The sequence below is a fragment of the Peromyscus eremicus genome, chromosome 18 (assembly GCF_949786415.1).
Source record: "Peromyscus eremicus chromosome 18, PerEre_H2_v1, whole genome shotgun sequence".
Classification (NCBI taxonomy): domain Eukaryota; kingdom Metazoa; phylum Chordata; class Mammalia; order Rodentia; family Cricetidae; genus Peromyscus; species Peromyscus eremicus.
Window position 1 is genome coordinate 2,401,281 of NC_081434.1, and position 69,641 is coordinate 2,470,921.

The 69,641-nt window shown below is 47.2% G+C and overlaps 7 protein-coding genes and 1 non-coding gene across 9 annotated transcripts in view; 3 read left to right on the forward strand and 5 right to left on the reverse strand.

Annotated features, from left to right (window-relative positions):
- Nucleotides 1–1,183, reverse strand: part of LOC131895062 (retinol dehydrogenase 16-like) — a 5,905-nt gene extending 4,722 nt beyond the window's left edge. The window contains exon 1 of the mRNA XM_059245469.1: nucleotides 858–1,183. Coding sequence (XP_059101452.1) covers nucleotides 858–1,170 — 313 coding nt within the window. The 5' untranslated portion in view covers nucleotides 1,171–1,183. The remainder of the gene's footprint in view (nucleotides 1–857) is intronic.
- An 8,824-nt stretch (nucleotides 1,184–10,007) lies between these two features.
- LOC131895135 (retinol dehydrogenase 7-like) lies at nucleotides 10,008–24,033 on the reverse strand. 2 transcript variants are annotated; one of them, XM_059245564.1, is made up of 4 exons: nucleotides 23,721–24,033; nucleotides 21,186–21,444; nucleotides 10,866–11,029; nucleotides 10,008–10,216 (listed from the first exon to the last, which is right to left on the reverse strand). In XM_059245564.1, the coding sequence occupies exons 1-4, from the start codon at nucleotides 24,031–24,033 to the stop codon at nucleotides 10,008–10,010; spliced, it is 945 nt and encodes a 314-aa protein (XP_059101547.1). The 2 variants fall into 2 exon arrangements, with proteins under 2 accessions (XP_059101547.1, XP_059101546.1); XM_059245563.1 differs by having other exon boundaries at nucleotides 10,008–10,225.
- Nucleotides 24,034–33,420: 9,387 nt separating this feature from the next.
- On the reverse strand, nucleotides 33,421–39,724 carry LOC131895120 (retinol dehydrogenase 16-like). The gene is made up of 4 exons (XM_059245539.1): nucleotides 39,412–39,724; nucleotides 35,476–35,737; nucleotides 34,088–34,251; nucleotides 33,421–33,638 (listed from the first exon to the last, which is right to left on the reverse strand). The coding sequence occupies exons 1-4, from the start codon at nucleotides 39,722–39,724 to the stop codon at nucleotides 33,421–33,423; spliced, it is 957 nt and encodes a 318-aa protein (XP_059101522.1).
- A 7,355-nt stretch (nucleotides 39,725–47,079) lies between these two features.
- Nucleotides 47,080–48,630, forward strand: Gpr182 (G protein-coupled receptor 182). Its single transcript, XM_059245651.1, has one exon. It carries the CDS (start codon nucleotides 47,080–47,082, stop codon nucleotides 48,289–48,291), a length of 1,212 nt encoding a protein of 403 aa, XP_059101634.1. The 3' UTR covers nucleotides 48,292–48,630.
- Nucleotides 48,631–51,731: 3,101 nt separating this feature from the next.
- On the reverse strand, nucleotides 51,732–58,298 carry Zbtb39 (zinc finger and BTB domain containing 39). The gene is made up of 2 exons (XM_059245537.1): nucleotides 58,266–58,298; nucleotides 51,732–56,439 (listed from the first exon to the last, which is right to left on the reverse strand). The coding sequence occupies exon 2, from the start codon at nucleotides 56,395–56,397 to the stop codon at nucleotides 54,259–54,261; it is 2,139 nt and encodes a 712-aa protein (XP_059101520.1). The 5' UTR covers nucleotides 56,398–56,439; nucleotides 58,266–58,298; the 3' UTR covers nucleotides 51,732–54,258.
- Nucleotides 57,886–58,590, forward strand: LOC131895335 (basic salivary proline-rich protein 2-like). The gene has a single exon (XM_059245777.1). The coding sequence runs from the start codon at nucleotides 57,886–57,888 to the stop codon at nucleotides 58,588–58,590; it is 705 nt and encodes a 234-aa protein (XP_059101760.1).
- Nucleotides 58,591–65,725: 7,135 nt separating this feature from the next.
- Nucleotides 65,726–65,889, forward strand: LOC131895388 (U1 spliceosomal RNA). The gene has a single exon (XR_009375151.1). It is a non-coding gene; the product is annotated as a U1 spliceosomal RNA (small nuclear RNA).
- A 2,483-nt stretch (nucleotides 65,890–68,372) lies between these two features.
- Nucleotides 68,373–69,641, reverse strand: part of Tac3 (tachykinin precursor 3) — a 6,492-nt gene continuing 5,223 nt past the window's right edge. Inside the window, exon 7 of the mRNA XM_059245666.1 lies at nucleotides 68,373–68,606. The gene's annotated coding sequence lies outside the window, so the exon portion shown is untranslated. The remainder of the gene's footprint in view (nucleotides 68,607–69,641) is intronic.

Here is a 69,641-nt window from a genome sequence, read left to right on the forward strand (position 1 = left end):
ACTCCAATATCCAATCCCAAGGCATGGTAAAAAGGGTGGGGCTTGGTTAAGGGTCAATTTCTTTTAACTCGTTGAATATTATTATTTGAACAAATGTTTTTCAAGTTGTAAAATTGCTTCCTTTTTTTTAAAGTGAAAAGAACACATGTATATTATTCGGTTCAGATCACACTGTTACTAGTATTTATCCACTGGAAAGTGAATTGTATGTTAATTGTGGATTGACATGCTCTAGTAATTAGAACAATAACCACATTTTCAATTTTTTTAAAAAATTTAATATTTTCATACTAACACAAACAGTGGGGAGAGAGAGAAAGGGAGAGAGAAGAAAGAACAGAGGCGGTGTGTGTGAGTGTGAGAGAGAGAATCCCCTTCCTACATTTGAATTAACTAAGGAATTCCTCCAGTGTGGGGTGTTGCACTTAATTATGGCAATGACCTTGGCTCCCCATAAAGGATCCCAGGTGGAAGGTGAGACCAGAGTCCAGTACTGAAATTGGAGATGCATCTGACCCATGACCAGCCAGCTTCACACAGAGCCAGGGCCCCAACCTCCTCACTGTCTCTAACCTGGCACTCAGCAGCCAACAGTGCAGCCTTTCTGCATACAATGACAGAAGAGGACAGACAGAAGTGTGGACATGAAATGACACAGGACACCAGCTGATCAAGGGTAGAGAGCTTGAAGGACCAAATGTAGGAGGAAGAGGAAGTCCTGACATGCTGGAGAGGGGAAGAGTCTGTAGTCACTACAGTTCCACCCCCACCCTCTTGAGGAATCTTTTCAGGGCTACACAGGCATTCCCTTCACACAGAGACACAAACCAACAGACACACAGGAATCTCAGTGGTACCTCTGTTCCCAACACGCTCCTTCACCCACTGAGTGGCTGCCACAATACTCTCTGTCTTGGTGACATCGAGGATCACTGTCTCCAGCCTATCTGATGTCTTGCTCCTCAGCTCCTCAGCTCCGTTTTCCGTCAGACATGCAGCCAGCACCCTCATGCCTCTCCTGTCCAGCTGTCTGGCCAGCAGGTTCCCAAAGCCCGAGTCACAGCCCGTGATGAAGACATGCTTGTCTTGGAGATGGCTCACCACCTTCCTCTCTCTGAACAGGCGCAGGAGGTTCCACAGGCCCAGCAGAGCCACCAGGTAGAGCCACATGGCTTGGAAAAGGACAGGCTCATACACTCTGTGCTAAAGTGAGCCTGGCCTCTATTCACAGAGGACAAGTAGACCCTGAAGACTCAGGAGACACAGAGGAACAGAGGCTTCTAGCAGGGAGTCCACACTTTGTTTCCTGTCCGCTCCCTGCCTTGATATTTATTCATGCCTCACTTCTCTAATCTCTCACTTATTTTTCTCAGCTGGTATATAATGGACTTTGGCATTCCCTTACTTGCTGCCAAAGATTTTTGGCTTAATTTCCAAAAAAAAAAAAAAAAAAAACCTTACTCAGAAGCTCTAGAGTACTGTGTGGAGCTTTTCATCTGGTTCCTGGCTCTAGAGATGTGCCCAACTGACTCTCTGGTTCTAGCTTAAAATAAAACAGGCACCTTCCATCAGAATAAAGCCAAGTTTCCCTTACCTGTTTCTTCCACCACTTTATGGCCAAACATGTAAGGACTCATCTGGTCCTGTTGCTCTCAAGTGTTTTGGAATATTATTTTAAGGTGTGTTACTTTTGTTCATGTTGTATTTGTGAAGCTGTGTTACTGTGCCTGTGTAAAACACCTGATGGTTTAATAAAGAACTGGCCAATAGCAAGGTAAGAGAAAGGGTAGGTGGCCCTGGCAGGCAGAGAGTATATATAGAGGAGAAAACTGGCGGGAGGGATCTAAAATCTAGCAGCTAGAGAAGGAGGAGGACTCCAGGGGCCAGCCACCCAGCTACACACACAGAGCAAGCCTTGGAGTAAGAGTAAGATTTACAGAAGTAAGAGAATGGGAAAAGCCCCGAGGCAAAAGGTAGATGGGGTAAAGTAAGCTAAGAAAAGTTGGCTAGATACTAAGCCAAGTTAAAGCTGGGCATTCATAAGTAGTAATAAGCCTCTGTGTGATTTATTGGGGAAGTGGGTTGTGAGCCCCACAAAAAAAAGACAAAAACAACAATTTGTCACCCAATATGGGGCATGAACCCACGACCCTGAGATTAAGAGTTTCATGCTCTACCCAAGAGTTGGGGTGGGGTGGGTGGTTTTTAGTCTTTCAGCAGGTTTCGGGTTTGGGATAGCTGTCAGTATTTACGAGGGTTGGTTACAAGTTGTTGTTGTTGTTGTTAATGGTCAGGAAAAGGGCTAAACAAAGGAGATTAGATTTAAGGTTCTTGTTTGAAAAAAGATATATAGAAATGATCGAATAAAGGTAATTTACTGAAGCTACTTTTAAGACAATTACTAGTTTTCAATACTTTACATTGGATTGGATTTTTATATATTGTATATAAATTATATAAATTGAGATTGAGATTGTTAGAAAATGCTGTACATATATTTCTAATCTTGTTCAGGATATTGTACTTATACAGTTCATTTAACAATGTAATGCAATTTGCTAATCCTTGAATGTTATTATTACCAACTTTTAGGATATAAAGAAATGAAAGTTAGTAGTTGGACATTACAATCGAACTTGTAGTCACATTAGGTGTTTTCAAGGTTAAGCAGAACTATACTTTAGATAGACAGGTCATCTTCAAACCCTTCAGAGATCTACCAGAAGTTTATCCTATGTTTTGTTAGCAAGAAATAATAAAAGTCTGCTTTAAGATTGAGAAAATTGTAACTATGCACAGCAATATTTATATTAGAATTATGTTAACCTGTTTGTCTTTAAGTTTGATGTGGTTGCATCAAAATTTTTTTCTTTTAAAATATAAAGAAGAGGGACCTGTTGGAGCCCAGGAGGTTTCCTAGTGGCTGTACCCAGCAGGACTGCATGGGAGGTTGATTGGGCCACGAGCCTGGGTACCAGGTGTTTGTAAGGGTCTAACCGGCGAGGGGGAGGTCTTCTGCTCCACCCCTTGCCATTGTTATAAACAGACCTTTGGAACAAAGTTCTGGGCTGGTGGATAAGGATCCAGGCCCTCCCGAGTCTATCCTGTGTTTTGTCTCTCCCCCCTATTTCTAACTAAGTCTCTTATCCCTCAATCCTCGAGAGTTCCTGGGGTAAATAAGTGTGGGGGCTTATTTTTAAATTAAATATACTGAGGAATATGAACTCTTCCCCTTTTCTTTAAAACCAAACCAAACCAAACCTCTCTAAACAGTTCCATTTTTACATAAACAGTTCCATAAGCAGTTCATAAGTTATCATTGTTGATAGAGTCTAGATGCGTAAGTAAAGTCAAACTGTCCCATTGTAATGAAATCATTACTGCCCATTTTATTTTTTAAGTTAAAGTTTAAAAAAAGTTTTGGTACCATTCCTAAGCTCCTTCGGTACCATCCTTTGAGCGCTCATAGTCAGGGCCTGGCTTCTCAGCTGCCCTTAAGTCTGTACGTAGCTGTCAGAATCGTCATGATGCTGAAGCAAACAGTTCCAAATACAACTCCCACAACCAAAACTTTTCAGCTCGAGCAAGTCTCTCTGAAAGCTCCGCTGTCAGCTACCGCTGAGCTTTGCAGTCTGTAGCCTTCCGTAGCCGGTCCCGGACCAGGCTGGAGAGCTTCACCTCAAGGCTCAAGGCTCCTTCACCTGCCGTGAGCTGAGAAACTGTGGCTTCCCACGGCAACCCGGGCTTTGGGAAGGAAAGTCCCTTTCCTGCACCGCTGGCAGTCCAAGTGCTCAGCAAACCTGGTCCCCGGAATCCTCCCTACGCTGTCCTGTTGTAGGACAAACGTAGCTCAGGGCGGCTCCATGGTTGCAGTCCGGCTGGGAGCTCGGGCTGCAGTCTCAGCCGTTCCGCAGAGCCTCAGGCTGGCTGTTCAGCCTGGAGTACGGTTCTCACCTCCACAGCTTCCGCTTTCCAACGTGTCTCAGCGGCCTCTGGAAGCAGTCTGAACTCAGCCACCTCTGATCTTCACAGCTCTGCCCCCTGCTCATCTTTCCCGGGGCGACGCAAACCGCTGGGCTTTCTATGCCTTTTGCCTTTCTCGCGTGTAGCGTCTCAGAGGTTGCAGAACCTTAATGTTCACCTCTCCCGCAGCGCAGCATCTGTGCAGGGCTTTCCAAACTGCTGCTCGTCCTTGGCCTCTCTCGAGGCTTAGCTTGTTCATTGTTCACCGTGGCTTTCTTTCAGTAGAAGGTTGGTAGACCTCGTGCATCTGCCATCTGCACGGCGTTGATGCCTTGAGGGTCTCAGCTTCCAAGACAGAGCTCTGGCTGCTATTTTCTGAAGCTGGCCGTCTCTGGAACTGTTTCTTGTTGTTGTTGTTGGCTTTCTGGAACTGCCAAGTCCACAGTCCACCATGGACATTGTTCTCCGAGTCCCGGTTTGGGTAAACCTACTCTAAATTACTTTTTTTTTTTAAAACAATATCCTTAAACCTAAGGCGTATATATTCTAAACCTACATTTCTCTGACTTACTTTATACTAACTCTATGACCTATTTAAACCTACATTCTATCATTCAAGTCTACACAATAAATTCACATTCTACCCAGGCAGTGGTAGTACACGCCTTTAATCCCAGACCTCGGGAGGCAGAGGCAGGAGAATCTCTGTGAGTTCGAGGCCAGCCTGGGCTACTAAGCAAAATCCAGGACAGGCTCCAAAGCTATACAGAGAAACCCTGTCTCGAAAACACCAAAAAAAAAAAAAAAAAGTATATTCTATAGGAATATTTTAGTACTTTTTCAAATATCTAACTTAGCAAACACCTCAAAGAGACATATTACTTCTTACTCTTAACTAACTTACACTAGGAAGAATCTCTCAGCACAGTCTCTATAGGGGTACCCTAAGCCTATATTTATAAACCTTACCTACGTCTTAGCTGCATTCAATAGGTCCTGCACTATATTGCTACACTCTACCTTCCTTATTGTTTTTTTATAGATAGAAGGGGGGGGAGATCTATATAGAGACAAATCTAACGCTGCAGCCTCACGGCATTTCACTGCCTTCCCTCTACTCCCGAGAATAAAGAACTGCTGCCTTCATTTTTCAATTCCTTATCAGCATGCCTAACTCGCAATGCCCCCTTCAATCCTTTTGCCAGCCCTAGGGATTTTTTTTCTTTTTTATCTTTTTCTTTGTCTCAGTTCAGCTGCCATCTGTGTCCTCATCCGAATGGATCTCAGCTGAACTGCTGCTAAAAGCCTAGGAGCTTAACAAGGCTCCAGTTAGTGACCATGCTTGTGTCAACAAGTCCCCAACACAAAGTGTTCTGTGCACTACTGCATCCATATGCCTTTCTTTGTTAGGCCTCACAGCACCTCGTGTCTGGTCGTCATACTCTACCCTATCCTGAGACTAGGCTCTGGATGCCCACCATATTGCTCTTTACTCTCCGTTTCCAGAGCATCCCTGTATGGTGACTGTCATAGTCAGGATTTCTACTGTTGGAACAACATATCATGCCCAGAAGACACTTGAGGAGGAAGAACTTCATTGTAGGTTATACCCCCACAATGCAGTTCATCACTGTGGTCATGGATGCCAGGGCAGGAGCTCATGCAGAGACCGTGGAGGAATGCTGCTTACTGACTTGTTCCCCAAGGCTTCCTCTGTAGGCAGAAGTTTCTGCCTCACCAGTAGCTCCCAAATGACCACACTGAGGCTTATATTAATTGTAAAATGCTTGGCCAATAGCTCAGGCTTGTTACTTACTAACTAGCTCTTACATTGTACTTAACCCATATTCCTTATTTACGCTCTGCTACATAGCAGTACCTTTAATAGCATGGCATGTTCATCCTGCTCCCTCTGCATCTAGCTGGAAATTTCCTAGTTCTGCCCTTTTTCCTCCCAGCATTCTCAGTTTGGCTCCTCTTCCTAACCTCATCCTGTTCAGTTATTGCCTCTCAGCTTCTTTATTAAACCAATCATATCAACAAATCTTCACAGTGTACAAAGGGATAACTTCACAGTCTCTCTCAGCTCATTTTCTAATAATATTCAGGAACACCAGCCCAGCATACAATTCACAATGAGCTGGCCATTCCCACATCCATCAGCAATCAAAAAAATGCTCCACAGGCTTCCCCACAGGCCAATAGAGAGGAAGAATTTTCTCAACTAAGATTCCCTCTTCCAAAATGGCTCTAGCTTGCATCAAGCTCACATAAAACTAGCCAGCACAGTCATATACACATAATCCAGACCCTTCAGTCACTGAGACTGTAAAAACAGGGAAATCTCAGGGGAACAAACACCACAAAGCCAGTAGGTTTTCCTGAGATTTATCTGCACACAGAAGGCTCTAAAGCTGCAGACGACAATAAGAGTGTTAGTCAAGAATGTATCACATGTGGACTGACTGAGTAGTTTCCCCTCAAGAGTCCCAAGTCAATGCTCCCATCAGGATCTCTTTTTTTGTTTTGTTTTGTTTTGTTTTGTTTTTTGTTTTTCGAGACAGGGTTTCTCCGTGTAGCTTTGCGCCATTCCTGGAACTCACTTGGTAGTCCAGGCTGGCCTCAAACTCACAGAGATCCACCTGGCTCTGCCTCCCGAGTGCTGGGATTAAAGGCGTGTGCCACCACCGCCCGGCTCCATCAGGATCTCTTAGATTTCTTCATGGAGGACTGTAGGTGAAGTAGAGGGTCTCATGTCCCACAAGGTGTGGAAAGAAGGGCAGAGAGAAGAGGGGCAGACATGGGGAGAAAAGCCAGTTTCATGAATCTGAGCAGTTTGCAAAGGCCTTCACTTATCAATTCTCTGAAGCTTAAGCCATGCCTTAACAGTAGATCCTAGCAAGTCTTTCACTGTATGGCCACTAATAATGACATGGGGACTTCTTATTAATTATGAAAGCTTGCCTGAACTTAGGCTTGTTTTTAAATAGCTCTTATAACTTATATTAACACATTTCTATTAATCTACATGTGTCTTGTGGATTTTACCTCTCTTTCTGCATGTCCTGCCTCATCATCCTCTTCTCTGGACTCTCTCCCCTGCCTAGATTCAATTCCTCTTCTTTTCCCTCTACCCAGAAGTCCCACCTACACATCCTGCCTAGCTATTGGCTGGTTAGCTTTTTATTAAACCAATCACAGTGACATATACCCAGTGTAATCAAATCTCTCACAGCAGTAGGTGGCCTTTATACAACTCCTCAATATGGTCCTGACTCAATGAGAAGGAGGAGAACAGTGCACAGATTACAGCTCTACCTTAAGGCCTAAGCCTTGGTTGTCAGCAGAGAGAGAACTGTGACCTGGAGCTGGGCCACTCTTCCTTCAAGTGGGTGACTGCCTCGGTTCTGGCTCTGGTCCTGCTTCTGCCCTGCCCCTGTGTGCTGGTGTGCTTTTGTCCATGGGACACAATCAAGAGTCACCTGGAGAGAGGGACCTCACTTGAGGAATTGCCTCTCTCAGGTTGTCCTGTGGGATGTCTGTGGGTCTTTTTCTTCTCTTCTAATTGATGTGAAATGGGTCAGCCCACTGTGGGTGGTGACGTCCTGGGCAGGTGGTCCTGGGTTGTGTGAGAAAGCCAGATGAACCAGTCATGGAGAGGAAGCCAGGAAGCAGTATTCCTCCATGGTCTCTGCTTCAATTTCCTCCAGCTTCCTGCTCTGGGTTCCTGCCCTGCAATGTAAGCCAGATAAAGCCTTCCTCTCTCTAAGATCAGGAAGGCAAACTCTGGAAGGAGGAGAACTGTGGGTTCCTCCAAGCGTGTGGGACATAGACATGGACCACTTACAGGACACTTCCTTCCAATTACACTTTGTTCAGTCACATCATGAGGCCCTTGAGCCATTACCTATTCTGTTCTAAGTACTGGCCCTGCCACTTCCCCTAGTAGAGCCCAGTGTGGAGGGCAACAACTGGTTCACTTATACTTCCCTGGTGCTCCAGAAAGAACTTCTTATATGGGTGCAACCTCACAGTCTACACAGTAGAGAAACGCCATTGGTTTTTCTAAAATGTGATTTGTGCATAAAATTGTTTGTGTAGTGTGTGTGTGTGTGTGTGTGTGTGTGTGTGTGTGTGTGTGTTTCTGTGAATGTAGAGAGAGTGTGAATCCAGAAGGCTTCAGATTCAGGCCTGCCTTCCACTCACAAAGATTCTTATGTTCAACTTTGCAGAATGCTAACATTGAGGGAGTGACCCACCATGCACTGGTCTTGTTCCCTTTGCAAGGAGAACATGGGCTGACCTGAATGAACTGCATAGGGGCACTTGGAAACTCTTAGCTCCTTTACATCTTAGACATCCTCTTCCTTCAATGCTGTGATGCTGGAACCAACACTCATTGTGAGTTTTATAATGAATTGTTTGAACTATTATGTAGATGAATTTCTAAACAGTCTTAGTAAATAAGAAACACAGAGCCAAATACAGGGGTAATAGCCAAAGAGATCAGAGAAATAGCGAAGAGCCACTGACTGCCCTTTAGCTTACCACCAAGCCATAGTTTCCCACACCAGAGAGCTTCTTCCTGCCTGACCTGGGCTTTCATTGCTTTCCTGTTCTGCCTTCTCATTGGCTCTAAGCCCAGCCACATGACTTCCTCATCATTACCTGTCTATACAGACCTCCTGGTCTCTATGGTTGGTACTGGGATTAAAGGCTCACGTCACCACGCTTGGCTGCATCCTTGACCACACAGAGACTCTGCCTGTCATGTGATCAGATTAAGGTCATGGGCTACCACTGCCTGACTTCTGTTTATGGCTCACTATGACCTCTGATCTCCAGGCAAACTTTATTTATTAACATACAAATAAAATATCACATTTCAGCACAAATAAAATATCACCACACTATTGCATGCTAGTCTATTATCATGTGTAATATTAGTGTTTGTAAGTATTGGTCAAATATAAAATAACAGCAAGGCATGGTGGCATGCCCTCATATTTCCAGCACTGGAGATGCTGTAGGGAAGGAAAATGCCCTGAGTGAGTGAGTTCTGAGTAAGTGTATACTGTTCACATGGGTACTGCCATGACAAGGACCTCAGACCCAAGGCAAATTGGCAAAGCCTTTCCCTATATGGGTCAGGCTCAGAATTGACAAAGCCTTTTTCCTCTGGTACAAGTTTGGGTGTTTGGGGATGATGGATCAGTCTGGAGAAAAGTAGCAACTGCAGCTTCCTGGAGGTCCCAGCCTGAGACTGCTGCCTTCAGTTCTCCTGCAGAGACCAGCCCACCCCTTCCCCTTTGCTGTCCATAACAGACATGCTGAGGAGGCAGGTTGCGGTGGAAGTAGCTGAGGCTCCATCAGAGCACACGCAGGCCACTGGATGCCAGCTTTTCTGTACATGTGTCTGTGTGTCTGTCCTTTCTACATTCTCTCACTGACCCTAGTCAGGGCTTCAGAGCTAAATCACATGCATGTAGCAAGGCTAGAGCTTCAGAAGGACACGATGTACCTGTATGACACTGTGAGATCTTGTCTCAAAATAACTAACTAAAAAAAAATAAGTGAAGAGTCTAGACATAGGGTCAGCTGGTAGAGAGTTGCTTCTCATCTAGAGGACACAAATTGTGTTCCCAACTCCACAGTGAGTACCTCCCAACTGCCTGTAACTCCAATTCCAGGGGACACAATAATCTGGACTCTATGGTTACTCCTACATACATGAAATACAGACATATATGCATGCAGATAAATAAAAAATAAATCTTTAATAATAAAATAAGTATAATAGTTGACCCAGAGACATGGAAGATCACTTTTTATTTCCAGCCACATTGGGAATCATGGATTAAACATAGCAGTTTCACCTGTGGCTCTGTGTCTTCCATATTCACACTGAGGGAAGAAAAGTCAGGCACCTATGGATGTCGCTCCACACGACAAGGTTGTACTGAGCCCAGGAATCTTCCTTCTCCTAAGGATTCATGACCTCAGCTACACTCCGATACCCCCAACTACAGAAACAGATGTCAGCTTCACAGAGCTTTGGCAGGCTTTGTGGATGTCCAGTAGACTACGGTGTCCACAAGAAAAGTAGGCAGATAGCTCACAGGAAGGAACAAGAGCTTGGCATCCCAACCAGCTGAGTACCGAGTGCGAGGGTGACAGGAAGTCAGTGCGTGCTCCATGCAGTCCGTCACCAAGGAGAGGTCCTCACTGCAGTTTTGATCCAGTAAGTTTATCACTGACAGATCTATGCAGAACAAGAAGTGATTCAGCTGGTGTTGACCTCCACCACTCCTGCTCTAGACCAACAGAGAAGAAAGCTCTAGAACCCATGCCTCCCACATCAGAAGCCATGCTCAAGACTAGCCTGTCCCAGGTCATCAAGAGGAACACAATTCAGCTTCAAGGAAGAAGCCTACATACTTGCCACCTGGGTCTCTGTTCAGGGAAAAAGCCCAAGCTCATAGAACATCACTGCTCCCTGACTCAGGCTTCATTTTCATGTCATGATAATAAGGGGGTCAAATGAAACAACGCTCTTTGTTCTAGAAGCCAGGACCTCTCTATGTGGTGAGATGCCCACCTGGTACCAAGGAAACAGAGCTAAACATGATCATTTTCAGAATAAACACTTTGGGGTGACTGCTCTCAAACGCTAACATGAGACTCAGAATTCTAGACTCATGCCAGGCAATGGTGGTGCATGGCTTTAATCCCAGCACTTGGGAGGCAGAGTCAGGCAGATCTCTGTGAGTTCGAGGCCAGCCTGGGCTAGAGTGAGTTCCAGGAAAGGCACAAAGCTACACCAAGAAAACCTGTCTTGAACCCCTCCCCCCAAAAAAAGAATTCTAGACTCATCTTTGCTTGGGTCCACAAAATCCACTCACAGGATGACAAAAACTTCTCGCCATAGACCTCTTTGACTTCTGAGGTGGCCTGGTCCCACACCATCTTCACATTTGACGATAACCTGTCACTTTTGGTCACATGAGTCTTGAAGCCTCCTGGCTCTATAATAGCCACCTTCACCCCAAAATAGGAGAGTTCCCTCCTGCAAGACAGACAGATGTCAAGGACTTCAGAGGATTATCTGTAAGAGGACTCACAACAAGAGTACAGTGACATGGCAACATGAGCCTGTGGTGAGGAGAGGTCACAGTTGTGGATGATCTGGGATGTGCAGTAAATGGGGATGAAACTGTGGTGAGGGCATTGCCTCTGTGCTTTGGAATGTCACACTAAGTGTTTGGTGTGTGTAGCTCACTGGCTAAACCTAGACTCCAGGTAAGACATCTCTGTACACTCTGGGTACAAAGGGACACCCTTGCCTAAGTCACCGCCCCCAAACCTGTCCCAGGAAGCTCTCAGCCAGCTCCCCCACGCCCATGCACGTGTCTTCCTAGAGCCCGTCTCTGGCTGCTTTCTTAGTGCCTCACATTTACCGTCACCCCATTCCCTGCAGCCTACAGGTTACCAGGCACAGAGAGCTCCCCTGCTTCAATCTCTTCCAATTTGCCTTGCAAAGATAGTGGAGTACATTCTTGTCCGTGACTCTCAGGCTCCCTATGTGCCTGCATGCACTCACCTGCGCAGCCTCCTGCCTGTATCACAGACTCATCCTTTTGTCTAGTAACAGCCAACAGGACATCCCATCAGTCAACGGCCACCTAGAGCCTGAGACAGACAGATTTTCCCACCAGCCTTCCTAACCAGGGCCCCAAATCTGATAACGACTGAGGAACCAGAGATAGCCACTCCAAGTGGCTCCATAGTCTCTCCCTCTCTCTCTCTCCCTCTGCCCCCTTCCCTCCCCCTCTCCTTCCCTCTCCCCTCCCCCTCCCCCTCTCCCTCTCCCTCTCTCTTCTTTCATTTTCTCAGTTGTCAGAGTTTTTATGATGGGCAGGGGGAACACCTTCTCGTGATTCTAGAATGAGTTGACTATAGACTCTAACAAGAGCCTAGAAACTACTATGTGAGAGCTGAGTGAGATGCTCAGCCCACCTCAAGGATATCCTCAAGTTGAACATCATTAAAGGTCACAAGGGTCTGGGCTCTTCCCAAATTACCATATGTCTGACTTTACCTCAAAAAATGTTCTGCTTGTGCACCCTCCTCCAGAGCAAGACTGTTGTGAAATATTATCTTAAAGTGTGTTGGATTTTTTTCCTACTGCTTTTGTTAACCATTCAAAGATGTGTTTGATTAAATAAAATTAACCTCTGACAGGAGGCTGAGTCAGCAAGTAGCTGACAGGAAGTGGTAAGGAGGAGCCACGTGAAGCAAGGATTTATTAAGTGGGAGCTGAGAGGACACTGGATTCTTTGGAAGATGCCAGCAAAGGGAAGGTGAGCTACTTGTTATTCAGCCTCTCCTCTGAGCAAGCAAAATTCTACCTCAAACCTCGAATTGTGAGTTCTTTAGATTTAGATAAAGTTTCCTTTAGTAGCTTTGAAAGAGTTGGTGCCTGAGGGAACAGAATTCCCTCAGGCTGTGGCCCTTGTGGTGGAAGCCATTGCTTAAGGGGCAGTCACTGTAGATAATAAAAACAATGATTGGCACCCAATGGGTGGTACAATCACATGAAAGAAGGGGTCACACCAGCCAGCTCTGCTGCATCTGCTTCTGAGGCTCTCTACTGCAGGCTCTGCTGTATCTGCTGTCTGGACCCCTCCATGCTAGCAGTCAGCTGCCACTTGCCTGGAGAAGTCAGCAGAATTGGTGAGAGATTTGGGAAATCCTTTGGGAGAATAGGAGAGAGTTTAAAAGAATTTTTTCTACATTAAGAATGGGAAACATAACCATGTAGGGTGCTAGGGCTCTCTATACTGCTACCTTAGATGGCTTAAAGTTAGAAGCAGAATATGGGAAGATAAATGATTTAACTAACACTGGTATAATACCAATAATAATTACTGTCGGTATGGTAATTAGTATCTTATCGATAATAGCCTTAGTGAGTTTTGTGTGAATGTGTATGTGTGTGTGTGTGTGTGTGTGTGTGTGTGTGTGTGTGTGTGCTACATATGACAAGTGGATTAATAGGATGCAGGCCTTGGAAAGATATACTAATGATAAAGAAGAAAAATGCTCAGACACAGACAGAGGAATTTAGAGCAGAATTCACCACACCATTGCATTGTGAAACTGGAGAGGAATGGCCTAAGGTTATTAGAATATCAACTTTAATACATCCAGTTACTGTTCAACAACAACAACCAGATGATACATATCCCCAAGGCTATGCACAACTGAATTGGAATCCCATAGATATGTTAGCCTTAAAGAGATTTAAGGAAGCAGTACTTTCATTTGGTATGCATTCACCCTTTGTAATGCAGATGTTAAATTCATGGACAACTAGAAAAAAAATTATTCCACAAGATTGTAAGGATTTAGTTTTAGCAGTATTAGAAGCTGGTCCTCAATTACAATGGAGTACTTGGTGGAAAGAGGAAACCAGGGCCCTGGAACAATGAGGTAGAGATAGAGATCATGAGATTTCCCAAGACCAAATTCTTGGTGAGGGTCAGTATGCTGATTTGGAAAGACAGTGTATGTTGGATGATAATACCCTGATTCTATGCCATCTAACAGCTTTGAGTGCTTAGGACAGGGTTGAAGAATCAGGAAAGAGGACTAAGTCATTTACTAAACTTGCACAAGGCCCAAAAGAAGCTTTCACTGATTTTTTTTTGTACACAGATTAACATCAGGTATAAAATAGAACGATATCTGAGCCAGTCTCTAAACAAATATTAATTGAAACTTTGGCTTTTGAAAATGCTAATGCAGAATATAAAAGGGTGATTAGGCCTTTAGGGGCAAGATCAGCACCCATAGAAGAATGGATTAGAAATACAGTCAATACTGGCTCCTATACTTCTAATGATGATACTTGGATAGGAGCACTGCTTTCTGAAAATATGAAGAAAAATCAAAATGTTAGGTGTTTTAATTGTGGTAGACAAGGTCATCTGAAAAGGGAGTGTAGGCAAGGTGCTCCTAGAAATGATGTTTATTCTAAAAATAATTCAAACAGAAGGCCTCAGCCTTCTGGAGTATGCAGAAGGTGTGGCAAAGGCCAGCACTGGACTAATGAATGTAAATAAACAAGGGACAGGCAGGATAACCCTTTGCCATCAGGAAACACTCTGCAGGGCATCTCAAAGGCCCCAATATCAAATGTAGTTCAATCTTTCCTGCTAGCATTGGGGAAAATCCTCCACAGAATGATTAAATGATTTAATTCCTGTTGTTAAAAACTGCACTGATCTGGATGCCAAAACAGCTTTAGAAGACAGAACAAAATTTTCAAGAGAAACCATAAAGCAAATATTTTGGCAAACTTTTTATAAATGATCAAAGACCAAAGTTAAAAATACAAATAAATGGCATAAAATTGAGGGTTTGGTAGACACAGGTGCAGATGTAACAATAATTGCACCAAAACCATGGCATCCAGGTTGGCCTCTACAAGAAGAGGAATTGTCAGTTTGTCCCAAGTAAAACAAAGTGCAAGATGGGTTGAATGTATAGGGCCAGAAGGACAGAGAGGAAAAATAAAGCCATATGTGGCTAATATAGCAATGAATTTATGGATGTGTGGTTTAATACAGCAATGGAATACTCAGATTAACATTTCCCACAATCTCAGAAACAAACTATAAAATAAGAAATGCTTCTGAGAGAAGTACCAAAAGATACTATCAAGGACAGTCACAGACCACTCAAGCTGTACATAAGCAGGGCACCACAGCTGTTGGTATATTTCAAAGATACCAACAGCCCTAACTTTAAAATGGCTGACTGACAAACCTGTTTGGGCGAGCAATGGCCTATGACATCAGAAAAATTATAGGCCTTAGAAAAGCTGGTACAGGAACAGTTAAATGTTCAACATATTGAAGAATCAACCAGCCCTTAGAATTCTCCTGTATTTGTTATTAAAAAGAAATCTGGAAAATGGAGAATGGTAACAGAACTAAGAACTATTAATAAAGTGATTAAGCCAATGGGCTCTTTACTGTCTGGAATTCCCCTGCCTTCTCTATTTCCTAAAGGATGGCCTGTTATAGTTATTGATTTAAAAGATTGTTTCTTCACTATACCTTAACAAGAAAGGGATAGAGAAAAATTTGCCTTCATGGTGCCTACTTATAATAATTCTCAGCCTGTTAAGACATATCAATGGAAGGTTCTCCCACAATGGATGTTAAACAGCCCTACCCTATGCCAATATTTTGTTAGACAGTCGTTGGAAATAATTCATGTACAGTTTCCTCAATCTATAATTTACCATTTCATGGATGATATTTTGCTAGCTGATTCAAATGTAGATACTTTAGAGAAACTGTATAAAGAAGTAAAGAAAAATTTGCCATGCTGGGAATTACAACTTGCTTCTGAAAAAACACAAAGAGGAGATTCTTTTGTATTAATTACTTACTTAAGCTATAAAGTAAGTTTACAAAAAATTTAACCCTAAAAGGTACAAATCAGAAGAGATTAATTGTGGACTCAATGACTTGGGAGTTGTTGGGAGATGTTGCCCATCTACAACCCACTATTGGAGTAACAAATCAGAACTGAGTAGTTTGTTCCAAGTCTTCAAAGGTGACAAGAACTTAAATAGTCCAAGTGAATTATCAGCTCAAGCTGAGAGAGAATTGGCTTTGGTGGAAAGGAAATTACAGGATGCTCCCATGGATCATTTGGATCTGAAACTTGATTTCTTTCTGGTATTTTACCCTCTATGCATTCCACTACAGGGATTTTAATGCAGAGGGAAGATACAATATTAGAGTGGATTTTTTTTTTTTCAAGACAGGGTTTCTCTGTGAAACAGTCCTGGCTGTCCTGGAACTTACTCTGTAGCCCAGGCTAGCCTCAAACTCACAGAGATCCGCCTGCCTCTGCCTCCCGAGTGCTGGGATTAAAGGCGTGCACCACCACCGCCCGGCTGAGTGGATATTTTTACAACACATATAGAGTGAAAAATTAAAGACATATGTGAAAAAGGTTCCTGAGTTGATTCTAAAAGGAAAATTAAGACTTCGTCAATTGACAGGAATGGACCCAGCAGAAATTGTAGTTCCTTTTACTAATGCTGAAACTGCTTCATTATGAGCAGAAAATGAAGATTGGCAAAGAGTTTGCAAAATTTTTTTGGGAGAGATAAGTAACAATTATCCAAAAAGCAAGAGATTTCAGTAAAAAAAAAAAAATGAATTGGATTTTACCTCATATAGCAAAAGGTACCCCAATTTCTGGAGCCCCTAAATTCTATACTGATGTAAATAAATCAGAAAAGTCAGGTTATAAATCAGGAAAAATAAGTAAAATGGCTCAAAGCCCTTATGATTCAGTTCAGAAGTCAGAATTATATGTTATTCTTGTGATATTATTAGACTTTTCAGAAACTCTTACTATAATTACTGACTCTCAATATGCAGACAGAGTTGTCTTACATATTGAAACTGCTGAACTTGCTCCTGATAAGTCAGAATTAACTTCATTATTTATATAATTACAGGAAATGGGAATAGGAATCATCCCACCTATATAACACATATCAGATCTCATACAGGTGTACTAGGCACAAGATAATGATAAAATTGATCAGTTATTAATAGGAAATGTGCTGGAGGTCTCAGAGTTTCATATAAAAAAAATCATGTCAATTGCAAGGGTTTAAAAAGTGATTTTTTCCATCACTTGACAACAAGCCAAGGAAATTATAAGAAAATGTCCTACTTGTTCCTTGTATAACCAAACTCCACTACCTGCAGGAAGTAACCCAAAGGGTACTCAAAGAAATGAAATTTGGCAAATGGATGCATTTCATTTTGCAGAATTTGGAAAATTAAAATAAGTACACCATACCATAGATACATATTCTGGATTTCAATGGGCTACTACTTTGAGTTCTGAAAAGGCTGACTCTGTAATTACACATCTATTAGAAGTAATGGCCATTATGGGGATACCTGTACAAATTAAGACTGACAATGCTCCAGGATATGTGTCTAGTAAAATAAAACAGTTTTTTGAATGTTATAACATAAAGCGTATTACAGATATACAACACAACCCCACAGGACAAGAAGTAATGGAAAGGTCTAATCAAACTTTAAAAGAAATGATTAATAAACAGAAGTGAGTAACAAAGACACCCAGTGATAGAGTACAATGCTTTATTAACTTCAAATTTCTTAAATGCTAATGAAAAAGGAACAGCTGCAGAGAGACATAGGATAATAGAAAAAACTGATGAATTAAATCAACCTATATATTTTTAAGATGTATTAAACTCAGAATGGAAAACAGGATATGTGTTACATTGTGGGAGAGGTTTTGCTTTTGTTTCCACAGGAGAAGAAAAACTATGGATACCATTAAGATTGATAAAGAATAGATTTGAACAGGAGAACCTTCCTGATGAGGAGAGGAGATAGCTATGTGTTAAATTGGCCTAATGGTATAGTATATTTCTACCTGGATGGAATTTCATAAGTAGCCAGACGGTGGTGGTGCATGCCTTTAATCCCAGCACTTGGGAGGCAGAGACAGGCAGATTTCTGTGAGTTTGAGGCCAGCCTGGTCTACAGGCTGAGATCCAGGACAGGTACCAAAACTACACAGAGAAACCCTGTCTCAAAAAAAAGAAGAAAAAAATTTCATAAGTCTTCCTAAATATTTGTTTTTGTTGTCCTTTACAACTATAAAAGGCAAATGGTCTTTTTGTAGTCCCAATTTAGTTAAAATTTAAAGCTGGCTTCAGGGTTGGAGCGTGGCCCTCTCCTTCTCTAAACCCAAGCATGTTTGTTAAAGGAAAATCCAAAATCTCTGTCTCTGTCAGAAGAGCTACCTGATGTTGGACAGAAGAGAACCAAAATTTAGGAACTTTTCTATTGCCAATAATCTCATAATTCTTTGGTTTTATTTTAACTATTTAAAAACTTTTCATAGACATAACTATTAGCTCTAAATTTATAAGACTATTCTGTATATGACATTTAAAATGTTTAAGTTTTCAACAGTGAACAATAACCAATCATAACAGCAATTTTTGATGTCTCTAATAGAAGATTAGATTCTATAGGGATGATAGAAGATTAGATTCTAGGGCTGGAGAGATGGCTCAGCGGTTAAGAGCACCAGCTGCTCTCCAGAGAACTGGGGTTCAATTCCCAGCACCCACATGGCAGCTCACAACTGTCTGTAACTCCAGTTCTGGGGCAATCTGACACCTTCACACCAATGCACATAAAATAAATAAGTTTTAAAAAAAGATTAGATTCTATAGGATATAGAACCACAATGATTTCATGGGGACTGTGGTGATGCCATTAAGGGGACAAGCACCCACCCAAAGTCAGTATCAAACTGCTCAGGACAACTCCAAAGTTGCTTGCAGAGAGGGTCCAGCCTTATAGGATAGTTCAGCCAGGATTTCAGATACGCTCTGCACTTTCCCATTACACAGAGACCAGACAATGAATGTTACAGCTGGTTTTCTCAGGACTTGGCCAATATTTCAGTTTTCTCAGGGTGTCATCACCCCCAGGCAACAGGAAATAATATTGGGGACATGACACCCATATTCCTAAGACATGGAGAGAACGGTATTTGGTCCTTTGGTGGGTTATGGATGATTGTCATCATTAATGGGGGTTGTTTATTAATTGTTACTGGTATTGACAAAGGAGTAAATTATACAAATGATATTATATTCAGGGATCTCTTTGAAAAAAGGAGGGGAGATATAGGAATGATAAGATAGAAGGGTGGATTATTGAATCTACTTTAAATAATAGGGTAGATTATTGAATCTACTATAAACTAAAGACCACTTTTTGATAGCAAATATTGTTTATTTGTAAGGACTTTTGTATATTGACACATATTTAAGGTAATTTTTGTTGCAACACACTGATGTTTCTGTTCTTGTTTGGGAAATTTTTGTATATTAAAATTTTAAGGTTATTTTTGTTACTTTATATTGCTTGTATGTTTCTACTTTTTTTGAGGTATTGTGCATATGCAGTTCATTTGGAAATGTAGGGTGAAGTTCTAGTTTTTGAAAGCTGTTATTATAAACTAGGATAATCACGAAACATAGGTTAGTGCTTAGTCATTTATAACAATTAAAATTGTAGATATGTTAGATACGCTTTCCAGATCATACAGAGATACATTTTAGATAGATAGATGGTCTTCAAACCTTTCAAAGACCTAAAGAATATGGCATTTAAGCTGGGCGGTGGTGGCGCACGCCTTTAATCCCAGCACTCGGGAGGCAGAGCCAGGCGGATCTCTGTGAGTTCGAGGCCAGCCTGGACTACCAAGTGAGTTCCAGGAAAGGCGCAAAGCTACACAGAGAAACCCTGTCTCGAAAAACCAAAAAAAAAAAAAAAAAAAAAGAATATGGCATTTAAAGTGTTTTGTTAACTTAGGGCTTTTCATAACAATGAGACACATCTGCTCCTGGAAGTACCAATTTATTTCAGAGATAATGGGCATTGAAGAAACTCCTTGTGGCATTTACTTTCAATGTGGTAAGGCTAGCCATTTGGGCAAGAAGCTGCTCTTGCCTGGACTGCTTGACTGTATGTTGTATAAACTGGACATGCAGGACCCACAGGAAAGTGACCACTGGACTTTGTCAAAACAAGGCAAGATGGTCCTTCAGGGTTCCTGTTTCACAGAAGAAACTGCCGGACATTCTGCAGGACACAGGAAAGTGACTGACAAACTTTGCCAATGTAGGTGGGACAGTCTTTCAAATTTCCTACATCACAGAAAAGTCTGCCAGATATTCTAGACCTGTAGGCTGAAGATGGATGCCCCAATGTTGCAGAGGAACTTTCCAGGCAGTAAGATGTCTCAATCATTTCTAGAGTTTTTGGAAGTTGTTTGTAATGCACTTTTTGTTTACTTATATAATATTATATACTTCTGGGGTCTTTAATGGAATTGAAGACCAGACAGTTATAGTTTCAGTTTTCCTTAGATATGATAGAAAGTAAATTAGGTATAAAATTTTGTATTCATTGAGATAGGATAGATTATGGAATATTTTCTTTAAATTTACCAGTCATAAATAAATTGGAATTCAGTACCTTGTGAATGTAATCCTTACTTAATAATTGTTCTTACCATATACAGTCTTACTATGTTAAAATTAAAACCTTTTGATTTTGTTTAGAAAAAAAATGGGGAAATGTTGTGAAATATTATCTTAAAGTATGTTGCATTTTTCCCTACTCCTTTTGTTAACAATTCAAAGATGTGTTTGATTAAATAAAATTAACCTCTGACAGGAGGCTGAGTCAGCAAGTAGCTGACAGGAAGTGGTAAGGAGGAGCCATGTGAAGCAAGAGTTTTTTTAAGTGGGAGCTGAGAGGACACTGGATTCTTTGGAAGATGCCAGCAAAGGGAGAAGGTGAGCTACTTGCTATTCAGCCTCTCCTCTGAGCGAGCAGAATCCCACCTCAACCTCGAATCGTGAGTTCTTTAGATTTAAAGTTTCCCTTAGTAGCTTTAAAAGAGTTGGTGCCTGAAGGAACAGAATTCCCTCAGGCTGTGGCTCTTGTGGTGGAAGCCATTGCTTAAGGGGCAGTCACTGTAGATAATAATAAAAAAAAAAAAACAGTTAACAACAAAGATACTATTTTTTATGTGCTTTATGTTTTGCCTGCATGTATATCTGTGTGAGGATGTCAGATCTTGGAGCTGTAGACAGATGTTAGCTGCCCTGCAGGTTTTGGGAATTGAACCTGGGTCCTCTAGGAGAGCAGTCAGTGCTCTTAACTGCTGAGCTAGCTCTCCAGCCCCAAGCAGGATACTATTTACTGAACTTGACAGGATGGTGGCAAACAGTTTTCATGCTGACACATTCCTTTAATTCAGGAGATAGATCTGTACAAGTTTGAGGCCAGCCTGGTCTACATAGTGAATTCCAGGACAGCCAAGGGTACATAGTGAGGCCCTGTCTAAAACAAAGAAAAGATAAACTTAGCCCCTGTCTCAGGCTGCCCTGTCATGGAAGTGTGTTCCCAAGGAATGATCACTTACCTCCAATAGGGAGACAGGGAGAGAAGCCCAAAACCAGAGAGTGTCCTCTCCAGGATGGGATAATAAAGGCCATGATCAAACAAAACCCAATGCCAATGCTTCCCTCACAGACCCACATCCCTGTCCAATACCTGAGGGAATCCGAGAAGGCCTCTACACCATGCTTGGAGATGCAGTAACCACCACCAAAGAAAGACACTCGACCCATGATGCTGGAGACGTTGACCACACGGCCTCTTGCCTTCCTCACTAAGGGCAGCATGTTCAGAGTCACATCGATCATGCCCAACAGGTTCACATCCAGTACCTTTGCAAAGTCCTTCTTGGTCAGCCACTCATTGGGACCCGAGGGGGTGGAGATGCCAGCGTTGTTGACCAGGCCCCAGAGTCCTGGGGACAGTGGGAAGAAGAGAGAGTCACACAGCGCAGGTATAGTAATGGGTGAAATGCACATTCAACAAGGTAAGACCAATTGGACATGTGTATACTGGAGAGTAGGATGCAGTGAGGAACAGCATGGCATCATCAGGGCTGGGGACGCATCCCAGAGGTCTAGGCTCACAGCATGGACACCTCCCTCCTTTAAGTCTTCATGGCCCAGATCCCTGCCTGGGAAGCAAGAAGCAGTCACTTCTCACTTGCTGATTTTAAGATTTTGAAGACATGGTGTGCCTCTGTGTATCTGGAGACCATGAAATGATGATTGTGTTTTACACAATATTCCCATCCTTGAAGATATTTTACTTTCCGCTGTGTTTTCAGATATCTCTGAGCAGTTTACACACTGCTGCCTTTGTCTTTCAAGTGGCAAAGAAAGACAGGTGAAAGGCTCAGGGTGTGTAGTACTTGCCTCCCAAGCATGAACTCCTGCACTGGAGCTCCACAAGCCACATAGAAATCTGACAATGATGGCTTGATTGTAATCCTGCCACTGGAGATGCCTAGACAGGAGCCCATATCCTCAGCACACCTGTGAACCCCAGTTGGGAGATCTTTTCTTTAAAACCAAGCAAACAAAAGCCACACAAATAAAACAAACAAGATAGACAGCACCCACATCCGAGGGTGTCTTCTGGCCTACATGCCTTGGCACGTCCGGCATCAACACTGAGCAACTTCCCTGAGGTGCTTACACAACACAAGGAGAACCGGCCAGAGCAGGCAGTGCTACAGCATGACTCCACACTCGGCCCCAGAAAACAGAGCCCTCTCTTAACGCTCATCCACAGGACACCGCCGCCTGCCTCTTGTAGTCACTGCTACAGATCTTCAAGCAACCACCCAGTCAGTGCTGTACACCTCAACAGTGCGTCTTCCAACCACCGCGCCTGGCCAGCTGGGGGCTGCTTGATCTAAGGCTACCGTGGTGCTTGTTGGTTATGAAGAACTCGCCCCAAAAGCCACGTGTCACCTCAGTCCAAACTTACACCTTGCCCTTCTGAGGAATGCAAACTGTTTAACCGAGGTATTTGATTGTTAGAATGCCAACCCAAGCTAAGGAAAACTGATTACCAGAATAGTGCTAATGATTACAAATGCAGGAAGATGTGGATGGTGGCACACACATGAAATCCTAGTACCAGAGGGGCTGAGGCAGAAAGATCCTGAGTTCAAGGTCAGCTCAGGATCAAGATTCTATCACAACAACCCAAGCTAAAACAAACGCACAAATGTACCAAACATTCCCAACTTCTGATCCCAGGATATGGTTACATTAGTGGGCCTTTGTAAATGGTTAAGCTTCTCTACTTCATTAAATATTATCAGGCAAACCGGGCAGCGGTGCCACATTTAATCCCAGTGGCTGGGAAACAGAAGAGGGCTGACCTCTGAGACCTCTGAGTTGGAGGCCAGCTTGGTCTACGGATCAAGTCCCAGAACAGTCAAGAAACAGAGAAACCATGTCCTGAAAATAAAATTATCAAAGAAATGAGGAGGTAAAAATTGCTCCACTATTTTAAGTGAAAAGAAAGTACTTATTTTAATGCATACAGATTAAAATGTTAATAGTTTTTTATCCACTAGGTGCTGAATTACAGCTTAATTGTTGTGGCTTTACATGTTCCACTGTTTTGAACAATCACCATGTTTTCAACTTATTCTTAGATTTCTTATAAACCAAGGTTGCTCTTCTGGCCCATTAGTTAACACTACCAGCTTGATGAAAGAAGAGTTACCCTTCCTGGTATCTTACTTTCCCAGTCAGTCCTTAAGCTTGTCATGGCCTGCTCTGCACACAGGAACCATCTTGTCTCCCTGCATAGAGGATGGCAGGCGACAAGTAGATCCCCTCCAGCACGGCCCCAGATACCCTGCACACACAGCCCAGGGCCAAGTTCATCCTCTCCTCTGGAAAGGGACCCTGCTCTAAGCTGGCACCCAGCATCCAGCAGTCTAGGTTTTCTGCATAGAAGAGATGACAGAGCACAGACAGGAAGGTGATGAGGTGAATCCTCCCCAGGGCACCTTCTTACCAAGACCAGAGAGCTTGGGAGACAGCAGGTAAGGACTGGAGAGAAACATCAGGTGATGTTCAGGGGAGGGCAGGAAGCTGCTGGTACTTCAAGTCCCCCAACCCCCTTCAGGAATCTTTCCAGGGAGTGAGAATGGGAGACCCCTTCACACAGAGACACAAACCAACACACACACAGGAATCTCAGTGGTACCTCTGTTCCCAACACGCTCCTTCACCCACTGGGTGGCTGCCACAATACTCTCTGTCTTGGTGACATCGAGGATCACTGTCTCCAGCCTATCTGATGTCTTGCTCCTCAGCTCCTCAGCTCCATTTTCTGTCAGACATGCAGCCAGCACCCTCATGCCTCTCCTGTCCAGCTGTCTGGCCAGCAGGTTCCCAAAGCCCGAGTCACAGCCCGTGATGAAGACATGCTTGTCTTGGAGATGGCTCACCACCTTCCTCTCTCTGAACAGGCGCAGGAGGTTCCACAGGCCCAGGAGAACCACCAGGTAGAGCCACATGGCTTGCAAAGGACAAGCCAGACTCTCTCAGAAAAAAAATGAACCTGGCCAGATTTCAGACAGGAGAAATATGAACACAAAGGTCAGTGGTCCTTCAGGCTTCTGGCAAGGATGCCTAGTGTTCCTCTCTGGTCACTCTTTCTCTAGAACAGTCTTCTTCTGTTTTAAATCCTGCTGCACTTCTCTGTATTTCAGGTTGGTTTTCTGTGCTGATGAACAAATGTCCTTCAGCACCTCACACTTAGCAACATCTCCCTAATTGGTCCACTCCCCTCTGCCCTCCTAGGCACATATCAGATCCATCTGTGCCAAATGACTCAGCGTCCTTACCAGTCAAGGACCAGGCTCAGTGCCCTTGTGTGCTACAAGGCACATCTAAACACAGGTAGAACACTACTGGGAATGTACACTTGGACTACAGACGCACTTACCACAAAATTTCCCCCTTAACCTACGTTTCTTCATCGACTGCAGTACTCAGCAAACTGACTCTCTGTCATTCCCTGCAGGACCACAGGAAAAGGCCAAAGGATGGGGCAAGAAGACACCAGTTTCCTTCCCAGAGAAATACTGTCTGGACTGGGGAGTGGGGAACCCTAAATGTGGATTCTGACCTCAAACATTGTGGTGATATTTTGTCCCCCAATATATTGTGCACCCTAATAAACTTATCTGGGGTCAGAGAACAGAACAGCCACTAGATAGACATAGAGGCCAGAAAAATGGTGGCACACACACCTTTAATCCTAGCACTCCAGAGGCAGAGATCTGTCCGGATCTCTGTGAGTTCAAAGCCACGCTGGAAACAGCCAGGCATGGTGACTCACACCTTTAATCCCAGGAAGTGATGGCAGAAAACAGAAAGGTGTATAAGGTGTGAAAACCAGGAACTAAAGCTGGTTAAGATTTTAGGCTTTTAGCAGCAGTTCAGCTGAGATCCATTCAGGTGAGGACTCAGAGGCTTCCAGTCTGAGGAAACAGGATCAGCTGAGGAACTGGCGAGGTGAGGTTAGCTGTGACTTGCTCTATTTCTCTGACCTTTCAGCGTTCACCCCAATATCTAGCTCCTGAGGTTTTTTTTGTAATAAGACCTTTTAAGATTCGTGTTACAAAACATAATCCGTCCTAGTTTTCTGCTTATTGCTGTGATAAACACCATGAATAAAAGAAACTTGTGGAGGAAAGGGATTTCACAGCTCAGAGTTTATGGTCGATCATGAAGGAACCCGGAGGCAGAAATGAAGCAGAGGCCGTGGAGGAACGCTGCTTACTGCCTTGCTTCCCATGGCTGGCACAGCCCTGCTTTCTTACACCACCCAGCATCATCTGCCCAGGGATGACTCTGCCTGCCGTGAGGTGGGCCCTCCCACGTCAATCATTACTCAAGAAAATGCCCTTCAGCCACGGTTCTCAACTTCCCTAATGCTGCAACTCTTTAATGCAGGTGTTCTTGTTGTCCTGACCCCAAACCATAAAATCTTTTTTTTTTTTTTTTGCTACTTCATAGCTGTAGTTTTCCTACTGTTATAAATCATAATATAAATATGTGATATGCGGGATATCTAATGTGTGCCCCCTGTGAAGGGGTGGGCCAACCCCAACAGGATCGTGACCCACAGGTTGAGAACCACTTCCTTACAGGCAATCTGATGGCTGTGTTTTTCTCAAGTGAGGTTCCTCCTCCCTGATAACTTGTGTTACGTTGATTAAAAAAAAAAAAACAACTAAACAGGACATAAACAAAACTGGAAACAGAGGGAATGGGGTCTGGGAATGCCCGTGAAGGAAACTCCCACAACTACTGACAGGGAACAGGAGGATGCCTTGGATAGCCCTTCCCCAGCTCTATTCAGCTTGACATGACTGTAGTCATCTTGACTTCTAACGACCAGGATTGCTTCTCATTGACACCAGACAGTTTTCCCTGCCTAGTTTCCCAGCAAAATGGAACTCAACAAACTCCTCAAGCACTGTGTAGAGTTTTGCCATTGGTCCAGGCACAAGCCTGACTCTGCTTCCAGGGTCAAGTCCCTCTCAGCTAGGCGGAAGTCACTTTTGTCTCTCTGACACCAGAACTGCCGGGATACAACTGTTCTTGTGGTTAAGGACGAAGAGTTTGTTCCAGATCAGAATCTGAGGGTACGGCCCCTCACAACAGCTAAAGCATGAGTTGCCTGGCCAAATAACTTCTGCATGAAGCAGAAAGAAATGAAAGTTGATGATACGCTTGCCCTCTCATTTTTTATTCAGTTCAGGATTCCACCTACAGGGTGGCTGTGGCAGTTTGAATGTAATTGGCTCCCATAATCCCTTTAGTCCCATAATCTCATAGGGAGTGGCACTATTAGGAGGTGTGGCTTTGTTGGAGTGGGTGTGTTCTTGTTGGAGGAAGTGTGTCACCGTGAGGGCGGGCTTTGAGGTTTCATCTACTTAGGATACCGCCCAGGGTGTCAGTTAACTTCTTGTTGCCTCTAAGTTAAACTGTAGGACACATGGCTGTTTTTCAAGCACCATGCCTACTTGCATGCCATGAGCCCCTCCGTGACCTGAACCTCTGAACTGTAAGGGAGCCACCACAATTAACTGTTTTCTTTATAAGAGTTGCAGTGGTCATGGAGTCTCTTCACAGCAAAGAATCCTAACTAAGACAGAAGTTGGCACCAGTAATGGGGAATTGTTCTGATAGGCCTGACTGTGTGTTTGTCTGGAGGAATTTGGACTTTGGTACTTTGGGTTTGGAAAGCAGTGAATGCTTTAAGCACTGCTTAATGGGCCACACTAGTAGGAGCATGGAAGACAGAGGTGCTAAGAGATATTTGAACTATGGGGGGCTCAGTCAAGAGGTTTCAGAGAAGAATTCTAATGTGTTGCCTAGAGATCATTCTTGTGATATTTTGGTTAAGGAAGTGGCTGCCTTTTGCCATGGTCCAAAGAGTCTGCCTGAGGCTAAAGTGAAGAGTTTTGGATTAATTCTGTTGGCAGAAGAAATCTCAAAACAGCCAAGTATAGACTCTGTCGTATGATTATTAGTGGAAACTCTAATGAGGATACATAATGAAAGGAGCAAGCTGACCAAGGAGAAATATCTGAGGAGAAAAAGGGCACCAGAAAGTGGAATGGAGCTAAACCCTCCATTCAAGGACATAGAAGGATTAAGAAATGGAAAAAAAAGAATGATGGCCTCTGGCCACCATGGCACATGCCGAGGCAGGCAGAGGCAGGTAAATCTCTGTGAGTTCAAGCCCAGCCTAGTCTAAAGAGCAAGTTCTAGGACAACCAAGCTTAGGCACTGAAGGAAAACATAACACATTAAGCTGGTGAAGATGTAATCAAACAAGGGGGCCATCTTCAAGCCCCAGGAAGCAGCAGAACTTGGCAGCTTTGGCCACGTGGTTCTGGCTTTAGAGTTAAGGATAGAAGAAAGGAGTTAGCCGGGCAGTGGTGGCGCACACCTTTAATCCCAGCACTCGGGAGGCAGAGGCAGGTGGATCTTTGTGAGTTCGAGGCCAGCCTGGTCTACAGAGTGAGATCCAGGAAAGGCGCAAAGCTACACAGAGAAACCCTGTCTCGAAAAACCAAAAAAAAAAAAGAAGAAGAAGAAAGGAGTTAATATTCTGTGGTTCTGGTTAGCTGGGGCAGAAGAATCAGCTGTGATTAACAAGATACCAGGACTACTAAAGCAAAATTTTGCTTTGCTGGGATACTTGATGCTGGTCGTCTGGAGCTAAGAAATTAGCAGTGTTTAAGAAGAGACCAGCTGGGGGCTGGAGACATGGCTCAGCAGTAAAGAGCACTGGCTGCTCTACCAGAGGACCTGGGTTCAATTCCCAGCACCCACATGGCAGCTCACCACTGTCTGAGCTCACCAGGGAATCTGAGACCCTCACATAGACATACATGCAAGCAAAACAACAGTGCACACGAAATAAAATGAGTAAACAATAAATAAAATATTTAAAAAAAAAAAAAGAAGAAGAAGAAGAGACCAGCATCACTGAGGTGAAATCTTCTGGGAGGTATTTCCTGAGAGAACACAGAAGTGTGTTCCAGAGGCAGCCAAGGTTGTACATTGTGCTGGCAGCTGCCCTTGGTCATGTGTAAGAGTCACCCAGGTGGTAGTGGTTTTGAAGGCATGAAGGGTCATGGAGAGCTGCTGAGACTTGGCACTGTGAGAGGCCAGGAGAGGCCATTGGTGAAGGTGTAGCCTCAGCGGCAGTTGAAGGCCCAGGACTGAAGGGGTCATGCAGAGGAGTTGATGTTTGGCACCGTAAGGAGATCCTACGAGAGGCTATTGGTGGAAGTGCAGCCCAGCTGCAGCAGAAGACCCCAGCGTTTTGGAGATGCCAGTGCCATGGGACGACCGCCAAGAACAGCAGCCGTGGGGTGGAGCCTGCCAGAGCCTAGGTGACGAGCTGTGTGTGCTGCAGAGGGCAGCTGGGGAAGTGACCCCAGCCTGTGGTGTCATATTTTGTTTGTGTTCTGACAATAAAGCTTTCCTGGAGACCAGAGAGCAGAGCTAGCCACTATTTAACCACAGAGGGCAGACAGTGGTGGCACACACCTTTAAACCCAGCATTGGGAGAAGGAAGCAGGAAGTTCAGGAGTTCAAGGGCACGCTGGGACACATGACATTGAACTAGTCTAAATGAGAAACAGAGCCGGGCGGTGGTGGCTCAAGCCTTTGATGCCAGCACTTGTGAGGGTCATTCCTATGACCCTAGCATATGGGAGGCTCATGCCTTTAATCACAGCACTAGGGAGGTGGAGACGAGACAGGATCCCAGGCCCATTCATTCTGAGGCTTCATAGATACAGGATCCCCCACCATTCATCTGAAACTACGTAGAGGCAAGAAGTCTCTCTGGTGGCTGGCTGCTCTGCTTCTCTGATCTTTCAGCTTTCACCCTCAATATCTGACTCTGGGTTTTTATTGTTAAGACTTATCAGGATTCCTTGCCACAAGCCCTTTGGAGAAGATCATGAATGGATCCCAGATATTTGACAGTTGAAATTTTCTAATTATCTAAAATGTTAGACATGCCAGAGTCATGGGATACCTTCTGAGGAGAGGTGCTAACAGGGATTGGAACCAGTCCCAGAGAAAGAAGTGGGTTGCAGTCAACAAAGCTGAACAGAGTTGGGGTCCTGAAGAACGTTTGACATCAGTGTGGAGATGCAGTTTGGAGTTTGCCCAGCTGGTTTCAGTCTTGCTCTGGCACAGTATTTCCTCACTATGCTCCCTTCCCTAAGTTTTAAAATGGTAATGTAGATCCTATGCCGTTATGTGTTGGAAGTATATGATCTGCTTTTTGATTTTGATTTTTTTACAGGTGGTTACAGTTAGCACCCGGGTGCTGGTCCTCATCTCATGCACTAAGACTTCCTTGTTCCCTGACATCAGGCTCGGATGCCGTCATTGTCCTTCCTGCTCTGGGTCTTTCTTGCACACACGTAGATTCCAGACTCCTCAGACACGCTCAAATAGGAAAGTCTCAGTTGAACAAGGACCACAGAGATGACAAGATAACTGAACTCCCCAGGCACCCAGAGCCTGAGTCACACCTACTGGAAAGGTGTTAGTTCCCTGTACATCCCGGCAGGACAAATGGGAAGGGATTTCCCTTCAGGAGACTTAGGCAAGGCCAGAGTCTGAACCCCATACGACTGTCCATGGGGAGTTCTAGGATGGGGTACAGGATGCCACATCTCGCAGGGGTCACAAAGAAGAGGGATCAGGGAGCTAAAGAAATGGGCAGAGACAGAACCCAGGCTTTCGTGATTTAGATGAAGGGGAGAGAAACCAGTGTCTGTGGCTGGAGAGATGATTCAGTAGTTAAGAACACTTACTGTCCTTTCAGAGCAGCCAATTCAGTTGCCGGCACCCACACTGCATGGCTCACAACCACCACAAACCCTACTCCTAGCCTCTTTGGGGACCTGCACCCTCATGGCACACATACACACTAAATCATTTTTTTTCTAAAGCACACTGGAATCTAGGAAGAGCCGGGCACCCCTGCTGGTTGGCTCTAGCACTTCAGTCTCATCACAGGTCTTAGCTTGGAATCCATCGCCATGAACGCCAAGGCATTCCTGTGAGGTCCATGCTCTCCATTGTAAAGGTGTACCTCCCCCACGTCCAGGTCTGAAAATAATGATGTTAGGATTTTGACGAAGATTGCATTGAAACTGTACACTGCTCTTGTAAAATAGTCTTTTTTTTTTACTATGTTAATCCTTCCAACCAATAAGTGTGAGAGATCTTTCCATCTTCTGAGGCTGGGCACTGGGAGAGACCAGGAGAGACCACTGGTGAATATGCAGCCCCAGCTAGCATGGAGACAGCAGGACAGTTGAGATTCTAGCCCTGGGGGACTAAGACAGCAGCAGGAATGGAGTGGAGCAGGCCTGAGACGTCAGACACGAGACAAACTGTGTGCACTGAGGACGGCAGAGCTGGAGATCTGGAGAGGTTCGAGGGTTTGGAGGCAGAAGATCCTGAGTGAGCCCAGATGTCAGATCGATCTACAGCATTGAGATCTGCTCTGCTGGAATTTCATTTGGATTAAGTGTCCTTGTTTTTATACAGGGTGTTTCTTCCCCTTTGGAGCAAGAAAATATTTAATTGTTTTGATTTTTCAGAACCCCACAGTGTATGTTTTAAAAAGACTTTGAACTTTTAAGGGATTTTAATGTTTTAGAGAATGTGAGACATCAAAGTCACATTTTGTGTTTAAATTGTGATATTTACATGAAATCTAAGAATAAAAAACAAAAAGGAAAGGTTGTAGTATAATACTGATATATCGTGTGTCACAATGTCAGTGGGTCAATTGTGCTGGTTACTTTCATGAACCAGACACAGGCTAAGGACATCTGGGAAGAGGAAATTCAACTGAGGAATCACCTCATCTGATTGGCCTGCAGGTATGTCTATGGGCTTTTCCTTTAATAGTGATGGCTGTGGGAGGGTCTGTCCCACAGCGGGTGGTGCCACCCTTGGGTATGTGGTCCTGAGGTGTGTGAAAAGCAAAGCTGAGCCTGCCATGAGAGCAAACCAGTGAGAAGAGGCTTGCATGGTCTCTGTCTCAGTCTCCTTCCTCTAGACTCCAGCCTTGAGTTCCTGCCTTGACTTTCTTCAGTCATGGACTGTGCCCTGGAAGTATGAGTCATATAAGGCCTTTTCTCTCCAGGTTGCTTTTGGTCGGTGTTGTATCACAGCACCTGAGAAACCTCCTAGGAGGACCCGATCATCTTCCGGCCTCTCCTGCTCCTCCTCTAGCTGGTCCTGCTTTGGCTCCAGCTCCCCTTTCTTCTGCTATTTCTCCACCTTCCCCTTGTTTGTGGCTTTCCTGCTTCTGCTCCTCGATGTCCTCCTCCTTGTCCTGCTCCAGCAACAGCTGTCAGGACTTCCCTAGGATGCTCATTGGGACAACAGAGAGTAAGGGATTCTCAAGGTTCTGAGTAGCCAACGGGACCTCAAAACCCTAGAGTCAGCAGCCTGTACCCTACACAGTGAACACTGGGACTTCCTTAACAAAGGGAGCCTGAAGGTACATTTTCCTCCAGTGAACACATGTCCCTCTGAGTAGACTCCTGTCTTCACCCAACAAAGAAGTGTGGAAGGAGGAGGAAATCAGGATCCTCCAAGCATGTAGCACATTGGATGTGAACCACTTTACAGGACACTTGCTTCTAATTACACTTTGCTCAGTCACATCGTGAAGCCCTTGACCATTACCCATGCTTAGAGCCAAAGATCTATCCTAGATGCTGGCCCTGCCCCTTCCCCTAGTGGATCCCAGCATAGGGGGCAACAACTTGTACATTTATACTTCCCTGATGCTCCAAAAGAACTTCTCAGATGGTGCAACCCTCCTGACCAGCTTCCTCACAGACTATACAGTAGAGAAATGCTATTGGTTTTTCTAAAAGGTGATTTCGCGTGTGTGTGTGTGTGTGTGTGTGTGTGTGTGTCCATGTGGCTGTAGAGAAAGTGTGAATCCATGAGGCTTCAGATTCAGGCCTGCCTTCCACTCACAAAGATTCTCCTGTTCAACCTTGCAGAATGCTAACATTGCGGGAGTGACCCACCATGCACTGTCTTGTTCTCTTTGCAAGGAGAACATGGGCTGACCTGAATGAACTATACAGGAGCATTTGGAGACTCTTAGCTCCTTTACATCTTGGACACCCTGTTCCTTCACTGTTCTGATGCTGTGAGTTTTATGATGAAGTGCTTGAATCTTTACATGCTATTCTATTATCACATGTAATATTAGTGTTTATAAGTATAGATCAAATATAAAAAAACAGCATGGCTTGGTGGCACACCCTTATATTCCCAGCACTAGAGACATGGTAGGGAAGAAGGCCTTGAGTGGGTGAAGTCCTGAGTGAGTGTGTCCTGGTGACCTGGGCACCAGCCTGACAAGGACCAAGGCCTCAGACCCATGACAAATTGGCAAAGCCTTTCCCTATATGGGTCAGGCTCAGAATTGGCAAAGCCTTCTTCCTCTTGTCCAAATGTGGGTGTTTATGGATGGTGAATCAGTCAGGAAAAAAACTAGCAATTGCAGCATCCTGGGTGTTTACAGCCTGAAACTGCTGCCTTCAGTTCTCCTGCAGAGAGTAGCCTGCCCCTTCCCCTTTGCTGTCCATAACAGACATGCTGGGGGTTCAGGTTGAAGTGGAAGTAGCTGAGGCTCCATCAGGGCACACGCAGGCCACTGGACGCCAGCTTTTCTGTTCATGTGTCTGTATGTCTGTCCTTTCTACATTCCCTCACTGACCCTTGTCAGGTCTTCAGAACTAAGTAAGATGTACAATAGCAAGGCTAGAGCTTCAGAAGGACATGATGTACCTGTGTGACACTGCGAGATTGTGCTCAAACCAACTAATTAAGTAAAAATATAAATAAAGAGTTTAGCCATAGGGTCAGCTGGTAGAGCGGTTGCTTCTCATCTAGAGGACACAATCTTTGCTCCCAGCTCCACAGTGAGTAGCTCAAGACTGCCAGTAACTCCAGTTCTGGAGGATGCAATGACCTGGACCCCATGGTTCCTCTAACACACATGGAATACAGGCACACAAGCATGCAGATAAATAAAAACAAATCTGTAAAAATAAAATAAGTAAAATGGATGACCCTGAGACACAGAAGATTACTTTCTATTTTCACCCAAAATGGGAATCATTGTTTAAAAATAGCAGTTTCTAGAGTGGAGCTATGACCATCATGTTCATACCAAGGGAAGACTATCAGATACCTATGGATGTCTCTGCCAATGACAAGTTTGTACTGATCCCAGAAATCTTCCTTCTCTTGAGGATCTGCTCCCTCACACTACACTCACATACCCCCAATTGCAGAAACAGATGTAGGCTTCACAGAGCTTTGTCAGGCTTCAAGGAGATGCAGTAGACCATGGCATCCACAAGGAAGGTAGGCAGATAGCTCATGGGGAGGTAGAAGAGCTTGGCATCCCAACCAGCTGAGTATCGAGTGCGAGGGTGACTGGAAGTCAGCGCGTGCTCCATGCAGTCCGTCACCAAGGAGAGGTCCTCATTACACTTTTGGTCCAATGACTTTAGCATTGACAGATCTGTGCAGAATGAGAAGTGATTCAGCTGGTGTTGACCTCCACCACTTCAGCTCTAGACCAAGTTAGAGGAAAGTTCTGTAGACCCCAGGATCCCACATCAGAAGCCATGCCCAAGCCTAGCCTGTCCCAGGTCCGCAGGGGGACCACGACCCAGCTTCAAGGAAGAACTGGGCACACTCGCCCTCTTTGTCTCAGCTCCTGGGAAGTGCTGTCTAACTCCTCCTCCCATCCCTGACCTCACTCACAGCTTCATGATGATGAGAGGCTCAGATGAAAAGGAGAGCCATGTTCTGACTGTCAAGACTCTTTTTCTGACAATATACACACCCACAACAAGAAAATGGGTCTAATTTCTTTGAAGTGTAAGAGCAATGGGTTAGTACTGGCAAAATGAACAGGAGACTAAGGATTCAGGACCAGACTCTGTTGGGTCTTCACAGCTCACTTACTTGATGCCAGGAAGTTCTCGCCATAGATCTCTTTGACCTCTGAGCTGGCCTGGTCCCACATCATCTTCATATTTGATGATAACCTGTCACTACTGCTCAAGGCAGTCTTGAAGGAACCAGGCTCTATAACAGCCACCTTCACCCCAAAATAGGAGAGCTCCCTCCTACAAGACAGACAGACATCAAGAACTTCAGAGGATTGTCTGTAAAAGAACTCACAACAAGAGTACAGTGACATGGCAACATGAGCCTGTGGTGAGGAGAGGTCACAGTTGTGGATCTGGGATGTGCAGCAGATGGGGATGAAACTGTGGTGAGGGCATTGCCTCTGTGCTTTGGAATGTCACACTAAGTGTTTGGTGTGTATAGCTCACTGGCCTAAAACTAGGCCTTCTGTTCTATGACACCATTAAGACCTCTCTCCATGTGCTGCAGATGCAAAGGGTCACCATCTTGCCTGAGTCATCTCCACCTCATTCCTAAGTCTCAGTCCACCCCACTGTCCCAGGAAGCACTCAGGACATCTCTCACTTTGTTCCTGCAGGTGTCTTCAGAGAGGAAGCCCCTGCCTGCCACTTGCTCACATTCGCAGCCTCCCTGTTCCCTCCAGCAGTGATGTACCTGCCACAAATGACTCCCCTGATTCAATTCCTTGGATGGGTTGTTTGCTGACAGCATGAAAAACATACCATTGAGCACTCTTAGGCTATCCACAAGTCTACATCAGCCCACCTGCTGACCATTCTCCTTCCACAATTGGTCTATACTTTTCCCAAGGATAGTCCACCTACACATACAGGTTCCAGGTTATCATGTTTAACCTTTACTCTGCTGCAGTCCAATCCTGCTACAGGACCCTCACAAACAGATGACAACCATGGTCAGCACAGCTGACTGGGCCATGGCCACTCAAGGGAAGGGCACAGTTGTTCTCTGTCTCCTCTCTCACACTCTCGGTTGCCATGGTCTTTAGGTCAGGTTCAAACATTTCTGTCTGCTGGAACGTGTTGGTTGTGGACTCTACAGGGGCCTGATACCTATCTCTCAATTTGAATGAGATGTTCAGCTCCACTCAAAAACATGTTTAGCATCATAGAGCTCAGGGGTCTGAATTCTTGACTCAAAATACTCCAAAGCTCAATTTTACCTCAATAACGTCTCCTAGTGCCCTCTGTCCTTCATGGCAGGACAAGATGAACTACACTCAGGTCTTGTCCTGCCCTCTGCTAGAGACATGGAAAAGTGCTTCCCAGTGGATGATTCAATGAGGAGCAGGTGAGACAGCCCCCAACCAGAGAGAGTCCTCTCCATGATGGGATTCTAAAGACTGTGATTAAATAAATCCCCTTCCAAATCTTCCCTCTGGAACCCACGTCCCTGTGCAGTACCTGAGGGAGTCCGAGAAGGCCTCTACACCATGCTTGGAGATGGTGTAAGCAGCATTACTAGGGAAAGACACTCGACCCATGATGCTGGAGACGTTGACCACACGGCCTCTTGCCTTCCTCACTAAGGGCAGCATGTTCAGAGTCACCTCAATCATTCCCAACAGGTTCACATCCAGTACCTTTGCAAAGTCCTCTTTGGTCAGCCACTCACTGGGACCTAAGTGGATGCAGATGCCAGCGTTGTTGACCAGGCCCCAAAGTCCTGGGGACAGTGGGAAGAAGAGAGAGTCACACAGTACAGGTATAGTTATGGGTGAAATGCATATTCAACAAGGTAAGCCCACTTAGACATGTGTGTACTGGAGTAGGATGCAGTGAGGAACAGCATGGCATCACCAGGGCTGGGGACCCATCCCAGAGGTCTAGGCTCACAGCATGGACACCTCCCTCCTTTAGGTCTTCATGGCCCAGATCCCTACCTGGGTAGAAACTTCTCACTTGCTAGCTTTAAGAATGGATGTTGAAGATATAATGTGCCTATGTTTACCTAGAGACCGTGAAACTATGATTGTGTTTTACAAATTATTCCCATCCTTGAAGATGTTTTATTCTTTTACTTGTGGAGGTTTAGATAGGAATGTGACCCTCAGGCTCATAGATTTGAAAGCTTGGTTATTGAAGAAAAGCACTACATGAGAAGGATTAGGGGGTGTGGCCTTGTTGGAGTGTGTGTGTTCTTTTTGCAGGCAGTGTGTCACTGGATGGGCCCTGGGGTTTCAAAAGCTCCAGCCAGACCAGAGTCTCACTCTTCCTGCTGTCTGGAAGGATACATGTAGAACTGATCTGGATGTAGAACTCCCAGCTCCTTCTCCTGCACCATGTCTGCCTGTGTGTCCCCAGGCTTCACACCATGCTGATAATGGACTAAACCTCTGTAACTAGAAGCAAGCACCAGTTAAAAGCTTTCCTTTATAAGAATTGCCATGGTCGTGGTGTCCCTCCACAGAAATAGAATACTGACTAAGACATACTGCTGCCTTTTTGTTCTAGTGGCAAAAGAAGACAGTTACAAGGAAGGATTGGTGAGAGAGGTAATAGGGCAAAGCACAAAGGAGAATAGCAAGAAAAGACTAAATTAATGTCTGGGTGGAAGTGGTTGAGAAACAAATGGCTGTAGAATTGAGCAAAGAGTTTGGAAAGCAGTGCTGTGTTTATGGCTCTGATGAAGCCGGTCTTGCAAGGTCTAGCATCAATGTTGAGCAGCTCTCCTCAGATGCTTGCAAAACCCAGGGACAGGATGAAGGAGGTGACAATGATTGCTGATCACCAACAGCACTGAGGCTCCACCCCCGACCTCAGAAAATGGCACCCTTTCTTGACCCTCATGTACAGGCTCCCCTTCCTCATCCTCTTTGGTCTTTAAGTCCTGGATCCCCAAGTACCCACTCAGGAAAGCTTACAATTAACACCATATCCACACTGTCCATTTCTGTGCAAGGTGTATTGGAGAGTGGTTGATTGACATTAAGCATGGCATTTGCTCATTTCAAAAAATTGCTCAGTAAGTCATATGGATCCTAGGCTCAAATGCATGTGTTGCTCCTCTGGAGACCCATACTCTATTATCAAGTTTTTTGTCTTGTTTTGTTTTGTGAAGCTCTATGGAAATCTACTTCTATAGAGACTTCCTAAAATACATACATATATGAAAGGATTTAAATGGAGTCACCATAGGATGGGGAGATGATCCCCAACCTAGACATCTTATGCCACCAAATATAACCTGCAGTGCCAGTAATGGGTTACATCCCGTTGAGTCATTGGTCAAAAGTTCTCCATGGAGCCGCACTCCCAACCCCCATCACAGGCTATGGCCAAGGCCACTCATTGTTCTCCCCACCTGATAGTAAGGACATATTGCTGAAGATGATAGTTACTTATGTCATCGAGTAGGGAGAGGTTGATCAGGTGTCCAGCTAACAGCTTCACTCCTACTGATTAGCCATCAAGTTTCCAGAAGACCCTCTGTACACTCCCAGAGGAGAAAGGCAATCACCAGGATCACCCAGCTGCAAACCCTGTGACCTACACCTGTGATCTGCCTGTAAGATCTACTGCGCAGTAGAGGCACAAATGCCCTGGGAGTAACTAGCACTTAGATTGAAGGCCACTCTGTGAGATGGAGCCGCACCTGACTCTGCATAGGAGTCAGAAACATCAGACCAGATAGGTCATGGGCCTTGGGAAAACCTAAGAATATTATTGTGCTCAAAGAATGTACAGTAAAATGACTCTTAATACATATCACTACACTCATGGACCAGTGCCTTGCACAAAACTCATCAGAAGACTTTGGTCTTGCAATAGATGAGAATGAACACAGAGTCACACGAATGGACAATGTGCAGAGAGTGACAGACTTTGGAACACTCAGTCCTAAAAGGGGAATTTTTATCAAAGCCTTCCCCTCAAGGCTCAGGGATCCATAAAGATGAAGCAGTGGGAAGATTTTTAGACCCAGAGGTGGTGGAAGACTTCAATTAACTGTCTTCTGGACACAACAGGATGAGGCACACATGAACTGACAGAGGTTATGGCGGCACACATAAGACCTGCTCGGGTTCCAGACCTTGCTCAGCACTGAGAAGGGGAAGTGGACACACAGTCTAACCTCTAACCAAGAAGCAATTTGTAAGTGATACCTGCTGGCAAAAGGAGTAACAGTAGTTACTGTAGTGACATTGGAGCCTCATGCCCGGTAGTTGGCTAACACAAAATGAACTCCATGTATTATTTTTTGGAAGTGGGGGAGGGGGTCATGATGTTTTGTTCTACATTTGTTTTTCTTCTTTGTTTTCTGTTCATTTGTTTTGACTTTCATTTTGGGTTTTTATTTTGTTTTTGTTTTAATTTTGATTAGGGAGAGAGACAGAACCCAATATGGACTTGGGTGAGTAGGAATGTAGGAGTATTGGGGAAAAGCAGACATGATGAAGATATATTGTATGGAAAAAGTCTGGCCAGATGTGTGTGTAGTGGCACTCACCTTCAATCCAGGCACTCAGGAGACGGCAGAGGCAGGTGGATCTCTGAGTCTGAGGACAGCCTGGTCTACAAATTGAGTTCTAGGATATTCATGGCTACACAGAGAAATCTAGTCTGCGAAGTTAGAAAATATTATCACTCAAAGAAATGTTGTTGAGGTGGTAAAAATTGTTCACCTTTTTTTAAGTGAAAAGAAAGCATTTATTTTAATGCATACAGATTAAAATGTTAATAGTTTTTTATCCACTAGGTGCTGAATTACAGCTTAATTGTTGTGGCTTTACATGTTCCACTGTTTTGAACAATCACCATGTTTTCAACTTATTCTTAGATTTCTTATAAACCAAGGTTGCTCTTCTGGCCCATTAGTTAACACTACCAGCTTGATGAAAGAAGAGTTACCCTTCCTGGTATCTTACTTTCCCAGTCAGTCCTTAAGCTTGTCATGGCCTGCTCTGCACACAGGAATCATCTTGTCTCCCTGCATAGAGGATGGCAGGCGACAAGTAGATCCCCTCCAGCACGGCCCCAGATACCCTGCACACACAGCCCAGGGCCAAGTTCATCCTCTGCTCTGGAAAGGGACCCTGCTCTAAGCTGGCACCCAGCATCCAGCAGTCTAGGTTTTCTGCATAGAAGAGATGACAGAGCACAGACAGGAAGGTGATGAGGTGAATCCTCCCCAGGGCACCTTCTTACCAAGACCAGAGAGCTTGGGAGACAGCAGGTAAGGACTGGAGAGAAACATCAGGTGATGTTCAGGGGAGGGCAGGAAGCTGCTGGTACTTCAAGTCCCCCAACCCCCTTCAGGAATCTTTCCAGGGAGTGAGAATGGGAGACCCCTTCACACAGAGACACAAACCAACACACACACAGGAATCTCAGTGGTACCTCTGTTCCCAACACGCTCCTTCACCCACTGAGTGGCTGCCACAATACTCTCTGTCTTGGTGACATCGAGGATCACTGTCTCCAGCCTGTTTGATGTCTTCCTTCTCAGTTCCTCAGCTCCGTTTTCCGTCAGACATGCAGCCAGCACCCTCATGCCTCTCCTGTCCAGCTGTCTGGCCAGCAGGTTCCCAAAGCCCGAGTCACAGCCCGTGATGAAGACATGCTTGTCTTGGAGATGGCTCACCACCTTCCTCTCTCTGAACAAGCGCAGGAGGTTCCACAGGCCCAGGAGAACCACCAGGTAGAGCCACATGGCTTTGAAAAGGACAGGCTCATACACTCTGTGCTAAAGTGAGCCTGGCCTCTATCATAGAGGACAAAGTAGACACAGAGAACTCAGGATCCATGAAGGAATGCAGGCTTCTAGCAGAGATTTCACATGCTGTTCCCTGTCCTCTGCCTGTCTTAATATTTATTCATGCCTCACTTCTATGATCTTCCACCTGTTTGCTCAGCTGATCTACAATGGACTTTGGTATTTCCCTACTTGCCACCATAGATCTGGCTTAATTTCACAGCAAGCCTCACTCCCAAACTCTAGAGTACTGTATGGAGCTCTACATCTGGTTCCTGGCTCTAGAGATGTGCCCAACTGACTCTCTGTCTTCAGCTCAAAATAAAACAGGCACCTTCCACTAGAGACGAAACCATGTTCGCCTTACCCATTTCTCCCACCACTTTCTGGCCCAGTGTGTAAGGATCAAACCGGCCTTATCGCTCTCTTGTGTCAGCAAGTCCTACAACACTAAATCTTCTTTTCTGGGACAAGAAACCAGAGTCTGGGAAGAGCCATTCTTCCCTGCTGGCCATCTCTAGGCACTTCAGTCTTAACACAGATGTTAACTTGGAATCTGCCACCAATCTCTCTCCATTGTAAGGGCGTACTCACCTGTGCCCAGGCATTCTTCATATTCCAAAGCTGGTAAAGATCTGAGCTACACATGATTATTCAAATCAGTGTCTAGCCCTCAAGGCTACAACATCCTTCTAAGCCAGGGACAGGAACCCACATCTAAAAGGATGTCCTTCTTCCTGTCAGCCATCAACGATCTAGAACTAAACTGGATATAGTAGCATGGGTCTGTAATTCTGGCACTTATCAGGCATAGGCAGGATGATTGCAAGTTTGAGACCAGCCTAAGCTACCTGGCGAGGCCTCATTTCAGTAGAGTCAAGACAGCAAAGCAGGGAAGTGAGGCCTTTTCCTCATGGCGCCCACACATTATGACCCTACCGCTCAGATCTACTGGGCTAGATCTGGCCTCTTTCCTAAAAGGGCTCCAGGAGGGGCCACACCTCTGGAACATCTTCCCTTGAAGCTCCAAATAGCTCAATAACAGTTGTCTTTCTCGGAGAAAAATGGAAGCTTTGTAGGAACTCCATCTTAAACCTAGCATGGCTTCATTTGCCCGAAGGAACACTATGGTGTTCTGAGTGGGCCAAACAGTAAAGCTTTGGTGGGCTTAGAGACCCCCCCAGGACAAGATCTGACAACCATTCTGTGTTTGTAGCTGCCCACATCCAACATCCAGCAGAGGTGAATAGATAATGAAGTTGAGACACATGGCTTTCTACTTCTACCTTGTCTGACAATATGGGATTCCCTAATGCCTTCATTTTCTTCATCTTTATAATGAGTAAGAATCCAGATGACCTCAGCAAGTCCCCCCAGCTCTTACTTTTTGGGGAGTCTAAGATTCTACCTCCTTTGCAAAATGGCAGAAACAGAAATTAAAGGCCACAGGAAACACTGGAGAAGCCAGAGAAAATTCTGTAAGCTGGAACCCAAAAGCTCTGGAGTCAGCGAGAGGCTGTCACCACATCCACAGAACAGCTGGGGGAGGGGAGCATGGGAAAGGAAGAGGGCGCAAAGGCAGAGCATGCTGGGAGATCTCTGGGCGGTATCACGGTTGGAGCGGGAGCTGGTATCTGGTGCCCTGTGGGCCTCTTATCTTTCTAAGTTTCCTCTTCCTTTGCTGGAGTTGTACCTCCCCATTTCCTGCTGAGGAAGGCAGAGAGAGTAAGTAAACCGCTGTCCCTAACCTTGTGGAAGGGTGCAACGGCCATTCCTCCTCCCAGGCCCCTTTCCAGACCACTTCAAACCCACAGGTGGCCTGAGGAGACTTCCCAGGATTCCCAGTGCTGAGTCACCTCCAGAAGTAGGTGTCCAAAGAGCCGAGGATGTGGGGGTGGGGCCCATTCTTTGGGGAGCCTGAGGGCAAAGTAGCTCTTGAGGCCACACTTGGCCTCTCGCTCAGTAAACTTCTAGAAGCTGACGCTGGGTACTTGCCAGTCTTCAGCCCTGACCTTTCCATTATCCACCTGCCCCGACCACACAGGCCAGGCAAGTCAGGCAGGATCCTGGGACAGCTTGTCTCAGCCATTCTTCAGGGTCAAAACGTAAGCCCTTTGCCCAGGCCAACTCTGAGAAGCTGCCAGACTTTATCTCTGCTTCTCAATATCTCTTCCCTCCTACCTTCCTTCCTCTGTAATGTTGATTATAATGTCTTGTCTATACTTTGGGACAGAAAAAAAAAAAAAAAGTGTAGTTAGACAAGGAGGGAGAAAGTGAATTTCCAGGAATTGTTTCAAGGTGGCTGCTCTTGCTGCCTAAGGCAAAACGGTATGCCTCAGGATGGCAGGGAGCCTACACACATTCACACACACACACACACACACACACACACACATGCACACACGCACGCACGCACGCGCGCGCACACACACGCACAGAGCCTAGACATGCACACATGAATGCACTCATACATGTGCACACACAAAGGGAAGAAACACACACACACACACACACACACACACACACACACAGAGCCTAGACATACATACACACATGCACACATGAATGCACTCATACATGTGCACACACAAAGGGAACACACACACACACACACACACACACACACACACACACACGGAAGGGGAAACTATCTGACCTGAAAGCTGCAGAATTTGCACTAATTCCTTCCTTAAGGCGTAGCTGTCGCTCTGAGAGTCTGTCCGAAGGTGCCCCCAGGACTACCTCTTGCTGCAAATGGGGAATACAAAGAGGAAGGAGGGCCAGCACACAGAGAGGCAAGGCTGCTTAGCGGGATGTCCCCTCCTGTGAGGGCAGACTCAGAGAGCCAGGAGGACACCAAGGCACGGCCCTGGTATTTGGTGTATGAATGTGGAGAGGCCAGAGAAAGGCCTTCCTTGGAAGGAAGTGTGGTCCAGCAGAGGTTCCCCCTGTGCAGCTTAAAGGCATAGAGGAATTAGGGCTGGGCATGGTGGTCCACAGTTACGGTCCCAGCACTGGGGAGGCAGAGGCTAGAGAATCAACAGTTCAAGGCCAACCTGTGCTACATACGGAATTCCAGACCAGCCTAAGCTATGAGGAGACTTTGCCCCCCAAAAAATGAAGGAAAAAGATGGCAGGGGAAGGGCAGGATAGCCTTGTGGGTAGAGAAGACAGAAGTGCCCGGGGAGAGCAGAGACAGGAGAATTCCAGGAGTTCACTGATCAGCTGACAGGGGAGCTACAAATCTAATGAGTGACACCATCAAAAGAAAATAATGATAATAACAAGGCGCAGGTGAAGTTGGAGAGCTCGCTGCTCTTCCCAAGGTCCTGAGTTCGGTTGGAAGCATTCACGTCGAGTGGCTCACAACCACACGTAACTCCAGCTCCTCCAGGGGGTCCAACACCCTCGCCTGGCCTTCAAGGACACTCACAAACATGTTGCTCATACATGTACAGACACACTAACACATAAAAAAATAAATCATTTAAAATCTATAAATAAATAAAGTGGAGAGCAACAGAGAAAACCAGGTAACGTTGGTCTCTGGCTACCACAGGCACACACCTGTATGTGTGTATACACACACACACACACACACACACACACACACACAAATAATAATAATAACAAAAACTTTCTGAAGATTTTTAAATGATCAAGAGCCCTCAAGGGGGAGGGAGAAGGAAGTTACAGAGCTACAGCGTCCTCTCGCACGGAGACGGACCGGACAGTGGTGTGGCCGCACTGAACTGAACCCTTTAAAATGATTTAGGTGATAGATGTTTTATCTGGATTCACCACAAGGAAAGACTAATTAGCAAATTTTTAAAATCCCCTTCCTCGGGTGAATAAATACAATGTGGGTGGCATGTACATACAATGGAACATTTACGCAGCCATGAAAGGTCCTAAGTGTCAACACATATTCCAGTGTGAACCAGCCCTGGAAACACAAAGCCCCACAGGCGGAGAGCAGATTGGCCGTGGGCAGCTGCCTCCGTCACAGCTAAGATCACAGCCTCCCACTGGCCTCAGGATCCGTGGACAGAAGAAATTCATCCCACGTGTGTGGAAAGTGTCACAAGGACAGTGTGGATTACCCAAGCAGCATGTCCTTATCCAGGACACTGGGATGAGAGCAAGGCTGAGAGGCAGAGGAAGCCATTCACTGCTGCGGGGGGGCGTCCCCCACTACCACCACCCCAATCAGTTCCGTACTGTAGCAAGGAGACCCGGCTCAGCACTGGCCGTGTTCTTGCTGAGGGCAGGGTGCCCGCGGGTACTGTCTGTGCTGCCGGAAGGAGAACGTGGTGAGTGGTGGGAGCTAGACTGAGTCTCCAGAATGACAAATGCCACTGTCGACCGGCAACCACGATGATGGGTAACAAGCTGCCCTCAGCTCAGTAAAGGTAATTTCCTCTGCCCCCCCCAAAAAAAGAGTAGTGGTTGGTGAGGAACCCTGGGGTAACTGAACTGTTAAACCCATCCTAAAAACCAGCCATACTTACCACAGTAAAAAGGCAAAAAGGAACTACTGCTGGCCACATGTGCAGCCTGTGCCCATAAACCCTGTGAAGCACCCTTCCTGCATGGTGGTGGTGGTCATCCGAATGAGCAAACCACCCACAGAGAGGCTACCTGCCAGCCAAGGTAGGTCTCATCACTGCCCACCGGACCTGGCGTCTCCGTGGTACTGCGACTATGTGGGCAAGAGAAAGCTGGAGTGGAGAGGTTCCCTAGAGTTTGTCCTGCCACTCAAAAACAAGTAACAGGAAGAGGCCCAAGTAGAGATCATGAATTAACGCATGCAGAGGTTTTCACAGAGACAATGACTTAGAAGTGTGCATGAGTCTTAGTTAGGGTGACTACTGTGGTGACGAAACACCATGGCCAAAAGCAACCTGGGAAGGAAAGGATTTATTTGGTTTCCACATGGTAGCCCATCACTGAAGGAAGTCAAGACAGGAACTCAAGCAGAGCAGGACCCTGGAGGCAGAAGCTGATGCAGAAACCATGGAGGGATCCTGCTTACTGCCTTGTTCATCATGGCTTGTTCAGCCTGCTTTCTTATAGAACCCAGGACACCAGCCCAGGGATGGCACCACCCACAATGGGCTGGACCCTCCCTCATCATTCACTAATTAAGATAATGTCCAACAGCCAGATCTTATGGAGGCATTTTCTCAGTTGAGGTTCCCTCCTTTCAGATGACTCTAGCTTGTGTTATGCTCACATAAAACTAGCCAGCATGGAATGTACTGAATGTCATTGAATTATACAGTTTAAAATGGTTCATTTGGAGGCTGGAGAGATGGCTCAGCATCTAAGAGCACTTGCTGCTCTTTCAGAGGACCTGAGTTTGGTTCCCAATACCCACATGGAGTGACTCACAGCCTGTAACTCTGGTTCCAGGGATCCAACACCCTCGTCTGGCTTCTGTTAGGCACCAGCACACATACGGTATACACACACACACACACACACACACACACACCATACATTCACACAGATACACATATGAATGCTGTATTTTATTTTTGCTTTTTTGAGGGCCCGCCACCCATCTCCCAAATAAATCACACACAGAGGCTTATTCTTAATTATGAATGCCTGGCCTTAGCTTGTCTTGTTGCTTGCCAGCTTTTCTTTTTTTTTTTTTTTTTTTTTAAAGGTCTTTTTTTTTTTTTTTTTAAGATTTATTTATTATGTATACAGTGTTCTGTCTGCATGTATCCCTGCAGGCCAGAAGAGGGCACCAGATCTCATTACAGATGGTTGTGAGCCACCATGTGGTTGCTGGGAATTGAACTCAGGACCTTTGGAAGAGCAAGCAGTGCTCTTAACCTCTGAGCCATCTCTCCAGCCCCCGCCAGCTTTTCTTAACTTTAAATTATCCCGTTCTCTTGCTTCTGTAAATCTTACTCTTACTCCATGGCTTACTGTGTAGCTGTACCCGGAGTCCTCCTCCTCTTCTGACTGCTTCTTTCTTCTCCTCTTCCCCAGATTTCTCCTCCTATATATTCTCTCTGCCTATCCTTTCTTCTGCCTTGCTATTGGCCATTCAGTTCTTTATTAGACCATCAGGTGTTTCAGACAGGCACAGTAACACAGCTTCACAGAGTTAAACAAATGGAACACAAACAAAAGTAACACACCTTAAAATAATATTCTGCTACAGTCGGATGAAAGAGAGATGAAAGCGTGCGTCTCTGTATTCCTAGAAGACATTTGCCATGGGGGCCGGAGGGATGGCAGTTGGGAGCACTTGCTGCTCTTACAGAGGCCCCAGGTGTGGTTCCCGGCACCCACATGGTGGCTCACAACCATCCATAACTCTAGTTCCAGGAGATGCAACCTCTTCTCTCGTCCTCAGTCACCAGGCACACACATGGTGCATATATGTACATGCAGGCAAAAGAAACTCATACACATAAAGTAAATAAATCTTTTTTTTCTTAGAGAAAAAAATTTGCCATGAGGCCTTTTTTTTTAATTTTTAATTCGATTATTTATTTATTTATTTAGCTTTGAGATCTCACTTCTACTAGACACTGTAGTTGCCCCCATTTTGCAGAGGTGGGAAGAACTGAGGCTTAAGGAGGCCAGTTCACACTGCTAGCGAGTCTGGGTTTCGATGCTTGCAGTTACACACACACACACACACACACACACACACACACACACACACACTGTCAGTCTTTCTGGGACATCCTGTCCCCTTGGACTGGATTGGGAGGATACAGGAAAAACCCCAGCCCTCTCCCACAGAGCCTCAGCCAGTGACGGCCACTTCCAGCTACTGAGCTCCGGAGCCCGCTGCACACATCGGCAAACTCTGCAGCCTCCTGGCCGCCAACAGCCCCGTCCACAGGCTCTCCGGGATAGGTGCTCCCACGAGAGATCCAGGTGAGAACTGTCTTCTCTCTGGGAAGACGGCAATTACAGACTGGAGACAAATGGCTTTCTCAGGGGTGACTCAAAGGTGTGAGGGGGTGTCTGTCTGTCTGTCTGTGCATCTGTGTTGGAGACCGCTGGGGCTGGTGGTAAGCCCGCACTGCCAATGCCGGGATGAAACCTTGTCGGGAGCAATTAACACTGACGTTGCTACAAAATCTCTGTTCTCGGGTCAAAACTTAAGCAGTCACTGTTTGAGTTCTAAACATACTTTTCGTGTCTCCTCAGCCCCAGAATCTTTCCCAAATTCCCTTAGCCCCTGTGGCTTTTAGCTGGGGGGTACAGGGGCTGCCTTCAGAACTCTCTCTCTTCTTTCTTTTACAACCCTCCCCTTCTTTTCCAACAGGCTGGTCCTCATGTCAGTCAAACCCAGCCCCGGCCCCGACCCCGACCCCGACCACGACCCCACTTTGCCACCCAGCAATGATTTTGCAGAGATTCACAACTGGACGGAACTGCTCCACCTTTTCAACCACACCTTTTCTGATTGCCACACGGAACTCAACGAGAACGCCAAACAAGTAGTCCTCTTTGTCCTCTACCTGGCCATCTTCGTGGTAGGGTTAGTGGAGAACATCGTGGTGATATGTGTCAACTGGCGCCGCTCGGGCCGGGCGGGGCTGCTGAACTTATACATCCTCAACATAGCCATCGCGGACCTGGGCATCATCCTGTCCCTGCCCGTCTGGATGCTGGAGGTCATGCTGGACTACACCTGGCTCTGGGGCAGCTTCTCCTGCCGCTTCACTCACTACTTCTACCTTGCCAACATGTACAGCAGCATCTTCTTCCTCACGTGCCTCAGCGTGGACCGCTACGTCAGCCTCACCAGCGCCTCTCCCTCCTGGCAGCGCCACCAGCACCGAATACGGAGGGCCGTGTGCGCAGGCGTCTGGGTCCTCTCGGCCATCATCCCACTGCCCGAGGTGGTGCATATTCAGCTGATGGATGGCTCCGAGCCCATGTGCCTCTTCCTGGCACCTTTTGAAACGTACAGCACCTGGGCCCTGGCAGTGGCCCTGTCTGCTACCGTGCTGGGCTTCCTACTGCCCTTTCTTCTCATTGCCGTTTTCAACATCCTGACAGCCTGCCGGCTTCGGAAGCAAGGACGGCCAGAGAGCAGGCGCCACTGCGTGTTGATGTGGGCCTACACAGCTGTCTTTGTCGTCTGCTGGCTGCCCTACCATGCGACGATGCTGCTGCTCACTCTGCACGCGACCCACATCTTCCTCCACTGCCACCTGGTTAACCTGCTCTACTTCTTCTACGAAATCATTGACTGCTTCTCCATGCTGCACTGTGTCCTCAACCCCATCCTTTACAACTTTCTCAGCCCAAGCTTCCGGGGCCGGCTGCTGAGCCTTGTGGTCCGTTACCTTCCCAAGGAGCAGGCCAGGGCAGCCGGCGGAAGGGCTTCCGCTTCGTCGTCCACCCAGCACTCCATCATCATTACCAAAGAGGGCAGCCTGCCCGCTGCAGATCTCCACCCCCAACCCACCCGAAACGCTCAGGCATCCTCTCTGCCTCCAAACACCTCATCTACACTCTGCAATTCCATAACCAGCTAAGGTAGATTCCAGACTCCTTCCATCAGCAACAAAGTCCGGATCTGGGGGAGGGGAAGGGGAGGATTTGTTTGTTCTGGGTCAATTTTTTTTTTCCTTTGGTTTTTGAGACAAGGTTTCTCTGTGTAGCTTTGGAGCCTGTCCTGGAACTCGCTCTGTAGACCAGGCTGGCCTTGAACTCACAGAAATCCGCCTGGCTCTGCCTCCGAGTGCTGGGATTAAAGGCGTGTGCCACCACCCCTGGCTCAGGGTCAATTTTAAATATATCAAAATGTTGCTGTGGGGAGAGGGAGAAGGGTTGGGAAGAACAGAGTATAGGTCCTCTGTTGGTGGTATACTATTTGTTTGGGTCCTCTTCGCTAAGGGAGCCATACAGTTGGGGCGGGGGGGCGGGGAGGGGTGTGAAATAAATAAATATGTAGAGACGCTTGTACTGGGAATCTCTGAGAACTGTGCACTTCCAGCCGGGCTTGGGAAGGCAGGGAAGCTAAGGGATGTTCTGCAGAGGGAACGAGATGCCCCTGTCTCATAAATCACCCAGGCCGGAAAGCGCCCCACAGGAACCTTGCGAAACTTGGCTTTTGTGTCTGCGTGGCTGTTGATCGTCCAGCTCACTATGCAAGTTGTGGGGACAGGAGGCCAGAGGCCAAGGGCCCAGGCTTCTGCAGGACGCTCCTGCAGAGGCGTGCATCATCAAGTGTGATAAGTGGAGGGGGTGGGGATTACAGCCTGGAGAGCTGGGTCTCAGGCAGGCACCCTGTGCTGGCTCAGCAGGACAGCCCCTCCACCCAGTCATCCCGGAAATGTGGCTCCATTTCCCTGTGTACCCTCCCCTCCCCCACCCATCCTGCTCCTCCTCCCCCAAAGCAGAGGCCTCCTCACAGATGACCTCAGGAGGCGCAAAGCCACCAGTGACCCCTCCCCCACCCCGTCTCCCAGATCACGGCAAAGTATCAGGGGGCATTCACTCTGTGCCTCTGACTTGGTCCCCTGCAGGGAGAGGGAAGGCCAAAGACTGACTTCCCCATTTCCAGAACTCCAGAGTAAGTTCTCTCTAGCCAAGTCTTTTCATAGTTTCCCTGTCCGGCACCTTGTCTATTAACACTATGGACAAGATGTCCTCTTGTTAACAAGTGAGCCTCTGGCAAAGGCTCCTTCACCACACCTGGGACACGAGGGTGGAGGACATGAAGAACTCTGACGTAAAAGATTTAAACTCCAGCTTCTGCCTTGTGTCCTTGGCCTCTGGATACCATCTGCAGACTGATGGACTTACATATGCGACCACCCAGTCTGCTCTGGTAATGGGTGCCCCCATAATTTCCTCTGATCTCCTCACTCTCTCTCTCTCTGGTTCTGCTCACCTCAGTGTACCTGCAATGGGGTGTGTGTGTGTGTGTGCGTGTGTGTGCGTGAACACACGTTCATGTGTGTGCATGTATGTGCACACCAAGGTCAGCACCAGATGTCCTCAGTTGCTCTCCAACTTCTTTTCTGAGGCAGGGTCTCTCACTGAACCGCGAGTTCGTCACTGGCTGGCCTGGCCGGCCGGCAAGCTCCAGAGACCCTCCCGTTAACCATGATTGCCTTCGGGAGCCTCACCCTTTCTTACCAAATTCCTCACACGTTCCAACGGTGCACACGCTGTCAAGTGTGCTGAGGGAAACTGTGTTGACTCTGCTCACTGGTTCCAAAGCTAAAAGGGTCTTAAGTTATAGACTGCTACTCAGTGGCAGAGCTCAAGCCTTTTTGACCCAGAAGTCTTAGTGGCTGTTTAAGGCACAGTAAAAATTTAACCAGTAATGCAGAAATTGCATTAAGAAGACCTTCTTCACTTGTCCCCACTTACAATGCAGGTTAAGTCCTGGTGCCTGTGCCACTGGTGTGAGCTCTGGTACTTCACCCTAAAGAACCTCAGAAGCCACCTCCCTGAGACCAGGTGTCACTGAATCGATCTCCTGGGGGCCGTCCCACCGGGGAAGGGATGAGCAGAAGCTAGCTAGCTATACTGACTACAAGGCTGTTCTGCTTAGCAGACCTTTACCAAGCACAGATGGCTGGCCAGGCCTCAGGCTTCGGGACCACAAGGCCATGCTTTCTGACTGGGCTGAGTCCTCTGCAGAGGCCCACTGTTCTCTCCAAGCTGAGAGGTCACCTCAGGGATGTTTCCCTGATTCACTCACTGAGTCCTTGACTTCAATTCCCACTAAAAAACAGTCAACAAGCCAGTCCTGGGAAATTCCAGCTGCAGGAAAACACAACTTGTTGCCTGAAAGAATCCTGGCATCTGCCGGGCTGGTGCGAGCTCCTGAGGCCGGCCAGAGCCAGATGTCTGAACTCCAGGACTGAGCGAATGTGCGTGCACATGGAAAAAGAACTCCCACTTCAAATCCCTTTCTTTTTTTCTTTTTTATTCTAAATAAAAAACACACTTTGTGCTGAACAATGGAATATAAAAGAATCAGATGTACGATTTTAGACGTCTACTATTTGGGGAAAAAGGTTTACAAAATATACAAAACTTTACAGCAGATAGTAAACACTTAAATATTAGGAGGTCAGTACTTAATTTAATGGAGTTAGACAGCAACGGCTTCTCTGCTTTGTAAGAGACTTGAGCTACTCCAGGTGGAGAGGGCGGGGACTCACAGGGAAGGAAGGGTCAAGACATCATCATGACAAGTGTCGTCTCTGTCCTGACCTTGATGATGATCTATCTATGTAACGTTGAAGCGAATGCTGTGCACCCTCTTCCTGACTCACCTGGTGCAGATCTGGGGGAGAGGACATGGAGGTACTCCCGAATAGGCAGAGACCACGTCACAGGGCCCACTCCCATGCCAACAAACTCAGTGTCCGTCTAGAAAGGTTAAATTAACTTTCAAAGTTGAGTAGTCTAGGGTCTGGTGGAAAGGGCACAGCAGGAAGCCAGAAAGGAAGACAATCAGTAGCAAAATCCTGCCTGGGTAGAAAGTACTGAAGTGTACAGGTCTGCCCTGTAGACAAGGGGCTGTGAACACGTCACAATAAAGTAAAATGTAATTCTTACCTACTTCCTGGTTCTCAGGGTTACCTGACCCCCAACACCACCTCTTTTCTTCCCAACGAATCATGAACTGCGGGGACTCCAAAGAATCGTAAAACTTAGAACCAAACACTGGGGTTCATTCGGTAGAGCTTCCAGCCAGGGTGTGGCATCACTGAGCCACCAGGGGTCACCCTCCTGCAAGAACAGAGCCTGTCCTCTGGCCACAAGCAGTCCATGCTGTTTATGCCAGCATGCCAAACGAACACTACAGTTCCCCTTAGGAAACAAGCTAGGGTGTCCTAGTCTGGCTTAATGCTCTTCAAAGAGCCAACTAGACAGCCCTAACGATTGCTGGACAAGGGAGTTCAGAAACTGTGCAGCTGGTCCTGAGTACAGACCCAAAGGGGGGGGGGGGGGGGGCGCCAGGCAAAGCTGGAACATTCAAGGGTCAGAGAGAACTCTACAGCAATACAGCAAGGAATAGTACTAAGTGGGAATCCAGAGGGGAAGAGAAAGTGAAACCAAAGGGGTATTAAAAACTAAACACGCAAAATAAAACTGACACCGTCCACCAGGCAGCCTTGAGTACCCTTCACTACCGTGTACTGTTTCAAGTAAATCAACTCAAGAGAAGGAGGAACTGGCTTCAGGAAAAGCAAACACAACTTCACACACAAGGGGAGACAGGTGTGAATGAGGGGCGACCCCTAGAGGCATGGTTTGGACAGGGAACCGCATGAGCCTCTGATTCCGCTTGCTACATGTCTGACTGGGACCAATTGGACCTCCCTGATCAACTAACCTGACCGGATCAGAGGGTACAGTTTGGCTTTTAGTGTTTAAAGGGCAAAACTTCAAAGATCTGCTTTTTGGTTTATGGCAAAAAGGGAAAACTTCACAGTTTCAGGTTAAGTACACAGACCACCCAGCATCCGTGATGCCATATGCTAAGGAAAAGGGTTTCTCCACTCTCAGCAACCTGGCTGAGATCAGGTAAGTACAGCCTCTCAAATCAGACATCCCATACTCACTCTTCACCAGCAGTCTTGGGAGGGTCTCCTACATGTGGAAAGTTCAGCAGATACATAATGGTAGCTTGTTACACATCCCCAGCATAAGAAAATGGGAAGTCTGAAACTTAAAAGTCACAGCAATGATTTCTGGATGAAAATGTCACAAGTTTAGACAGCGAAGGGCGGCCTTTGACTGGCCACGGTTCAGGGGTCACCATTTGAGTTCACCAGAATGCCCTGAGCATTATTAACTCACAGGCTTTCTCAGTCCACGGCTGGGCACAGGGGCAGCCGCCCGACAAGGACACAGCTTTGGTTTGCCTGTCTTAGCACATGGACGGGAGGCTCCCCGAGCCGGAGGGTAAAAAACCTTCTCCGTGTTACTTGATCTAGACTTGTTCTGCTAGAGACTACGCCTGGAGAAACGAAAATGTGCTGCTTCAAAGGCCTGGCACATTCTCTCCCAGTTACACCCCTGTTCTCCAAATCCACAGCCATACCCAGTGGTAGAATATGGTTCCTGGCTTGAGAGAAACTAATTTTCCTAAAGACTTACCAAAAAGAGATGCTGGGTAGTATGTACACAAAACAAAACAAAAAATAAATAAACATTTAATGTCTAAAAAGGCTTTGTGAGTTAATCAAAACCACTCGCTTATGAAACAGCCCAGAGTGCTGCTGAGTCCCACGGGGCGGTGTCAGTGGCCGGGCCCCAAACGAGGGACTCTCAGAGCTCACCTGAGCAGGCTGAGGTAGTGTGAGCTACTGAAGTGCCATCTTATAAGTATGCAAGATCAAGGGTCCTCTCCTCCTGCCTCTTTTGGGCAGGGCCCCTTCAAAGACTAAGAAAGGAGCCAAACAGCCACGAGGGCCTAAGCCAGCTAGCATCCAAGAGCGCCCCCTGGAGGCCAAACAATGACATGGGGATCAACTGCCAAACTCCCACACTTCCACCAAGTAAACAAGTTACCCAGTGGGACAGCCAGAACGCACGCCCTGTGCTGCGGTATGCCACCGGTTACTGGGGTCCCTTTCATCACAAAGGGCTCTTCTCATCTACACTGCAGGTCAGACCACCCTGAGGGGGGACTCGATGTGAATTAAGGCAAGACTGCTGCTGTCAGAGGGGCCTCCTCCGTGCCCAGGAGGCAGCCAGGTGACACTGAACTGGCCCTGTCTCTCTGCTCGTGACAGAAGGCTTGACATCCAGGGTTGCACTCTAAAAAATCATGTTTCTTTGGAAACAAGGAAAAAGAGGGGCATCTTCTTCCATCCATCCAGGCTCCCCATCTGTGGCACCATGGGACACCCAAAGCTTTCCAACCTAAACAGAAAGCTTGGTCCTCAGTTTGGATCTAGCTGCCAAAAGATTTTCACTGTCCAATCAGGCAATCTGACCTGTGGAGCAAGCAACGCCCTCAGCTCCCGACACCTTGTCCCCACTGAGGAGGGAGGGAGGACCCGAGATGAACTACCCTGCTGCCAGCCCCTTCTGAATGACCACATCCCCAAACCTTCTCATAGCTGTTGTCCCCCAAAATCGGACAGTCACACCCACAGTGAAAACCTCTCTCCACCTCTTCTATCCAGTGAGGCTGTTGGTCAGATTCTTAGCAGCATAAAAACTATCAGTAAACTAAAACTAGAGAAACTGGCAAGGGGACCTAGTTTGCAGGGCCACTTGACTAGATCCTAAAGACCAGCCTCAAAAGAATCAAGACTAGAACAGGTAAGGAGGTAAATGTAACAGGGCTGCTGCTTCTCAGAAACAGTAACAGCTTATGTGCTATTTCTTCTTTCAACACAATACAGAATAGAATTCTTAGCAAGGCAAAACTGTAGCATCAGCTGGGCCAGGACCAACAGCCTTTAGAGAAGCAGGATCCCGGCTGCCACCTGGGAGCTCCCTCTGGCTCCGCAGAGACCCAGTCAGCTGTCCGGGTTCTTTTCAGTCTCTTTGGAATGGATAATGTACATGAAGGTCTGCTCGATGGTGAAGTCAGGCGGAAGGCTGCCTTTGTGCACACCGACATGTTTGCTCATAAGGTTAAGGGTGGAACTGTAGTGGCCACAGACGGTACAGCGGTACATGAGTGCCCCCGAGTGCGTCTTGAGGTGGCACTTGATGGTCGAGCGACCGCGGAAGAATTTGTGGCAGACCTTACACTGGTAAGGTTTCTCGCCCGTGTGGATCCGACGGTGGTAGTTGAACTCACTCGTGTGGGCAAACCTTTTCCCACAGACCTTGCAGCTGTACTTGCTGTTCCCGGGCTGGCCCTGCAAAGCTAGCTCCTCACTCAAAAACTCCTCCGCCGCCGCCGGCGGCAGCTTCCGCTTCTGGAGGGCTAGGTGCTGCAGCCCCAAACCAGGCCGTGCATCGAGGCCACTGTTGCATTTGTGCTGGCTGACGTGGTAGCGGTAGGCAGCCTCGGACCTGAAGCTCTGGCTGCACAGGTGGCAGCGGAACAGGGTGTCCTCCAGGCTTTGGTGCACAGCCATGTGCTTCTCCAGAAGGTGGCCGTCCACGAAGCTACTGGCACAGACTGAACAGGAGAAAACCGAAATGCCCAGATGAGAGAGCGTGTGCCACATGAGGCTGCAGAGGTTGAGGTGGCGCTGGTCACAGACGCTGCAGGCCTGGCCCTTCAAGTTCAGATGGTCAAGGATGTGGCCTCGGACCACATGGAAATCTTTGGCCAATGCTTTCCCACAAGCGGCACATTTCAACTCGGGGGAGGCTGCCCCTGAAAAGAGACCTAGTTTCCCAGAGAGGGGCTCATTAGGGTGGACAACGATGTTGTTCTCAAATATCCCATCCCGTCGATGCAGGGTTAACTGCCACTGGGTAAAGAACTTGGTTTCACACATGTCACAGGAGAACAGGAAGATACCAATGTGGGACAGGACATGGGTCACCCGGGAGTTCCGGTCCTGGAAGTGGGTCTCACAGACCTTGCAGTTGCCCGTGAGCAAGTCCACGTGGTCCCGAGCATGCTGCCGAATCAGCTGAATGTTGGGCTCTAGAACCTTCTTGCACACCTGGCAGGGCATGGCCTTGTTCTCCCGGCTGTCGCTCTCACCAAAAGTCAGGTCGTCCTCGCTGTCATCGCTCAGCTCGATCACCTCCTCAGCTGTCCCCATCTCTTCAGCCGGGTCCTCAAACTGCAAATCATCGTCCCCCAGGTCCTCCAGCTGGAGCTCATCCACCTGCCCGAAGCCCGGATCCTTGCAGTGGTCACTGTTGCTCAGACAGGAATTGGTCCCGGCTGTAATGTCTACGGCATGGTCGGAGGGGAAGAAACTGTTTTTACTGAAGTCTCCGTTGCTCTGAACTTTGTATGGCGGGCAAGAACTCGGGCCGGTCTGGATGCCCGTGCTGACAGTGCCTAGGACTGGCTGGGTCACCATACTAGGAACAGACGTGAACGGAACAGGGGTGTCATGGTCTTCCGTCTTTGGTGGCAGTTGTGGCAGGGGCAAGCTGTGACTAGTGTCACTGGCCACACTCCTCTCTTCCTCTTTATAGCTCCCTCCAGCATCAGTAGGCAACACATAGTTTCTCTCAGGACCAAAGTGTTCCCCACTCCCCCGGAGCTCCCCCAGGGGGTGGGTGGGATCTACTGAAGGACATCTCAGAGCAGCAGACTGGCTGTCACCGGTGCTGGTCAAGGACTTAGCCACTGCGGTGCTCTCTAGGTCGGGAAACGTAGAGTGGCAGGCCTGAAGCAGGTCTTCCATACCCAGGCGCTCGGCGACCTCATAGATGACCCCAACGTTGATCAGGTCTGTGAAAAGCTCTGAGGTGTAGACGAAGCTCAGAATCTTCTCAAAGTTGGCAGGAGTAATGAAGTCCACCACATAGGTCCGGGCGGCGTCGAGCCCGGTATTCAGGAAGAGGTTCTGGAAGTAACCCGCTGCGCAGGCCAACACGGCCTTGTGGGCGGGAAAGGAGCGGCTCCCCACCACAATCGTGACATCGCACATGGTCTCTGACAGCCGACACTTGTTGAGTTCCTTCAGCAGGTTGTTGGGGTGGTTGTTGCTTTGCAGCTTGATTCTCATGCCCATCTTAGCAGCTCCTAGGAAGTTGCCTCTATCAGCAAGGTCAATCTGTGGACAAGAAGACAAAAAAAAAAAGGTAGACAAAGATCCCTAAGAAAAGAGCTCTGTACGGGAGAAAATCCCACCGTTCTGTATGTGCCCTGGCCGGGCAGGAGTGAACGGACAAGGAAACCCAGAGAACAAGAGGAAGAGAATGGTCCGTTCCCTGCATATACCCAACAGAGAACCATCAGGAGAAAACCCCAAAGGGATGAGAAAAAAAATCCATTAGCTTGGTCTTGAAACCCTAAGAAGCTGGGATTTCAGAGACAGCTTCGCCATTCACGCGGAGGACCCAGGTTCCATGCCCGGCACCCACATGTCCGTAATTCTAGTTCCAGGGGACCTCTTCAGGCAATAGAACCACACGGCACACTTACATACATGTAGGGGAACGCTCATACACACAAAACAAAAATAAACAAATCCTTTTTTAAAACCTAAGAGGCCAGGTGCAACAGCATAGACACAGAATTCTAGCACTTGGAAAGCTGGGCCAGGAGTATCAATCAGCAGTTCTAGGACAGTCTGGGCTATGAAGCCAGGCTGTGCGTCTTAAAAGGAGGGGCGTGGGCTGTGAGTGTCAAGCTAGGAGTCTTCCAAACGGGTGGAAGATCTACTGAACACGGTCCTCTGTACTACCAAAACAACGGGGTCGGGTCTTTGTATTAACTTCCTAAAGTTTCTTGGATCATTAGAAGTCTATCCTCTTCCCTGACAATGCCAAATGCCACACAGACTTGAACATCATCACGCAGCTCCTTTAGCTACCAAGGAAGGGGTAAGGATTGCATTTTTAGCTGTCTGTCAATGTTGTCCTTTCAAACCTCCAAATAAAACTCACACTTCTCTTTTTTTTTTTTTTTTTTTTTTTGAGACAGGGCCTTATGCAGCCCAGGCTGACTTTGAAATTGCTCTGTTACTAAAGGATGGCCTTGAACTCAGGATCCTCCTGCCTCCACCTCCCAAATGCTAGATTATAGATAGGAGCCACCAGACCCAGCTCAACCCATCTCTGGCCCTTCCCAGACCCATTCCGGCCGCTGCTTTCTCAATGTTACTGTATTCTCTGGATGCATTAAACTCATAACCAAAGAAAGCAAAGCGAACACAACCGCGATGTTTCACAGTACTTAGGCACGCTGTGTTTCTCCTTACTGACCTTACACCAACAACTGGATGCTCATGAAAGACATCGATGGCACAGGAAAGATTCCTTTTAATACTTTTTCCCCTTTCGGCTCCCGCACATCTCGGAAGAACAGCCAGCTAGCGGGTCACATGCTTGCCCGTCTCACAACTCGCCCTGAGCAGCAAACACATCCCCTTTCTCCGTCGCACCAGCCAGGTCCTACCAACAATTCCCAACTTTTTTTTTCCCCCCCGGGGCCCAGCACTCAGTCTGAGTATTACTGGGTACCAACCCCGCGGCCCCCGCGGCCCCGGCGGTCACTCATGCATCGTGGGGCGGGCCCGGGTACCCGGTGGCTTTGGAACTTGCAAAGGAGTGCGTCCCCACGGTCTGGCGGCGGCGCCGCGGTCTCCCTGCCCTGCGTGCAACCGCGAAGGCAGGGGCAGGGCTGGGCTGGGGCGCGCCGCCGCGGGGAGGGGACACCTCTGTCGCCCCAGGCAGCGCGGGCCGCCCCCGGGAAGCCCCAGGCCAGGCGCCGCGGGAGCCGGCCGAGTCCGAGGCCCGAGAGCCGCGGCCCGGCCCGGGGCCGGGAGGGAGAGCGAGCCGGCTGGGGACACCGGCAGGGCGCGCCCAGCCAGGGCGACAGAAAGGCCGAGCGGGAGTCCGGCTCGGCCAGGGGCAGCCCTCACCCGGCCGCGCTTACCCGGCTCCGCGGGGTCCGAGCACCATCGCCGCCGCCGCCGCCGCCGCTGCCGCCTTCACACAAAGGCCCCGGCCCGCCGTGCCCGGCCCGACGAGGAGGCGGCGCCGCCGGCCGCGGCCAGACTCTCCATCCGCCGAGCCGCTCGCCGTGCCGGCCCGGGCCGCCCCCGCCGCCCGGCCCGCAGCGCCCCCCGCCGTCCCGGAGGAGGCAGCGCCCCCCGCCGCACGGCCCGCAGCGCCCCCCGCCGTCCCGGAGGAGGCAGCGCCCCCCGACGGCCAGGCGGAGCCAAGAGCCCACGCTTAGCCCCCGGGCAGTGAAAAGCTAGCTTGCCCGGGTCCCAGCCTGGCTTCCAACAGCTTTGCAAAAACTTAGCGCGCTTGGGTGGTTTCATCTATGTCTTCCCTCTGTGGTTTTTGCAACAGCCCTTATTTCGTGTTTTGCTTGTCACACTTCCCAGGTGCTTTCTAAAGCCCGTGTTGGGGTGTGGGGGGTGTGAGTGTGTGGGATGCGGGGCGGTGGGGCCGGTGGGGAGGGTGAACGGATGAACGAACGGGATATTTCAGGTGAGGTCCGTGGGAAGCTCTTCTGATAGTCCAAAACTGACCGTCTGTCCTCCTAGGTGGCCAGATGGAGTCACAGGATTCCCTGTACCTTGGCAACCTCGGTCACTTCCTAAACTGGTCGGTCTCCCTGACTAGAACTCCATCCCTGGCCTTCCCTTCTCCTGAACCCTGTCTTCAAATAAATGTTCCTGCTCAAGACTAGACATAAAACCAAAACCATCTCCCCTGCCTACATCCTGCCCGGAGGGAGTGGACATCCAGGCCCAGCTCCAGAACAGGCACACGGCAGGATTTGGTCATTCTTGATGGGTACGTGGGAAGGAGAGGACACCGCGGGTGTTGTTAACTGATCTAAGCTAGTTTGGTCACTCAGTAATTCTTTAGTTTGGTAAATGGTGTGTTTCCATCCCCACTACCAAGTGGTAGATGCCACGGAAAGCCAAGTGGTGTGTCAAAGGCTCCAAATACATAGGTTTTATTCGCCAGGTCTGTCCTCTGGCGAAGACCAGGCCGTTGCCCTTTTGAACGGTCAGCAGCTGCGATTACTAACTCAGATCACAAGACTGGGCCCCTTGACCTGGGGGGGGGAGGGGGGGTGTTAAAGCCCCGCCCTCTCCCTGATTTCTGGGAAAGGTCTCCTCTTCCTCCTCTTCTATAATTAGCTACAAAGCAATGAATGGGTTTCCTTACGACATTTTTATGTCTATTTAGTTTTGTTTGTTTCTTTTTTTTTTTTTTTTTTTTTTTTTTTGGTTTTTCGAGACAGGGTTTCTCTGTGCAGCTTTGCGCCTTTCCTGGATCTCGCTCTGTAGAGTTTGACCCGCTGCCACCAGCTCTTCTCGTCCTCCTTCTCCCTGTTCCTCGTTCCTGCTGAAGCCCCTCCATCCCTAGGATTCTTCCACTTTCAAATTACATGTGCTCTGTTATCCACCCTGCCACCCAGCTCCCTTAAGGCCTCCTTTTTTGTCCTCTCCTGTGTGAGACCCTTTCTAGTTCCCTTGCCTCTAAACACACTCCCACCCAAATACAAATACATAAAAATTAGAAATTAGAAGGACCTTCATATAAGAGAGAATGTGTGATGTTTGTATTTCTGAGCCTGGGTCACCTTGCTTAATAATTTATACAATATACATATACAACATTTTCATTATCTGCCCGTTGATGGGCATCTAGGTTGGTTCTGTTCCCTTGGTGTTATGAATACAGCAGCAATAAACACGTGCAAATATCTCTGTAGTAGGATAGCAGATCCTTTGACCCAGAAGTGATATGTCTGGGTTGTATGGTAATTCTATTTTTAGTTTTTTATGAAACACTCTGCGGGGCGGTGGCGGCGCACGCCTTTAATCCCAGCACTTGGGAGACAGAGCCAGGCAGATCTTTGTGAGTTCGAGGCCAGCCTGGGCTACAGAGTGAGTTCCAGGACAGGTTCCAAAGCTACACGGAGAAACCCTGCCTCGGAAAAAACAAAACAAAACAAAACAAAAAAACAAAAAAAAAAATACTCTGATTTCCATAATGGCCACACCAGTTTACACTCCCACCCCACAGTGAATGAGGGCATGCAATGGCCTGTCTTCTTGCTTCACTTGCACTGACCTTGCTGTGGGTAAAAAGGCACACCACTAAGGCTGTTCCTCCGATGGTGGAGCAGTGACTCAGGGTGGCTGTCTTCATCTACATGATACGGAGTGGCAAGCCTCCTTGATGAATGAGTCTCCCACAAGAGTGCAAGGACATCACCACAGTGACAGACTAGATTACATATTACAATCCCAAAAAGCAGCGCACATGGAACGGGAGTTGGAATGGAAACAGCTGTGGCGTCAGGTGCATAGTCCCTGTCCTGGGCAATAAACGATGCAACTGAGCCTCAGCTATCCACCCAGAAACTGGCCCACGTAAGGGAGGAATTACTGTTAGGGTTTGGCAATGGAAGAGTACCTTGGCAGATGGGGGCCAAAGAATGTCACAGACATCACACCACACCACACACCAGCTCTCATGCCAGAGGTTTATTGGGGATGGAGAGTGAACAAGGACAAGAGAGCGACAGAAACAGAGAGCAGACCCATGTATGAGCAAAGGGCATATAGATAGACTCCGAATTGGTGGAGCTGGGGTTGGGGGTCGCTGGCTTGCAATTTACATGGTTGGGGGAAAGAGAGTGTGAATTATATCATGAACTGAGGCCGTTGCTCAGTCGGAAGAATGCTTGCCTAGAAGGTATGAGGCCCTGGTTTTGATCCCTAGGGCCACAGAAACCTGGGGTGTAGTGGTGTACGTTCGTAATCCCAGAATTCAGCAGGTAAAGACAGAAGGTGTCAGGTCCAAAGGACATTCCATTTCCCAAAATTCCAAAAGGCAGTCCAAATATCTAGACATGGGCTCAACCTGGTTATTGGAGGGTGTCTGGCTGTTATAAGGCAGCATTCCTCAGGAACTTGTAAAGCTGGTTCCCCTCTACTGAAAGAGTCATTTCCCTTATCTCTGGCAGAAGAGACATATGGCTACTCTGTGGTGCCAATCGGCAATACCAAAACACAGGCTGGCCTCAAGCTCCCCTAGTATCACAAATACCTGCTACACTTTTCAGTCCATGCTAGGCCTTCTCACCTCCTCCCTTACCCTAACCCCCACCCTACTCACAGACTTCCCTCCTACCCACTACTCATCTCCCTTATAACCCCTCTGTGTTTCCTCTTCTCTCTGATCCCTCAGCTCCTGCTTCTCTCATGATCAAGTCCATGGCCACATTCAGTCTACTTCTTTCTCTACTTTGGACTCTTTCAGATTCCTCTATGTCTATTTCTCTCTTGTATCTACAATAAAAATACCTTCCCTTTTAACCATACCATGGAACGGTCATGTTGTCAGTATATACAAAATTATCAGAAGGTCAAGGTCATCCTCAGCTACAGCTACATAGCAAATTTAAAGCTAGCCAGGGTTACATGAAAGCCTGTCTCAAAAAAAAAAAAATCTGTGCTGACACCCCTCCTGGGTTCCTAAAACTTGAAACCAGTGGAAGAATTGGACAGTGAGGAGGGGGTGAAGCAGAAGTGATAGAGATATCTCTCAGGCCCAACCTTTAACTCAGAGGAAGGCAAAACCTGTGGTACAGCATCCACACAGGGGCCTTAAAGGCCCAGTATGTGAAACTATGATAATCAGAACGTATTCTCTTTGAACTGCTTGTACTGGGACTTCTGGGCCAGAGGAGTTCAGCATCTAGTTTGACTTTACAACAGCATTAACGGTCTCTCTGATGTAGCCATGCCTGATGGAATCCTTGGCAGGATCCAGCTCAGCTCACACTGCTTGATGTGGCAGGGCATGCCAGCTGGGTTCTTTGCAGAGAAAATCCTGCCTCTTTCTGTTTTCTGGGGCTCTTTCTCTTGTTTCCCCGTGCAGTGCCTTTTTACCTTGACGTCCTTACACCCAAACTCCTGGTCTCATAGACATGGTTTCTGACTCACCATCCTCATCACCCCATTTTCTCAAATTGCCTTCCAAACATTGATGTTTATGCCCATATTTTATTGTCGACGTCATCCTTGGCCGGGGAAGCTGCTTTTTGCAGTGGTCAGTGGTTAACTGCAGACTCATAACTGATAACTGCTGAGTGGTTATCGGATGCTCAGTCCTGAGTGAGATGTCCACAGTAACCCCTCCAGGGCTCAAGGAATTGTGAGACCAAAACAGGAACAATACGCCTAGCAAGTTAATGGGAAACCGAAACAGGAAAATTGTACCTTGCAGGTTAAGAGTTCTGTTTGCAGTGAAGACAGATAAGGAATAAGTTCCTGTTTGCCCTGTGTTAAGTCCTTGCGAGTTAAGGTTTCCAGCTGTAATTAAGAAGTTCCTGTTTGTCCTGTGTTAAATCCTAGTTAAAGAATAAGTTCCTGTTTGTCCTGTGTTAAATCCTTGCAAAATAAGGTTTCTATTTGTAATTAGAAAGAAGTTCCTGTTTTTAAGGTCTGATGCAAACTGCTTGCACCCCCGTTTCTGCCCTCCTCACTGGGTCCTTCTAACAATGTACAACTGCCAACCCTCTCATCCTTGTGAACCTTACTTATCTCTCCTATGAGGGACTTCAGGAAGCCAGTGGGAGCTGCTCTCTCAAATCCTGACTTAGGGTGAGGCAGCCAGTCTCAGGTGCACCCCAAAATACAGCTTGCTTTAATTGGACAGCCACGGGCTTGGGTTTTTTTTTTTCTCCTCACAAATCTCAGGGTTAACAGAATGGCACAGAAGGGTTCGAGGGAAAGGGGCCGTGTTGGGGATCACCGTCCTCAGAGCATGATAAGGCAACTGCCCTCCTGAATCTTTCCGTAGCTGTGACTAACTAGATCTGCATAAGACTGGCCCCATTAATGGCTGTCACGGGTGGGGTACTCACGAGGTCCCACTGCTTTCCGGGACGTATCGGTAGTGTTTTTGTTAGGGTGTGTATTGCTGTGATAAAAAACACCATGACCAAAAACAACTTGTGGGGTGTTAGGAACCAGGTCCCCTTCCCCACCAACCCCTCATCCCTCACCCCCTCACAACCCCCACCCTGCCCCAGCCTCCCTCGGCAACTCAGCACCAGCAGCCAAATGCGAAATGTCATCACCAGCCACCAAATATGAAACGCATGCCGTTTAAAAAGTCCACACCATCGCTGGCCCACTCTTCTCTCTCTCTCTTGTCCGGGATCAGAGGTGGCCTTTTGCTCCCCGACGCCCCCCCCCAATAAATCTATTGCGTGATCTGTTGCGTAGTGTGATTTCTGCGGCATTCCTTGGCCCTGATATGCCAAGGTACCCTTCTGCCACTAAACCCTAACATTGGGGAAAAGGTTTATTTGACTCACAGTTTATGGTTCATCATGAAGGGAGGCCAGGGCAGGAACCCAGAGGCGAAAACTGAAGCAGAGGCCGTGGTGAAACACTGCAAACGGGCTTGCTTCTCCCATGACCTCGTGCCTAGGGGTGGCACCACCCACACTGGCCTAGGCCCTCCCACATACACCATTAACAAGAAAACGCTCCCCCGGGCTTACCCATACCCTGATCTCATGGAGGCATTGTCTCAATTGAGATTCCCTTCTATCGGGTGACTCTAGCTTGGGACACGCTGTCAAGAAGCTAGCCGGCATGGGCAGTTAGTGGTTGCTGGCGTGGAGGGCACCCACTTACCTGAGGGTGTATGATCAGTTAACGACTGTTGAGACATTTTCTTCGGTGACGTAGCCCCTGTAAGTTACCCAGACGCCTGTAAATAATCCCTCGCTCATGCCCCTGTAACTAACCCTAATTTTAAACTCGTTGGTTTACCAAGCTGTTAGGTTCCAAACCTGGGACAAATAGAGGAGGTGCCTTTTTAACATATCAAAGCATACACCGCCCACCAGATTCTCCTGGCATCCCTCAGCCCCTACCTGTTACAGGGCCCTCCTGGCTTGCACACCCCGTCCCCACCCTAACTTTCCAGCCCAGGGGTCTGGGCTGCCTTTCCCTGTATAATCCAGTTATTTTGGTCACTCACTCTTTTTGAACCTCCTGGCTGCTGCACCGGGTTCCCCTGCTCTCCTCTCTCCCTTCCCCTCCCCCTCTCCCCACACGGCCCAGCTCAGTCTGGTCATGTCCCTCTGGACTCTCCCAGATGTCCCTGCCTCTGGCTATGCTCTCCCTTTCATCTACAATAAACCTCCTCCACAAGGAGCAGTCATGTTTCCTTCTCTTTTTTTCTTTTTCTTTTTTTTATTATTTCTTTTTCTTTTTTTCCATTCACAAACCAAGCTAGACTCGAGTGGAGTTATTTCTTTGGTCTGCCATTGGTGACTTCTCTGGGGTGAACAGACATTTGCCTCCCACAAAAATTCACACAACAGTCAAGCAAACCTGTTCTTATAGTTTGAGGCGGGGAATTTCACTTTGCTCTGTAATGGAAGAGTTCCTCGAAGGTCGATGCTGTATTCCGACAACGGGTCCAGCTCCCACAGCTGGGCAAGGCAGCCCCCAAAGCTCCCTAACCCTAACCCTAATGAGACAGGCACAGGTCTCGAAAGATCTGCTCATCCTCTCTCACCAGCTGCCTTAGCCATCTTTGGAGTATGAAGCCTAGTCAACTTCACCAGCTATGGAATCACCTGGAAGGTGTAGACCAAAGTTTATATTGTTTATTATCTAGCGCTGTTAAAAGAAAATCACCACACACACAGTCACAATGATACGTGAGCACAAGGCTACAAGGGAAGAAGGGATCTGGAATTTAGAAGAGGGATTAGGTCTCTGTAGACTTCAACCTCTTTATAACAGGAAGAGGAGGGCCTCAATCCTGCGCCCTTCTCCAAGTACAGTAAATAGGAATTTGAGAAGACGGATGTGGTAGGAAGATTTGGGGAATTTGAGGCCAGCCTGGGCTACGTACTGAGGAAAGGAAGAGAGGGGAAGGGAGGGGAAGGAAGGGGAAGGGAGAGAGATTGGTTTTAGAGACTGATTTTCCCGAGATCACTGGTGCTGTAGTACTTGCCTGCTCCACCAGAGAGCAACCTCTCTACGTTCATGTTCTACTTAGCAGACCATGGTCGCCGCTCAGCACACATGGCAGACTCCAGGTTTGAGCAGAGCCAACTCATGGGGCTTTCACAGCCCCAAAACATTCCCCTAGACCCTGCAAAAGTGTCTCAAATACCCTGTAGATAGCTCATTTTGAGAGGTCCAATAGATGATCTCTGGGGAATGGCTCTTGAATCTGGAGTACCGTCACTTTTTTTTTTTTTTTTTGGCAACATAATATTCTTATTGATTATTTGGGACTTTCATACAGTTCGCCTCAATCACACACTTCCCCTTCCTCCCAGATCCACCCTCCCACCCTTGCCCCCCCTCAAAAAAAATGGACCAAATACTTACCTGGCAGGGGAGACACCATGATCAAGCAGGTGGTTTTCCCAGGGCGAGGCTCACCCATTGCACTTGGGGTGTGTTGACCCCTGCGATTTCCCCAAATGCGGGAAACTCGACTGCAAAATTTATGGTAGTGGGGGACTGCATGCGCGCTCCCCCCTGAGGAAAAAAAAATGGACCAAATGCAGTCTGTGCTGCCCATGTACTCATCAGAGCATGGCCAGCCCCTCAAAGATGACTGAGTCCTCCCCCCTCCCCCCCCCACACACACCAGAAGCCCACAACTTCGAAGAGCTACACTTCAGCATCTCCATCACATCCTTAAGGACCTGACCCTCCCCAACGGCCTCCCATCTAGACCTGTCCCTCCCCCTCCCCCCACCTTTCCTCGGGTGAGAGAGAGGTTGTCACTGAAACCCTTAACGTCTCTCATTCTCGACACCAAGTGCGGTCACTTTTGACCTGGGTGTGAATGGGAGCTTTCTCTCCCTTCCCCATCTAAACTGTGTACCTGTCCGTCAAAAGGAAACCTAGTTGGGAAGCTGGAACTTCCCCTGGGGTGAAAAGGGCTACAGGAAGAGGCACCTGGCTCCGAAACCTGGTCCTGACGGTGCCTTGGGAAGGCTAAGCATCATCTTTGCATTTCTCCAGCTCAAGTGCACAAACAGCTACACAACACCTAGCTGAGACTGGGAGCTCGGGGATTTCCCAGGATGCTCCACTGGGGTACAGAGCCACCCCTTGGGATCAGTGGGGCTGTGATCCTTAGCACATCAGATTGATAAAAGACACCCACGCCCGTGACATGTAAGGCCACATTCTGGGGTCTACTATCCCAGTGTTGAAAGGGCTGGTAATGGCTGGTAATGGGCACACTGCAAAGGAAGAATCAGATCAGCCTTTCTATGACTACAGCAGCTAAGACTGAGGACGTTGCCTCTCTTTTGGCCTCTGTAATAACCTCCCTGTCTAGCCTTCACCCCGACCAGATCAAGCTGTGTTTGCTTGTCCATAACCCTGCCATACTACAAAATCCATGAATGAGTGTTGTGGGGGTTTTTTTTTGGGGGGGGGCAATTTTTATTGGTCCCACAGCAACAACATACCAAAGAGACAATTGTGTCTAAGGTCAGCTTGGTAAACCTATGAGTTTGGAGTTTGAGGTTGCTTCCAGGATCAGGTTACTTGGAGAGCTATGTTATAGGAAAGCTTCCCCCCACCACCCCACCCCAGTATGGGCAACATTCATGAAAGCTGCATCCCAGAGAGCTTCCAGGCAGCGGAACTAGAAAGAGCTACTCAAGGTCCTCTGCCATAGTCTACCACTTCACATCCTTGGGGAGGAACAGGGATTCCTTAGCCTTCCCCTCCCTTCACATGGGAATGTTAATAAGCCAGCCTCAGGAGGGCCTCATGTAGAGGATCACAGCTGCCCTTGACTGGAGACAGCAATGATCAGATGTAACCCGGAGGGAACAGCCACCCAGCAGTGGTTCCCATCTCATCCCCAGGACCTGTTAGAACCCACGCTAACATTGTGGGGCAGGGGCAGAGTCTTTCCACAGTCCCCTAAATACGAAGTGCGGGAGTTGCTGACTGAATTTTCCCCTTTTCTGAAACTCACCTCTGACTTTGTTACAAACTATCCAAATGTGTTGGGGTTTTTTCTTGAAATGGAGTCTCCCGTTCGTGGCCCAGACTAAGTGCTGGGGTGTACCAGGGTTTTTCTTTTGGGCTACCAATCAGCTCCCAAATCATGACACAGACAATTATTAGTTTTGAATGCTTGGCCTAGCCTAGGCTTCTTTCTGGCTAGCTCTTTTAACTTAACCTGTTTCTGTTCATCTATGTTTTGCCTCGGGGCATTTTTATCTTCTTTCTTTCTGTATAGCTTACTTCGACTGCTGCTGACTTACACCCCTGGTGTGTCCCTTTTTCTCTCCTCTTTTTCCCATTCTTCCTTCTATTTATTCCCTCTGCCGCCTAGCCTTTCTCTTCCCAGCTATTGGCCATTCAACTCTTTATTAAACCAATCAGGCGCCTTAGGCAGGCAAGGTGAAACAGCTTTTCATAATTAAATAAATGCAACATAAACAAAAGTAACACACCTTTACACAGTTAAAGTAATATTCTGCAGCATAAACAAATGTAACACATCTTTGCCCAGTTAAAATAACATTCCACAATACTGAGGTACAGGTATGTGCCACCACACTGCTGTATATTTGTTCTTTTAATCACCAAATCTGATGTTAATTGTGTGAAGAATTGTTTAGGGTTCTAGTAGAACAATTAATATGTATCCAAGATGAAGATATGTCTATTTAACTATCATGTGTAGTGTTTTTTGTTTAAGTGTGTGTGTGTGTGTGTGTGTGTGTGTGTGTGTGTGTATAAGAGAAAGGGACCATGCCATGACACAATGTGGAGATCAAAAGACAATCTTTGAGACTCCATTCTCTTCCTTCCATGGTGGATTCCAGGTATTGAACTCAGGTAATCAGGCCTGTGTGGCAAGCCCCTTTACCTGCTGAACCACAATGCAAACACTGTATCATCTTTTTGTATATATGTGTTTCTGAAGAAAAAAAAAACATTCTTTCATCAACCAATCTCTCATTTCACTCCTTTGTAAAAATCTTTATTGTTGAAAAGGAAACACTGTATTTTAAATGCAGGACACTACAGAAACCATACTGAATACTTAGTACCCGGGGGATTGAGGCTATCCACATGCAGCTTCTATGCTAAAGAGGAGAGGGAATCAAAAGGAGGATGGTACAAGCTTGGGAAAGAGAAAGGGAATCAGGAGAGCATGCACTCGGATTGGTACAGGGACTATGTCTTTATGATGCAGTCCGGGGTCCAGAAGTGGAGTGCTAAAGACAAAAATAAACAAATAAAACTTTAAAATCAGATCTTTGTCCCACAAAACGCCCACTGTCCCACCCACTGAGGGGAACAAGGGATGGCCATCTCTGCAGAAAGGAAAGCTTAACTCTCAGCTGTCCCAGCAGCCTTTGGGCTGGGGGACTAACTGTTGGCAGCAGGTGCCTGCCCCTTCCCCGATGTGCTAAACACTGTGTCCTGGTCTGTGGAGTGTATGCAGAAAAGTGAAGTCACCAGTTCCTATCACCCAGCACTCCCAGGAGGCTGGCACAGACACAGCCGGTCCACAGTGACCGGTGTCGTCCCCCCCCCTGCTTAACCCAGTCCTTCTTCCCAGACAGGCTCTGAATGACTTCCGTTTCAGTAGCTTTATGTGAATGAAATAAAATGACGCAGTGTTGATCCACTTCCTCTAATTGCCTTTAAACGCTAGCCCCTGGGGACTGCATGTCCCATCTGTCTGTACCTAACAGGTTTAGAATACCGTCAGTGGTGAGATTAGGAAGGCAGCAATTACTGGCTCAGTCCCACTGAAAGAACTTGGATTCACCAGCAAATATTAAAAGTAGATTTCCACAATGCACTTGCATTTACCATTTGTATAAAATACGATGGCAAAATTACACTGTAATTATCTTTATGGCCAGTGCATAACGTTGGAGGAGAGTATGTCACCCAGATATAGCTACCCGTATAATTATCTGGCCATTGGCAGGACTGAAATAACCATCTAATGAGAGCAAAATGATATGGTAAGCACCATGCAATCAGCAAGTTACAGTTATTACAGCCCTTTGTGCCCTCTCACCCAACAGTAAATGGGGGACCGGAACTGGTCCCGGGTCCGAGGGAGTCATGAACAGGTGGTATCAAGGGTCAGCTTCTGGGGTCTCGGACTGGCCACCCTGAAACCAGTGACTGTGAATTCCCAGAGCAAGGAGAGAAAGGAAGGAGCCTGTGTAGACCGCAGAGGCTTCCCAGGGTCCCCACTCACTCGTGTCTTCCTTCTCTTTAGAAGCCAGAAA

Coding starts and splice junctions, on each gene's coding strand:
- Zbtb39 (XM_059245537.1), bottom strand. CDS start 56,397: ATGGGCATGAGAATCAAGCTGCAAAGCAACAACCACCCCAACAACCTG.
- LOC131895135 (XM_059245563.1), bottom strand. CDS start 24,033: ATGTGGCTCTACCTGGTGGTTCTCCTGGGCCTGTGGAACCTCCTGCGC. Junction 21,445..23,720: donor GGAGCGTGTTGGGAACAGAG/GTACCACTGAGA, acceptor CACTGTCCCCAG/GACTCTGGGGCCTGGTCAAC. Junction 10,226..10,865: donor CGAGAAGTTTTTGTCATCCT/GTGAGTGGATTT, acceptor TGTTCTGCATAG/ATCTGTCAGTGATAAACTTA.
- LOC131895335 (XM_059245777.1), top strand. CDS start 57,886: ATGCATCGTGGGGCGGGCCCGGGTACCCGGTGGCTTTGGAACTTGCAA.
- LOC131895120 (XM_059245539.1), bottom strand. CDS start 39,724: ATGTGGCTCTACCTGGTGGTTCTCCTGGGCCTGTGGAACCTCCTGCGC. Junction 34,252..35,475: donor GCCTTCTCGGACTCCCTCAG/GTACTGCACAGG, acceptor TCTGTCTTGTAG/GAGGGAGCTCTCCTATTTTG. Junction 33,639..34,087: donor CGAGAACTTCCTGGCATCAA/GTAAGTGAGCTG, acceptor CATTCTGCACAG/ATCTGTCAATGCTAAAGTCA.
- Gpr182 (XM_059245651.1), top strand. CDS start 47,080: ATGTCAGTCAAACCCAGCCCCGGCCCCGACCCCGACCCCGACCACGAC.